We start from the raw sequence: 72089 nt of genomic DNA, 5'->3' as shown, positions 1-72089 counted from the left end.
ACACCACAGTCCTGGGACGAGAGAAGGATCTAAAGGACAAAGAGAGGAAGAAGCCCGCTGTGATCCAGGTTTGCATACATAACGTTTGCTTGGTCTACCACATATGCCATGCCGATGTTGAGTGCCAGGATTTTAAGAACTTCCTCAAGGACAAAAGAGTGAAATTCGTTACTGTAGGCTTTAAGAACGACAGGGATGTCCTGCGTCGGATAGGCTCGCGGAAGGACGTGTTGCCGGCACACGCGCGGATTCAATGAAGGCAGGCGGGGCAGTCTTAAGTTGGTTGCACGCGGCGAGGAGGCGTGCTCAGCCGGGCCTGCAGCGAGTGCGGCCCTCTTGGCCGGCGCGTGGTTGAATGCCTGCGCTATGAGAGGTCGCGTCCGTGTCAGAGCAATCACTCCCTCCAATCCTTTTTTGTTTGGGTATAACAAAATCTCGTTTTCCATTCACATTTTACAAGTAAAATTCATGGACAAACTTTGATCCAAAGTACGATGGGGACTAGTAAACCAGAATGGAGGTAGTAGTTTTTTTTAATCAAAGAAGGGTTTCCCCTTCCGATTTTCATTACTGAAAACCAGCATCTAAATCTAAACCATAGTATTTTCCCTAGAACTACCAGGTTCAATATCTCGCAACATAAACCCATACAACCTCCATCGCAAAAAAAACCATACAACCATACGCCAAGGAGGTACGTAGTACTATGAATTCCATTTTCGCTCCATACCAATCGTTCTAAAAACTACTTACTACTTATAACGCGCCATTGAAAATCGGAACTCTTAACCCTGCTAAAAAACGATATTTTAAACGTGGCTACTCGATCTATGGCAACTGGCGAGCCACCACGCTCCAAGTCGTTCACCTGTGGTCCCGACCATCAACTCCTACGGATCAAATTATCACGCGAGCTGACTATTCCTACAAAGGTGCTCCACCACGTACCCGGTACCCGCGAATGCAGCAATCGTGCACATAGGGTTTTAGGGTTTATTTGTTAACGTCGCCTTTATGTAACACTCATGTGTGCGAGACAGCGAGAGGCCGACTGCGTGCGTGCGCCTCTTCTCTTCGTATATGTACTCCACCGTTTGTCTGGTGTCCAAAAAATTATAATAACTACTAGCAATGTGCCAATGCGTTGCCACACGATCAAAGTAGATTAATACATATTCACCGATTTGATAGAAAAAAAGTCTAGTTTTGAAATACGTATATCACTAAAAATATGTTATGTTTCACTCAAAATATATTCCTTTGGCGGTTTTGATGAGATAAGGGAGGAATGTTGTTGGTTTCAAGATTCGAGAAGTGGTATATGTCTAATTTCTACTCTTACTAGCAAGATGCCCGTGCGTTGCACGGAACATCAAGATCTTGTGGGAGAAAAGGATGAACGAGGGAAGGCCTTATCTGCAAATGTGGTGAAGAGTGCGGGTAAATTGCCATATTTTCCTTCCTATCCGTCAGATATAAATCGGACGACCTACATTGCAGGATGGCAGGCCCACCATCATCACCAACTCTATTTTTTATCCCTACTCTTATAAAAAGCATTGTCGGTGATGATCGTGTGCTTGCCATCCTGCAATATAGGCCGTCCGATCTATATCTGACGGATAGGAAGGAAACTATGGCAATTTTGCAAAAAGATACCCACACCCCTCTCCACATTTGTAAATAAGGCCTTCCCTCGTTCATCCTTTTCCCCCACAAGATAAACTACTCATACAAATGCATCTTGATGTTCCATGCAACGCATGGGCATCTTGCTAGTTGTTGCAAAAAGCCCATGTGTGTGTGTGAGAGAGGGAGAGTGGAGGAGGACGGAGTGCATGTGTGACAAAGACACAAGGAGTGTGTGTGCGATAGGTATCAGCTTAAAATGAGGCGATAGTGTGTGTGTGCACGATTGAGAGGACGTGTCTCAAGAAGGGAAGAAAAATCTACATAGATACAAGGAGCGGGAGAGAGAGATGTATGCGATGGTGGAAGCACGAGTGTGCGGGTGTATAAACCTATCTAGAGGCTAGCTAGTCGATAAATGTTTGTGAGAGAAATATGAGTCGGGGTGCGAAAGTGAGAGTTTTGTGTGTGTGAGAGAGAGACGGTAGTCGGGAAGGGGAGTGGAAGTAGGAGTTGTGTGTCTGTGTCTGTGTGAGAGAGAGAGGAGACGGTAGTCGGGGTTGTCTGATCGGTAAACAAATGAATAATGTCAGTCTGGGATGGAGACGAAAAGGAGACCGCAACAAATGTTGTGTCTACAGGAGAGAGAGAGAGTAATTTTAGTGGTATGAGTCATATGTAGAGACATATAGGGTGTGTGAGAGAATCCCATAGAGAGAAAGACAAAGTGAAAGACGAGTGGAGACTGTGTGTGTGGCGGTGAAAAAGAAAGCTTAGGTACCGAGTGATACCAGAGAACAGTAGAGACGTGAGAGATAATGAAAACCGTGTAATGTATAATGATAGGGAGAGTGTGACACTTCTCAAGGGAGACGTCGAGAGACCATGTTTGCGAGGATAGGAGAAACATGAAGTGAGCGTGCGGGTGAGCTGGAGAAAAGAGAGTGTAGCTACCTGAAAAAGCATGCATGCGAGAGAGATGGGCGTGAAAGGAGTGAACAAAAAAGGGATTCAAATATTTGAATTCGAGATGATGATACATGTAATCCATACTCGAACCAAAATTGATCTATCAAACATGCATACTCATATGAATTCACGCATATCTATGTTATTTAATATGTAGATATTACTGATCCATACATTTTAGTAGAACATAATTTGGTTAAATTTTTTCGAATTCAACCTTAAGATTTCGAGATCGTTGTATTTGTAAATCATATTATACATATAAAGGAGCAGAATTCTTTGTTGTGCTTTTGAAAGTATATATAAAAAATGATGTATATAGAATGTAGTTCCAATTGAAAATGGATCCCGCCCGAAAAAAATAGAATACAAATGGGATTCGAATTGAGTTGGCACGGTAAACGTGCACTCTGCAAAATTTGAACGAAGCGGGGAAAGTCGCAGTAACCGCCCGAAACCAAAATCTGCGAGATGGAAATCACTACTGCCTATCCCTGCCACGCAAAGCCTATCTGCTGGATTTCTATAGGTTTCGATAGGGGTAGGTTTGTAATTTCACCCAAACGTGGCGTAACCGCCTCTCACCCGGATTCATACACGGTGGGCGCCAAAACACAGTGTGTCCTCGGCCGAAATCGACTCCCTCCCCGATTCATATTCATACACGGTGGGCGCCAAAAACAAACTCTCGTCGGCAAATATTCAGTGTATGCGAGATTGCCGTCCTATCCCCAACCGACTAATGTTGCTGTGATGTAGTAGAAATTTGAAACGGGGCTAAGTTTGTAAATTTCCTCGCATTTGAGACAAGCGCGCCCTGAATACATGGTTCCCCCCTTCCTCTCTACCTCCCTTTTCCCCATTCGTACTCCGTGGGCGCCAAAACACCCTCTCCACCCCACCCTCCTCCGTCCGCCACCCCATCCACCGCCGTCCTCCTCCACCATGCCGGAGCTGATACCCCGACGCCGCCGTCCATTACAAGAGATCGACCTCTCTCATCCACGACTTCGGATCGGGATCCTTGCATCCCGTCCTCTCGCTTCATCCCCGCCATCGTCCACCTTGCCGGCGCCGCTCCTACGGCCGTCTCGTCCACCGCGCCCTGCCGCCACCATCTACCCTCCTAGATCTGCTTCCACGCCGCCGACAGCCATCGCTACCGCAGCACCGTCAAATTCTCAGCAGATGCGTACACGGCGCCGCACGAGAGGCGGTACTCTTTCGTATCTGCTCAACTTATTTATCGCAGCAAGAAAATAGATCGCCACTGCTTTACTCTGATTTCTTGTCTTGGTTGCGAAGTTGCCTTTGTCTGGTTTGCACCTTCAGATCCGCCATGGCACGCTCAACACTATACTCCCAATGCTTATGGTTTTCCCCTTTTATATTCCACACTAGTTAAATCACAGTAGACTATATTTCAAAATTGGGTCAGTCGATTTTTCAGAGCTCGCCGGAGTTCGCCGGTGCGATCGAAGGGGCTCGGGTGGTTGTGGGGCCTCGCCAAACAAAGAAAACTCGACGCGGGTGGGGGTTGGGGCGGGGGTGGCGGAGGAACATAGGCGGTGGGGGCCGGTGGTCCAGCCGGCGGCCCGTGCGGTGTTCTGTATGGGAAGAATCAGAGACGAGGAAGAAGAAGGGTTAGGAGACATAGGATCCTCATCCAACCGCCTGAAATGGTCGAGAGACAGCTGGGAGTTGCATTCTTAATGCGCTCTGGTTCATCATGTGTGGGCACTGCGCAACCAACATTTTATTATCCAAAATCTGCTTGCTCTTCTTTACCATCTTCCTCTTCCGTTCTTCTTTAATATGTACTCTCTCTGTTCCTAAATACAAGTCTTTGTATAGATTCCACCATGGACTACATATGGAGCAAAATGAGTGAATCTACACTCTAAAATGTATCTGGATACATCTGTATGTGATCCATAGTGGAAATCTCTACCAAGACTTATATTTTGGAACGGAGGGAGTATGATAGTAGTGCAGTATGTTCCTTGTACTGAAGATGAGCAGGGACATTTGCAGTGTAGAGGTCTCTACGGTCGGTTGTGATGGACACTTTGAGCCTCTTTGATTCGTAGGATCTTGTAAACATAGGAATAGGATTTGTAGTGGCCTGCCCACTTGAATCCTATAAGAATAGCAAGGAAATGCGGGGAGCCGTGTCGCCTTTGAGAGTTACACTGATATTAACAGTACCGCACCTTCACTTGAAGAGAGCTGGTATCCGAAGCCTTTCTAGTCGTACCGGCAATACTAGCACATATATTCCAGCAAGTTCCACTTTGCTGATTTTACTCTGATGCTTAAGGTTTTCCCGTTATATCTACACTATGATCGGTGTAGCTGCTTTGTGTCGCACTAGCAGCAGTCCACTCTTGAAGCTAAACACTACAATGACTTGCAAAATTGGCACCAAGGCATTGAGTGCCATTCTGGATGCAATGAAACTCATACGCTCCCCACCTGTTGATTCTTGTTCAGAATATGATCCTAATGACTATTCTAACCTCGAGGAGTCAAAGGCAGATGGCCTGTCCTATTCACCCATCAAGGTGCCTGTTCTAATTTGGCAATGTTTTATTGATTGCGGGTATCTTGCATATGTTGTCTTGCATTTCTTCTACTTTGTTGCACCGCCATCTGCTTAGTTTACTCATCATACATGTCAAGATGCCATGCCCATCCATTATCAATACATATTCCATCTGTCATCATACCATGTTTTTCCACTCAAATGCTGTTCTTGTGCATCAGACATCAAAAAGGAAGAGGGTGATTGCCGAACCTGAAGGAGCACCAGCAAAGTCCTTGAAAAACGTGGTGGTGCCGGAGAAATCAGACAGCACCCCACTTATATTGGCTGTACAACCAGTGACACAAAACGTAGGACCGACTCCAGCAGACTGTACCCATACTTCACTGGCCACACCACTAGCCCCACCACACAGGACCTGCACTCCAGCAAAAGGTATACCGATTTCATTTGCCATAGCACCAGCTGTACCACAGAAAAATCCCACTCCAGCAAAAAGTACAGCAAGTCCACCGGCCGAAGACCTATCCCAACTGCAGAGACGGCCAATTCCTGCAGATTGGAACCCCATTCCATTTATTCCCAGTTTAAAAGACAATGCTTTCAATGTTGTTAGGGACTATGTGCATATATTTCCATCATGGGAAGATTATTGTCGTGGTATTCTCACGGGGGGGGGGGGGGTGTGAGGCAACAGATGCCACAAGGGCTTTGTGTGAGGGTGAGACTGCTGCTGATAGGCCCGGGAGCGGGTATGCGAGTAGCACGCGCTAGTTTACCCAGGTTCGGGGCTCTCCGGAGAGATAATACCCCTACTCCTGCATGTCTGAGCATATATATCTGGGGTGTACATCGGGCAGTACAAAGCACTCCTAGAGCTGTATCTGGGGGCAGTGCCATGGGCATCTGACTCCATATATGTGTGCACAAGGCACGCTTTAGTGGCCGGCCATGAGCATGGCCGTATGTGTGCCTGGGCATGCTTGCCCGTGGGAATGGATGGATGGATGGCTAGCTAGCTCTCTTGCTAGCTGGCTTGCTTGTGTGGGTACGTGTGAGTCCATCCATGGATGGATGGATGTGTGTCTCCTTTTATAGGAGAGGGTAGCTTTGTATCTAAGCTATGTGGAGGTATGGGAGCAAGGCATGGTGCATGTCATGCTTGTCCCCTAGGTCACTTCATGAATAGTGTCAGGGGACAAGTGACACTATACATGATGGTGTTGCGGTACGGTTGTCTTGTCCGCGGTATGGCCGTCTCGTCGTGGTCTTGTCGATGCCGGGTCGGACTGCAGTCGGCAGCCGGCTAGTCGGTGCAGTCGGTCAGCTGGCAGCCGGCCGGGTGGAGCAGTCGGACGGGGAGCCGGCAGGAGCGGCCGGGCAGTCGGACTGAGGGGCTTTGCTAGCCCCGATGTCTTGAAATATTGTCTCGCCGTCTTCGGGATACCCGTGTCCAATTACTCCGACAATTATTGTGAAGACAAACACCATTTTCACATCTTCCTGTCCAACTTACGTGTAAGTGCTATTATTCATGGTTATTATTTTCCTGTTTTCTGCTGATTGAACACATCAATGATTTACATTATATTGTTGTAACTAGGCGAGGGTCAATCTGGATAGTCATGACGAGCAAAGCTTGCTTGTGCTTTTCAAGGAAGCATTGCAGCAGTATCGGTGTTACCTGCGGAAATCACACTTTGATGGCAAGTCTATAAACGAATTTCCGGTGAAGTCTCCTGTGCTAAATTTAGAAGACATTGAATGGAAAAACCTTGTTATGCACTGGTCTCATTTCCAGGATGAGGTACTATCTATGAAATCACATGACAATTTGAACTTCTACTTTTCCGCATGTGCCTTACGGAACTTTTTTGCAGGAAATCTGCTCGAAGAAGAATTCCGGTTTGACAAGAACGAGGATATCGCAAATATGCTGCCCGCTGCTTTGCTCTTGCTAGTACCTGTTGTCCTATATCACTGTACTTGCATACATACCTGGTTCATTTTGTGACAGCAGTATGCATGATAGCTTGCTTATCAATTGTTCGCTCCAAATTATCTGATCTGTATGAATGGTTACATTAGTGTAGAATATATCCAATGCCAATGTTTTTCTTAGCTCTGCATTGCTCTTGTAAGTACATGCTGTCCTTTATCAGTGTACTTATAATCACAGGTAGTTGTTCATGTACCATCACTCTGCAGCTTATTTTCCTTTGCCCTCCATTTTCTACACATCAGATCTATATTTACTCTTACCATAAGGTTGGTACTGAAGAAGTTTAGCTATGCATTGCTCTTGGCTATACCTTTTGCCTGTATCGCTGCACTTACATTTATAGCTACTTGGTTATGTAGCATCACTCTTCATCTTATCTTAAATATTCTCCATTTTTTCGTATATTATCACATCTATATTTACTCTTAACAAAATGTAGAATAATGGCAATGCTTTTGAAGAAGATTCTGTGGTAAACTTCTTGAATTGCCCCCCCATCAGCATGGACAAGGCCTTTATAGAGCCTGTCTTCACCAATAATGTAAGTTTGTCCATCTCAGGCCTTCAAACTTTGTTGTATATATTTGGTTAGGCATGACTGCAACAACTGTTTATTTTTGGTGTTTGCATCAAATTGCTTGTTTAAAGTTTATTATGTAGTTCATAAACAAAAGTTTGTCCTTTCTCAATTTAAGTTTTCAGTTGTACAACCAAGTTCCTTCTTCATACCATGTAAATTAAACTATACAGAGCAAGTGATCTTCTTTTGCACTGCATGTATGCTTCTGTTCTTCATCCGTAATCCAGTGGTGTGGTGAACCTACCCACTACAACACAATGTCATATTCTGCAATGTCTTAACTATGAACAATGTCATATCATTCTACTATTATTTAAACCGTCTCTTTATTTGCCAATCTGAAATGGTATAAATTGACAGCACACTAACCATTGATACTTATGAGTTCTTGATCTGTAATTCAGTGGTGTCGTGAAGCTGCCAACTCCTTCACAATGTCATTTCCTGCCATGTCTTGACCTGAACAATACCATATTGTGTTAATGCAATTTTAAACTGTGTCACTTTATTCGTCAGTAAGAAATGTGATGAACTGTCAGCATTGATACTTTTATGTGCAAAACCTGTCATCTGTCTGCTTGTTTATCTTTTAGAGTGAGGAAGATATAAGTGTTGAACAAGCGCAGTCTCATCATCTTGCCCAGCTGCTTGCGCTGCAGCTCCCCAGCAGGGCTAACCTTTCTTGAACTCTATTGAAGTGCTATCAGTTTTGTATATTATTTTGTCGGCGTGTTTATCTACACTGGTGGCGATCTTTGATGCCCAGTGTATGTAATCTGCTGTCTGCTTGTGCTTTATTATCATAGTGGCGAACTTTAATGCCAGTGGATGTAATATGCCGTAATTTCTTTATTGTATAGTCTAGGTTTTTCTTATTCATGATGCTGCAGTTATTTTACTGTATATATATCCTGTCTTCGCAGTAACCGGCCAAACCATAAAATTACGGTACATAATCGGGCCGTCATGCAATCACGATGTAGGTTGGGCCTGAAACGTGCCGAACAGCTCACGGGCCGGCAGCAGCCCGAAATGAACCCCGGCCCATGATTGTGCGAATCAAATCACGGGCTTTTAACAGGCCAAAATTGTCTCGGTCCTTGTTTGGCCCAATCAGATATCGGCTGCGAGTAGGCCAGATGCAAACCGGGCCGTAGTTAGGCCCAACTATATGACGGGCTTTTAACAGGCCGGAATTAATATAGGGCCGAAATGTTAAACGGGCCCTTAACAGGCCAAAACTAATATCAGGCCGAATTACTAAGTGGGCCTTTAGGAAGTGGGCCCAAAAGCATAGTGTCCAATTGACGGGCCGAATCTGATATGGGCCATAATTGAGCCCAAAGCCTCTTAAAGGGCCTGACCTGATCTGGGCCGTAATTTGGCCCAGAACGTGGTAGGCTTTTAACGGGCCGGATCTCATATGGGCCACTATTAGGCCCGGAGCGTGGCAGGCCATTAATGGACCGGATCAAATATGGGCCGGCATTTGGCCCAAAACATGGCAGCCAGTCAATGGGCCGGCCTACTAGGGTCCTCAAAATCTTGTGGGCCTACAGCTAGGCCGGCCCATTAATGTTGGCGAAATCTCGTGGGCCTTTAGCTGGGCCGACCCATTATGATCCGCAAGAATCTTGTGGGCCTTTACCTGGGCCGGCCCATTATGGCACACAAAAATCTTATGGGCCTTTACCTGGGCCGGCCCATTATGGCCCGCAAAATCTTGTGGGCCTTTAGCTGGGCCAGCCCATTATGGTCCGCAAAATCTCATGGGCCTTTAGCTGGGCCGGCCCATTATGGTCCGCAAAATCTTGTGGGCCTTCAGTTGGGCCGGCCCATTTAAACTTGATGGGCCGGTCCACGTGTCAACATATCATAGGCGCGTCTCGCCCATTGGATGAGTGACACCTGTGCCAACGCGGACCTGACACGTGTCTCCTCCAGCCAATGATGATTTTACACGTGGAAAATCCCCATTGGTCGGGGCTGTTAACGGGTTATCGGGTCCAAAACCCGACCCGATAGCTTAACGACGTTCCGTTACGGTGGATGCCACGTGTCGGTCACCCTTGACGAAAGCACTTCTGTGACGCGCGATTTATCGTCATGGAAGTGGACACTTCCGTGATGATAATTTTGGTAATGTCATGGAACACTTCTACGACAGCACAGGTATGACTATCTTGATTCTGTCATAAATTTGTCATGGATGTACATGCATGACAAAAAACGTGACCTACTGTGACAAACACGTATCATCACGGAAGTGTATTTTTTTTGTAGTGCTTAGTGCACGTGTGGCTGTTCTGGTCTCTGTTGCGTGGGCGGAAGTACCGCGGGGCTCTGCGGTAGTACCGCGTGCCCCGGCGGTAGTACCGTGCCTCAGGTGCGGTAGTACCGTGTGCCCCTGCGGTAGTACCGCGTCTCAGGTGCGGTAGTACCGCGCTGCGCAGGCTGAGTTGGTGGATAACGGTTGGATTTGTTCTTCCACTATATAAGGGGTGTCTTCCTCCTCTAGTTGACCACCTCTTTCACCTCTAAGCTCCATTGTTGCTCCAAGCTCCATTTTCTCTCGATCTCCTTCCCTAGCCAACCAAACTTGTTGATTCTCTAGGGATTGCTTGAGAAGGCCCCGATCTACACTTCCACCAAGAGAAATTTGAATCCCCCCACTAATCCCTTGTGGATCTTGTTACTCTTGGGTGTTTGAGCACCCTAGATGGTTGAGGTCACCGCGGAGCCATAGTCCATTGTGGTGAAGCTTCGTGGTATCGTTGGGAGCCTCCAATTAAGTTGTGGAGATTGCCCCAACCTTGTTTGTAAAGGTTCGGTCGCCGCCTCCAAGGGCACCAATAGTGGATTCACGGCATCTCGCATTGTGTGAGGGCGTGAGGAGAATACGGTGGCCCTAGTGGCTTCTTGGGGAGCATTGTGCCTCCACACTGCTCCAATGGAGACGTACTTCCTCTCAAAGGGAAGGAACTTCGGTAACACATCCTCGTCTTCACCGGCTCCACTCTTGGTTATCTCGTGCCTTTACTTGTGCAAGTTTATTTGTGCTTTATCTCTTGCTTGCGTGTATGCTTATTGTTGTTGCATCATATAGGTTGCTCACCTAGTTGCATATCTAGACAACCTACTTGATGCAAAGTTTAAATTGGTAAAGAAAAGCTAAAAATTGTTAGTTGCCTATTCACCCCCCCCTCTAGTCAACTATATCAATCCTTTAAATTGGTATCAGAGCCTCGTCTCTTTATTAAGGACTTTACCGTCTGAAGAGTATGGTTGACGTCGTAGACGGTGTGGAGGAGCACTCCGGTGTGAATCCGGTCTCGTCTACGAGAGATGGGGGAACCGCGGTCTCTCGTGAGGAATTCAATGTGGCGTTGGACACATTGAAAACCTCCATGACGACCAAGGTGGAAAGCATGTTTAATAAATTCTTAGAAGGGCTTAAACTTTCCACCGCACCGTTGAAAGTGGGTGATCCCGCTAACAAGGTGACGGATGCTACCTCCGACAAGGGGGAAGCTACTAGCGAGAAAGCTCCTTATTCTAGTGGTAAAAATGGCACCGGCATCTTTGCCCATGTGGAACCTCCACTTGTCTATGGTGGACCGCTTCCTTCCACTCATTTGAATCATGCCGGCCCGGCCCCCCTAAGATTGAGAAGAATGTAGAATTTGATTCTTGGGTCTATCGTTTTAAGCGTCATTTAAATCATGTGAACACTAACCTTTGGAGAATCATTGAAGAAGGTTTCTATCCGCATGACCAAAGCAACTTCACTCCTAGAGAAGTCGTGGACCATCAATTCAATGAGAATGCTCTCTTCATCATCCAAGAAGCAATCCCACCCGAAGATCTTCCTCATCTCCGGCCCTACACCATTGCCAAAGATGCTTGGCAACAAGTGATTTCCCTCTATCGGGGAAGCGCAAGCATTCAACGCTCCAACTATGAAGTGGTGCAAGATGAAGCCGATGAGTTTGTAATGAAAGAAGACGAAGAACCTCGTGAGCTTTATCGGAGAGTAACCAAACTCGCGGTCTCTCTCCGAGATCATGGAAGTAAGGAAACGGATGACAATTGGATCAAGTGCAAATTCCTCAAGGCAATGATGCCCTACCACAAAGCCATGTCCTCCGTCATTCGTCAAAGGCCGGACTTCCACACCTTGTCCTCAAGTGAAGTGTTGGATGAGTTCGTTGCTATGAGCATCTTGGACAAGACCGCCGACAATGCAGTTCTTCACTCTCAAAGAGTAAAGAAGCCCAACCTTGTGCTAAAGGCCAAGGTGAGTATGGAGGAAGAGGATGAAGAGGAGAGCAACCTCGAAGATACGAAGTATGCCTATCATGAACACATGGCTCTTGCTTCAAGGCAATTTTGGAGCAAGAAGAACTCAAGGCCAAACTTCAACAAGAACAATTCAAGTTGCGCAAAGGGCAAGCAACGAGTGAGGACTTGCTTCAATTGTGGCAATGTGAGCAAATTTGTTGTGGAGTGCCCTTACGAGAAGAGGGAAGACAATGGTGGCAAGCTCATCTGAAAGGACAAGGCCAAGTCGTTCCCCAACAAGAGAAACTTCACCAAGAAGACTCCTACCAAGGCATTGGTGGTACAAGAAGAGTACAATGAGGATGATGACGATGATGAAGATGGTGAGTCGGTTTCCATGGCCTCCGTTTCCATTGCGATGACTCCACGGATGTCTCTCTTTGACTCACCCAATGAGAACATCACCGCCAAGTGCCTCATGGCTAAAGCCACCAACAAGGTAACCCCCAACATCAAAACTACCATCATTAATCATCCTTCTTCGACGGATAGCATTGATGAATATGAGGGGACAAATGTGGAGGAGAATGAGTTTGAGACCTTTATGGGTAAACTCAAGGGTAAATCCAAGAAGCACTTCGTTGCTCTCTTGGAACAACTTGGTGAAGCCAATGACATGATCGAGGCTCACGAAGATACCATCTCTAAGATGGAGGGGCATAGTCATGACTATGCCGATGAGATTTCAGATCTTTCCAATGCTCTTGACGAAGAGTGTGGTCTTCGTTTGGCTCTTGAGGAGTCACACAACGATGATCATGCTAAGTTAAAGAAAGATCTTGATCATGCTCTTGTTGTGTCTCGTGTGCTAAACTCCGAGAAGGCAAAGCTTGGGGTTGATCTTGCTAGACTCAAAGAGGAGTTTGATATTCTCGACAAGGCTCACAAAGTCTTGAAGGGTGTTCATGCTAGCCTCAAGGAGTCTCATGATCAACTCCAAGTGAAGCTAACTAAGAAGAAAGCCACCTTTCCCCATATGGTGTTAATTGATAATGCAAATGCTACTAACCCTTTTTGTGAGCATGTGCATCTTGTTGAGGAGAATGCTAAGTTGAAGGAGCAACTTGAGAAAGGCCTTGTGTCATGCATACAAGGCGAGAAGAACCTCAACGACCTTTTGAGCAATCAAAAGGAAGTTGTGGCCAAGGAGGGGATTGGGTTCGCACCCAATCCCAAGAACAAGAAGAAGAATGACAAGACCAAATGACCTCCTCCTCTCAAGCAAACTTTTGTGAAGGAGGGAGAGGGTGCTTCCAAGGAGAATAAGAACAATGCAAAGGGTGGCGGTGTCAAGAAGGGAAATGCCACCCCTTCCAACAAAGCCGGCGACTTTAATCCTTCTTATGTGTTATGTCATGCTAGTGATGGGCATGTTTATGCCAAATTTGTTGGTTCTCCTCATGAGTATATTGAATGGTCTATTTGGGTTCCTAAGACCCTTGTTACTAACATCAAAGGACCCATTACAAAATGGGTACCTAAAACCAAGCATTGATCTCTTGTAGGTGTTTGCTTCCGGTGGGGGATCATGGTTGCTCGATAGTGGAGCTACAAATCATATGACCGGAAGCAAGGACTTGGTGGTGGACGTGCACAAGATTCCATCTATGCCCACCAATGTCGAGTGGGGTGATGCCTCGTCTTCTAAGGTATTGGGACTCGGCAAAGTTGTCATTTCTCATGATCTCACGATCGAGAAGGTCATGCTTGTTGAGTCCCTTGCATACAATCTACTTTCCGTTCATCAACTTGCAATCATGGGCTTTGCCACTTTCTTTGATATTGATACCGTGGCCCTCTTGTGGAGCAAGACTCTTAAAGTAGCCTTTGTTGGGCATGTCGAGAACGGTCTCTATGTGATTAACTTTTCGGAGCGACCCACTAAGACCGCGACATGCCTAATGGCTAAAGTTGACGTGGGATGGCTTTGGCATCGCCGTTTAGCCCATGTCAATATGAGATCTTTGCAAAGTCTTCTCAAGGGGGACCATGTCCATGGACTAACGAATGTTAGTTTTGCTAAAGATCGTGCTTGCAGTGCTTGTATCGAAGGAAAGCTACATGAGAAGGCTCACCCTCCCACGACTATCATTTACTCGAAGAGGCCTTTGGAGCTCCTTCATTTGGATCTCTTTGGGCCTCCATCTTTTGACAGTCTTGGGGGTAGGAAGTATTGCTTGGTGATTATGGATGACTATTCAAGATACACTTGGGTGTATTTCTTCAAGAGGAAGAACGAGACCCAACAAACCGTCATTGACTTTGCAAATGAGGCCCAACGTCAACACAATGCAAAGATCTTGACAATAAGAAGTGACAACGGCACCGAGTTCAAGAACTACACCTTACACCCCTCAACAAAACGGTGTTGCGGAGAGGAAGAACCGGACGTTGATGGATGCGGCAAGGACCATGATGGCGGAGTTCAAGTCTCCATACAACTTTTGGGCCGAAGCCATCAACACCGCGTGTCATGCATCCAATCGGCTCTACCTCCACAAGGGCTTGAACAAGACTCCATATGAGATTCTCACCGGTAACAAGCCCAACCTCAAGTATTTTCAGGTGTTCGGGTGTAAGTGCTTCATTCTCATGAAAGGTGTTCGGTTGTCTAAATTTGAGGCTAGAGCTTATGAGGGCATATTTGTTGGTTATGCTACAAACTCTCATGCTTACCGTGTCCTCAATAAATCCACGGGACTTATTGAGGAGACGTGTAACGTGGAGTTTGATGAGAATAACGGCTCCCAAGTGGAGCAAAGTGGCACTTGTGATGTAGGTGATGAAATTCCTCCTCAAGCCATAAGAAGAATGGGTGTTGGTTTTATCCTACCCATTGAGGAACCCCTTGTGGCCGAAGGAGAAGGACAATGCTCCACTCAAGTGGAGCCATCACCAATCCAAGGCCCACACGCTTCCGAATAACACAGTGAAGGCCCTCAACCTCATGAACAAGACCAAGGGCAAGATCATGCTCAAGACGGTGTTGACACACCAAGTGATGCCCAAGGTCAAGTTCTCTCCCCCGAGCAAGTTCAAGATCAAGAACAAGCTCAAGACGGCGCTCAAGATGATCAAGTGACCACTCCTCAACTCACCACCAAGGAGGAATTGGAGCGTCGTGCCGCCAAGATTGCATCCAAGCTCTCCACCAAGGGTCATCTCATGAAGAATGTGCTTGGAAGCATTCAAAAGGGGGTAAACACTCGTAGACAATTGGCAAACTATTGTGAACATCACGCGTTTGTCTCTTGTGTTGAACCCAAAAAGGTATATGAAGCACTCGAAGATCCGGATTGGCTTAATGCCATGCATGAAGAACTCAACAACTTCGAGTACAACAAGGTGTGGAGATTAGTGCCAAGGCCAATGGGGAACCACAATGTCATTGGAACCAAGTGGATATTCAAGAACAAGCAAGATGCTCATGGGACCATCATCCGCAACAAGGCACGATTGGTGGCACAAGGCTACTCCCAAGTCGAGGGTATCGACTATGGTGAAACCTTTGCTCCCGTTGCTCGCCTTGAATCTATTCGTTTGTTGATTGCTTATGCTTCTCATCACAACTTTAAGTTGCAACAAATGGATGTGAAGAGTGCTTTTCTTAATGGTCCTATTAATGAGTTGGTTTATGTCAAGCAACCCCCCGGGTTCGAGGATCCCTACTTTCCCGATCATGTGTATCAACTCGATAAGGCACTCTATGGCCTTAAACAAGCTCCACGTGCGTGGTATGACCACCTTACCGAGTTGTTACAAGATCGTGGGTTTGAAGTTGGGCTAATCGACCCCACTCTTTTTACTAAGAAGGTCAAAGGGGAGTTTTTTGTATGCCAACTATATGTTGATTACATTATCTTTGGTTCTCCTAACAAAGCTTTCAATGAGGAATTTGCTGCACTCATGACCTCAAAGCTCAAGATGTCTTCCATGGGAGAGTTGAAGTTCTTTCTCGGTTTCGAAGTAAAGCAAAGAAGAGAAGGAACCTTCATCAACCAAGCCAAATACACTCAAGACATGCTCAAGAGATTCAAGCTAAGTGATGTCAAGCCGGCGTCCACTCCAATGCCCACCAAGTGCCAACTTGACATCGATCCCAATGGTAAAGCGGTGGATCAAAAGGTATATCGCTCCATGATTGGTTCCTTGCTTTACCTTTGTGCATCTAGACCGGATATCATGTTGAGTGTGGGAATTTGTGCATGGTTTCAAGCCGCACCTAAGGAAAGCCACTTTGTGGCGGTCAAGCGAATCTTTAGATATTTGGCTCATACCCCAAACTTTGGCTTATGGTACCTAAGAGGAGCAAACTTCAAGCTTGTAGGATATTCGGACTCCGATTGGGCGGGAGACAAAGTGGATAGGAAGTCCACTTCCGGAGGGTGCCAATTCCTTGGTTGCTCTTTGGTAAGTTGGTCTTCGAAAAAGCAAAGTTGTGTGTCTCTCTCGTCCACCGAAGCGGAGTATGTGGCGGCCGGGAGTTGTTGTGCACAACTCTTATGGATGAGGCAAACTTTAAAGGATTACGGTGTCATTTGTGATAAAGTGCCTCTTTGGTGTGATAATGAAAGTGCCATCAAGATTTCTCTCAACCCCGTGCAACACTTCAAGACGAAGCATATTGAGATTCGGTATCACTTCATCCGAGATCACATTAGGCGAGGGGAGATCGAGCTCAACTACGTCAACACCCATGATAACCTTGCAGATATTTTCACGAAGCCTTTGGATGAAGCAAGATTTCGCGAGTTAAGGCATGAGCTAAATATCATTGATTCGAGCAATGTTGCTTGAACCCTTGCACACCCCACCACACTCAACTTGTTGTCTAATCTAGGTGTAGGCATGGACATAGGGGGAGTGTTGTTATCTCAATGAACTCTCCCTCCCCCATTATGCATAAAGTGATCAACTCTTTCACATTAGCCATTTTTTATGGTACTTGTGCTTCAAAGACGAGTTTTGGTCATGGGCCCAAGGATAATTCTTCGCGGTGCCATACCAATTGACTCAAACATAGGTGGCTCCGGCCACCGCCCTCTCCTTGGAGAGTTTGTGTCTCGTTTTTGGTCTGTGTTGTCTCTTGCCTCTCTTCCTTCGTGCCGAGCTTGTGCTTGTGGTGTCCAGTGTGTTAGCTCTTTGGTGTGGTCTCTCGCTTGAAGGTTCCGTGCTTCGGTGTCCTCTCTTTTGGTTGAAACTATCTTTTCTTGAGCTCACGGTACTACCGCGTCCTGCCACGATACTACCGCAAGGGGGGGCGCGCGGTACTACCGCAATGACGTGCGGTACTACCGCGTGAGGAGCACATGGTACTACCGCACCCAACGTGGCAGTAATTTTTTACTGCCGCCTGGGGGAGCGGCACTATAGTCACGGTGCGGTACTTCCGCCCGGGGCGGTAGTACCGCGATGACGTGCGGTACTACCGTGCGGTCGAGGGCGTGTGGGGGTTAAACACGGGCAGGGGGAGTTCTAACTCCCCCATACCCATTCGTCTCTCTCCCCACTCCATCTCTCTCTCTCTCAAGAATGGAGCCGGAGGTCCTCGCCGGATCTCCATCTCCAGCCGCTCTCCTCGGATTCCGACCGGTGGGATCGTTCCCCACCACTCCCTCTTGCCATGGAACAAGGTTTCTCCCCAATCCCTCCCGTTTTCTTGTTCGTCTTGTTGTTTTTAGGTTTTGGGGAGATGAAAGTTGTTCTTGAGATTTTAGGCCAAATCTATGCAAGAGTAGGATGTAGGAGAGCAGTTTTGTGTAGTGATGGTACTTGCTATAGTTGTCCCGTGATGGATTTGATCGACCATAGTACCGCGTGTTGACACGGTTGTGCTCAGATCTCCATGGCTGTTTTAGATCTGCACCGTGCGGTACTACCGCTCTCCAGGTGCGGTACTACCGCACGTCCGGTACTACCGCCCTGCTGGTGCGCTACTACCGCACGTCCGGTACTACCGCTCCTTGGAGCTGTACTACCGCACGTGGCGCAACACACGATATTACCATTGTCTCAAATCCCTCTTGTGGCACTTCTCACGTGCCATGTCTACTTGTTTCACCTGCTTTGCTGTGGTCTTTGCATTGATCCTTCTCGTGTTTCGTGCGTGTTTGTTTTGTGGTGTGTGTTTTAGGTGGTGGCTCAGGTGCTCTAGCTCGTCACTCCAATCCAAGCCGTGACACGGGGTCCAAGCGTATGCGCAACTCAGAGGAAGCAGAGGGCTCCAATGCCCCCCAACGCAGAACCAAGACCACTGCCACCAAAGAGAAGGAACCCGCCAAGGGTATGGATGAGATACCGCTTGTTGAGTTCATCTCTCGGAGGAAGATCAATCCGTATGGAAACCCTCGTGCTAACTTTCGAGGGAATGATCTATTCTGGACCAAGCAGCAGAATCTCATTTATCTGGATGTCATCAAGGCCAAGCAAAATATCCATGTGGAGGTGAAGTGGATCAACATGCATCACATGCGCAAAGAGGCGCACCGGGAATACTTTGGCGAGGCTTTGGACCTAGTGGAGCAATTTGGCATTGAGCATATCATCGCATTCCACAAAGACTATGATCCTGAGATCCTTGCTCAGTTCTTTGCCTCAGTGCATTTTCATCCCAATGAGGAAAGGACCATGACTTGGATGACCAATGGTCGGCAGCTGACTGCTACTTGGAAGGAATTCATGACCTTGCTTGGGGTTCCGGATGAGGGGCTTGCCACACCCCAAGGTGTTCGCCCTCATGCCAATCCCGAGTCTGCCAACAAGAACAAGCTTATGCCCTACTATGTGGAGAAGAGGCTCTCCAATGGCAAGTCATCTTGGGTACTCAACTCCTTTCTTGACATCATGCACCAGATCTTCCGCAACACTCTCTTTCCACGCATTGGGGACAAGGACAAGGTGCATGCCTATCTTGTGGATATGATGCTCCTGTGTGAAGATGCTTGCAACTCTCAGACACCACCACTTGATGTCTCTCATATCATGTGGCATGAGCTTCGCTTTGCGGTCTACAACTGCAAGGTCCCCATCTATGGACCTTATCTGTTTCAGTTGATCTCGGCTACCTGGGAGCGGGTCTACCCTCAGGATGAGTTTGAGGCCCCTGGTTGGATCCGGCATGAGCCCATCAACCTCCGTATCAAGCCTCAGTGGGCCAACACTACCTATCGTGCTGATACTACGACTGCCATGGACGTGGATGCAGATGAGGATGAGGAGGAGGCAGCAGACGAGGACAGCTCTGAGGGTCTGAAGAACAAGATGAAGATGATGTTCTGTATGCAAGCAAAGGGGCAGTACCAGACCCATGTGGCTTCCAAGGAGACTCGCTGCCGCGACAAGCGGATTTTCAGGAACTTTGGCGAGAACATTTCTAGCGGGTCAGAGGTGAACATCACCCCAGAGGCAGAATGGATGCACAAGCAGGGTTATCGGTGGACCGAGTCTGAGGAGGAGTCCGTCCCAGCTGCAGAGTCTGACGAGGAGCGTGCAAGTGACTACTCCGCTTGAGCCACCACTATCTCCGCCTTTTTGGCGTCTCGATGCCAAAGGGCGAGAGAGTGTAGGATTTGCGAGTTGTGTCGTGTTTGGGTCAGTTGAACTTCGTTTATTTCGTTTGCTTTGGTTTGTGCTCGTGAGACCTTCTATCATATGGTGTAAGACATATGCACTCTATCGTACCATAGTGAGCTTATTCTATCTTGTGCTTATTACATTATGCTCCTGTCTATCTTGCTTAGCTTTAGCCTTATTGCAAGATTTGCCATGTCTATAAAATATAGGGGGAGTGTTGATCCTAGTATGTGTGTCGTGCAGTCCAAAGCACTCATCGAGATAGCACACATCTAGGGGGAGCCCATCTATATTTTAGAGACTTGGGGTTTGCCCTTGCTCTTTGCGTTATACCCTCGTGCAAATCCCGCGTTGTCATCAATCCACCAAAAAGGGGGAGATTGTAAGGGCATTTTTATCCCTTAGTTGGTTTTGGTGATTGATGACAATGCTTTTGCGGACTAATCATGTGCATCGAATATTTCAGATATATTGACTAGGCACAATATGATTGGGTTCCCCTCGAAGGCTATAGAAGACGGCGTTTCTCTTCGGTTCTTTTCGGTGGTATTGAGTCATAGGAAAGCCGTACTATTAAGAGGGGGTCCGCGTTGGAAAGGTTGGGTGGATTCATCACGTACACATCTTCCTTTGCACCTCCTTTACTCTAGCCTTTGGAGCATCCTATGTTTTCCTTGTCTATGCAAATATTGCTCTTGTTTTCCGAACTAGGGGGTGCGGTAGTACTGCTCGTTAGAGCGGTAGTACCACAGGACCTTGCGGTAGTACCGCCCGCTGGTGCAGTAGTACCGCAAGGACCCACGGTAGTACCGGTTCTAGTAAGCGGTAGTACCATGGTCCCTGCTTAGTTCCGCAAGTACGCGGCAGTAAGGGGCAGATGTAATTTTTTACATCCGCGCCTCGCGCGGTAGTACCGCGGCTGGCTTACGGTACTACCGCGTCAGGTTTTTGCATCGACTCCAACTCCGCGGAAGTAGCCACGGATGTAATTTTTTATATCCGTGCCTTCCCATCCCTGGACAGCCCCTGCCTTGCGGTAGTACCGCAAGGGGGCGCGGTAGTACCGCGCCAGCAGTACTACCGCCCTCTGCCTTAGTGCATGTGTGGCTGTTCTGGTCTCTGCTGCGTGGGCGGAAGTACCGCGGGGCTCTGCGGTAGTACCGCGTGCCCCTGCGGTAGTACCGCGTCTCAGGTACGGTAGTACCGCGTGCCCCTGCGGTAGTACCGCGTCTCAGGTGCGCTAGTACCGCGCTGCGCAGGCTGAGTTGGTGGATAACGGTTGGATTTGTTCTTCCACTATATAAGGGGTGTCTTCCTCCTCTAGTTGACCACCTCTTTCACCTCTAAGCTCCATTGTTGCTCCAAGCTCCATTTTCGCCCGATCTCCTTCCCTAGCCAACCAAACTTGTTGATTCTCTAGGGATTGGTTGAGAAGGCCCCGATCTACACTTCCACCAAGAGAAATTTGAATCCCCCCCACTAATCCCTTGTGGATCTTGTTACTCTTGGGTGTTTGAGCACCCTAGATGGTTGAGGTCACCGCGGAGCCATAGTCCATTGTGGTGAAGCTTCGTGGTATCGTTGGGAGCCTCCAATTAAGTTGTGGAGATTGCCCCAACCTTGTTTGTAAAGGTTCGGTCGCCGCCTCCAAGGGCACCAATAGTGGATTCACGGCATCTCGCATTGTGTGAGGGCGTGAGGAGAATACGGTGGCCCTAGTGGCTTCTTGGGGAGCATTGTGCCTCCACACCGCTCCAACGGAGACGTACTTCCTCTCAAAGGGAAGGAACTTCGGTAACACATCCTCGCCTTCACCGGCTCCACTCTTGGTTATCTCGTGCCTTTACTTGTGCAAGTTTATTTGTGCTTTATCTCTTGCTTGCGTGTATGCTTATTGTTTTTGCATCATATAGGTTGCTCACCTAGTTGCATATCTAGACAACCTACTTGATGCAAAGTTTAAATTGGTAAAGAAAAGCTAAAAAATGTTAGTTGCCTATTCACCCCCCCCCCCCTCTAGTCAACTATATCGATCCTTTAAGGATCTTATGATGTTTCTCCCCTCTACTCTTTTGTAATGGATTGAGTTTTCCCTTTGAAGTTATCTTATCGGATTGAGTCTTTAAGGATTTGAGAACACTTGATGTATGTCTTGCATGTGCTTATCTGTGGTGACAATGGGATATTCACGTGATACACTTGATGTATGTTTTGGTGATCAACTTGCGGGTTCCATAACATTGTGAACTTATGCATAGGGGTTGGCACATGTTTTCGTCTTGACTCTCCGGTAGAATCTTTGGGGCACTCTTTGAAGTACTTTGTGTTGGTTTGAATAGATGAATCTGAGATTGTGTGATGCATATCGTATAATCATACCCACAGATACTTGAGGTGACATTGGAGTATCTAGGTGACATTAGGGTTTTGGTTGATATGTGTTTTAAGGTGTTATTCTAGTACGAACTCTTGAATAGATCGATCCGAAAGAATAACTTTGAGGTGGTTTCGTACCCTACAATAATCTCTTCGTTTGTTCTCCGCTATTAGTGACTTTGGAGTGACTCTTTGTTGCATGTTGAGGGATAGTTATATGATCCAATTATGTTATTATTGTTGAGAGAACTTGCACTAGTGAAAGTATGAACCCTAGGCCTTGTTTCAACGCATTGCATTACCGTTTGTGCTCACTTTTATCATTAGTTACCTTGCTGTTTTTATATTTTCAGATTACAAAAACCTATATCTACGATCCATATTGCACTTGTATCACCATCTCTTCGCCGAACTAGTGCACCTATACAGTTTACCATTGTATTGGGTGTGTTGGGGACACAAGAGACTCTTTGTTATTTGGTTGCAGGGTTGTTTGAGAGAGACCATCTTCATCCTACGCCTCCCACGGATTGATAAACCTTAGGTCATCCACTTGAGGGAAATTTGCTACTTTCCTACAAACCTCTGCACTTGGAGGCCCAACAACGTCTACAAGAAGAAGGTTGCGTAGTAGACATCAAGCTCTTTTCTGGCGCCGTTGCCAGAGAGGTGAGTGCTTGAAGGTATATCTTTAGATCTTGCAATCGAATCTTTTAGTTTCTTGTTTTATCACTACTTTAGTTTATAAAAGAAAACTACAAAAAAATATGGAATTGAGGGTACCTCGTATGCTTCATCTTTTTAATATCTTTCATGAAAATAAGGATTCCGATAATTGTGCTCAATTGCTAGAGGAAGAATGCATTAGAATGTTTGGCACTAAATCTCTGAATGAGGAGCATGATTGCAATGTTGTTAGTATGAACTCTTTGAATATCCATAGTACTAATGATGGTTGCACTAGTCATGATGAAAATATCTCTTACAAGCATGTCAATTTTTGTGGAGTGCATAGAGTTTGCAAGTACACACCAAATAGGGAAGATAGATTTTGCAAGAGGCATAAGTATTTGGAAACTAAATGGTTGCAAGAAAGGCTAGATGTTTGTGCTGAAAATTTAAACTTTCTTAGCCGTACTTGTGAACTTTGCAATGAACATGGTCATTTAAGTCTCCAATGCAAATTGTTTCATGATCGAATCGTGTCCAAGAATTGTGATGACTTGATTTGCCTTGCATATCATAATGAACTTAGTTTGCTTTTGGGTTATGAAGAAATGAAACGTATGATACGTCTCCAACGTATCTATAATTTTTGATTGTTCCATGCTATATTATATTCTGTTTTGGACATTAATGGGCTTTATTATACACTTTTATATTATTTTTGGGACTAACCTATTAACCGGAGGCCCAACCCAGAATTGCTGTTTTTTGCCTATTTCAGAGTTTCGCAGAAAAAGAATATCAAACGGAGTCCAAACGGAATGAAACCTTCGGGAACGTGATTTTCGAAACGAACGTGATCCAGAGGACTTGGCCCCTACGTCAAGACATCAACCAGGAAGGCACGAGGTAGGGGGCGCGCCTACCCCCTGGTCGCGCCCTCCACCCTCGTTGGCCCCATGTTGCTCCACCGACGTACTTCTTCCTCCTATATATACCTACGTACCCCCAAACTACCAGGGACGGAGCCAAAAACCTAATTCCACCGCCGCAACCTTCTGTACCCGTGAGATCCCATCTTGGGGCCTTTTCCGGAGCTCCGCCGGAGGGGGCATCGATCACGGAGGGCTTCTACATCAACACCATAGCCTCTCCGATGATGTGTGAGTAGTTTACCTCAGACCTTCGGGTCCATAGTTATTAGCTAGATGGCTTCTTCTCTCTTTTTGGATCTCAATACAATGTTCTCCCCCTCTCTCGTGGAGATCTATTCGATGTAATCTTCTTTTGCGGTGTGTTTGTTGAGACCGATGAATTGTGGGTTTATGATCAAGTTTATCTATGAACAATATTTGAATCTTCTCTGAATTCTTTTATGTATGATTGGTTATCTTTGCAAGTCTCTTCGAATTATCAGTTTGGTTTGGCCTACTAGATTGATCTTTCTTGCAATGGGAGAAGTGCTTAGCTTTGGGTTCAATCTTGCGGTGTCCTTTCCCAGTGACAGTAGGGGCAGCAAGGCACGTATTGTATTGTTGCCATCGAGGATAACAAGATGGGGTTTATACCATATTGCATGAGTTTATCCCTCTACATCATGTCATCTTGCTTAAAGCGTTACTCTGTTCTTATGAACTTAATACTCTAGATGCATGCTGGATAGCGGTCGATGTGTGGAGTAATAGTAGTAGATGCAGGCAGGAGTCGGTCTACTTGTCTCGGACGTGATGCCTATATACATGATCATACCTAGATATTCTCATAACTATGCTCAATTCTGTCAATTGCTCAACAGTAATTTGTTCACCCACCGTAATACTTATGCTCATGAGAGAAGCCACTAGTGAGACCTATGGCCCCCGGGTCTATTTTCCATCATATTAATCTTCCAACAACAAGCTATTTCCATTGCCTTTTATTTTGCTTTAATTTTACTTTGCATCTTTATCATAAAAATACCAAAAATATTATCTTATCATATCTATCAGATCTCACTCTCGTAAGTGACCGTGAAGGGATTGACAACCCCATTATTGCGTTGGTTGCGAGGATTTATTTGTTTGTGTAGGTGCGAGGGACTTGTGCGTGGCCTCCTACTGGATTGATACCTTGGTTCTCAAAAACTGAGGGAAATACTTACGCTACTTTGCTGCATCACCCTTTCCTCTTCAAGGGAAAACCAACGCAGTGCTCAAGAGGTAGCAAGAAGGATTTCTGGCGCCGTTGCCGGGGAGTCTACGCAAAAGTCAACATACCAAGTACCCATCACAAACCCTTATCTCCTGCATTACATTATTTGCCATTTGCCTCTCGTTTTCCTCTCCCCCACTTCACCCTTGCCGTTTTATTCGCCTCTCTCTTTCTTTTTGCTCCTCGCACTTTCTGCCGTTATGTCTGTAATTGGGGAAACTATTGTCGATATGGACAATGGTAATAACATGGAAAATTCTGATGCTCCTGCTGAAGAACCCCCTACCTTACAGACAAAAAATTTCCGAATTGGTAGTGGTAATATTATTGGAAAAGGGGTTATTCAAGATTTCTTTACTTGTGCCGGTGCTTTGCCTTCTATGTGTAGTTCTATTCTTCATAAAACTAGTAGTCTTGTGGACGCTATTGCCATGCTTGTAGTTGAACTTGAAAGACAATTTATGCACATGCACCCTTGCATACAAAGGATTTTTCTAGAATTTTCTAATATTGAGCATTCTTCTGTTAAGCGTGCCGCTACTATCTTTTTGGCTCATGAGTTTAGATTTATAATAAAAGAGGCCAAATAAATCTTTGCGCATTATAGGGTGGACGCTGGCCGCCCTCCCATAGAAACTATCTTATTTGATCAAGAGGAAATAATGCGTTTTCAATCTCTAGATTATGTTGCTTTTAATGAAAACCTTAGAAAAAAGGTTCCTACCAATGTTCTAGTTGATAGAATTTCTGAACTTAATAATGATTTTGCTATTCGAAATGATGAGCTAGGATATTCTCTCGAGTATAGGCTCACAAATTTCTGTCAAAAGAATGCTTATAATGATGAATTGGTTGTGCAATACGAAGGGCCGAAGGAGGAACCTATACCTCCTAAAGTTGATCTTGGGGACTTTTGTCCCATTAAATTTAGCCCTTTTGATTACTTTTGCTTGCCTCAAAGAAAACTTGCTGCTGAACGTAGAGAATACGAAATGAGTTTTAATGATCTATCCTATTATTATGGCGATACCTAGATCTATCCTTGCTTTTATGCCTAGCTAGGGGCGTTAAACGATAGCGCTTGTTGGGAGGCAACCCAATTTTATTTTTAGTTTTTTCTGTTTTTGCTTCTGTTTAGGAATAAATATTTGCTCTAGCCTCTGGTTAGATGTGTTTTTGTGTTTTAATTAGTGTTTGTGCCAAGTTAAACCTATAGGATCTTTTTGGATGATAGTTATTTGATCTTGCAGAAAATTCCAGAAACTTTCTGTTCACGAAAATAATTGTTAAAAATCACCAGAACGTGATAAAATATTAATTCCAATTGCTTCTGATCAATAAACAAATTGTCTGGGTCGTCCTCTTTTGGCTGAATTTTTTGAGTTCCAGAAGTTTGCGTTAGTTACAGATTACTACAGACTGTTCTGTTTTTGACAGATTCTATTTTTCGTGTGTTGTTTGCTTATTTTGATGAATCTATGGCTAATAAAATAGTTTATAAACCATAGAGAAGTTGGAATAAAGTAGGTTTAACACAAATATAAATAAATAATGAGTTCATTACAGTACCTTGAAGTGATGTTTTGTTTTCTTTCGCTAACGGAGCTCACGAGATTTTCTGTTAAGTTTTGTGTTGTGAAGTTTTCAAGTTTTGGGTAAAAGATTTGATGGATTATGGAACAAGGAGTGGCAAGAGTCTAAGCTTGGGGATGCCCATGGCACCCCAAGATAATAAAGGACACCAAAAAACCAAAGCTTGGGGATGCCCCAGAAGGCATCCCCTCTTTCGTCTACTTCCATCGGTAACTTTACTTGGAGCTATATTTTTATTCACCACATGATATGTGTTTTGCTTGGAGCGTCTTGTATTTTTTGAGTCTTTGTTTGTTAGTTTACCACAATCATCTTTGCTGTACACACCTTTTGATGAAAGACACACATGATTCGGAATTGATTAGAATACTCTATGTGCTTCACTTATATCTTTTGAGCTATATAGTTTTTGCTCTAGTGCTTCACTTATATCTTTTAGAGTACGGTGGTGGATTTGTTTTATAGAAACTATTGTTCTCTCATGCTTCACTTATATTATTTTGAGAGTCTTAAACAGCATGGTAATTTGCTTAATCCTAATATGCTAGGTATTCAAGACTAGTAAAAACTCTCTTATGAGTGTGTTGAATACTAAGAGAAGTTTGATGCTTGATGATTGTTTTGAGATATGGAGGTAGGGATATTAAAGTTGTGCTAGTTGAGTAGTTGTGAATTTGAGAAATACTTGTGTTGAAGTTTGCAAGTCCGGTAGCATGCACGTATGGTAAACGTTATGTAACAAATTTGAAACATGAGGTGTTCTTTGATTGTCCTCCTTATGAGTGGCGGTCGGGGACGAGCGATGGTCTTTTCCTACCTAGGATCATGCGCGTAGTGCTTGGTTTTTGATGACTTGTAAATTTTTGCAATAAGTATGTGAGTTATTTATGACTAATGTTGAGTCCATGGATTATACGCACTCTTACCCTTCCATCATTGCTAGCCTCTTCGGTACCGTGCATTGCCCTTTCTCACATTGAGAGTTGGTGCAAACTTCGCCGGTGCATCCAAACCCCATGATATGATACGCTCTTTCACACATATACCTCCTTATATCTTCCTCAAAACAGCCACCATACCTACCTATTATGGCATTTCCATAGCCATTCCGAGATATATTGCCATGTAACTTTCCACCGTTCCATTTATCATGACACGTTCATCATTGTCATATTGCTTTGCATGATCATGTAGTTGACATATTATTTGTGGCAAAGCCACCATTCATAATTCTTTCATACATGTCACTCTTGATTCATTGCATATCTCGGTACACCGCCGGAGGCATTCATATAGAGTCATACTTTGTTCTAGTATCAAGTTGTAATCATTGAGTTGTAAATAGATAGAAGTGTGATGATCATCATTTTTAGAACATTGTCCCAAGTGAGGAAAAAAATAAAAAAAATAAAAAGGAGAGAAAGGCCATAAAAAAAAGAGAAGGCCCAAAAAAATGAGAGAAAAAGAGAGAAGGGACAGTGTTACTATCCTTTTACCACACTTGTGCTTCAAAGTAGCACCATAATCTTCATGATAGAGAGTCTCTTGTTTGGTCACTTTCATATACTAGTGGGATTTTTTTTCATTATAGAACTTGGCTTGTATATTCCAATAATGGGCTTCCTCAAATGCCCTAGGTCTTCGTGAGCAAGCAAGTTGGATGCACACCCACTTAGTTTCTTTTGTTGAGCTTTCATACATTTATAGCTCTTGTGCATCCGTTGCATGGCAATCCCTACTCCTTGCATTAACATCAATCGATGGGCATCTCCATAGCTCATTGATTAGCCGCGTTGATGTGAGACTTTCTCCTTTTTTGTCTTCTCCACATAACCCCCATCATTATATTCTATTCCACCCATAGTGCTATATCCATGGCTCACGCTCATGTATTGCATGAAGGTTGAAAAAGTTTGAGATTACTAAAGTATGAAACAATTGCTTGGCTTGTCATCGGGGTTGTGCATGATGAGAGCATTCTTGTGTGACGAAAATGGAGCATGACCAAACTATATGATTTTGTAGGGATGAACTTTCTTTGACCATGTTATTTTGAGAGGACATAATTGCTTAGTTAGTATGCTTGAAGTATTATTACTTTTATGTCAATATGAACTTTTATCTTGAATCTTTCGAATCTGAATATTCATACCACAATTAAGAAGAATTACATTGAAATTATGCCAAGTAGCATTCCACATCAAAAATTCTATTTTTATCATTTACCTACTCGAGGACGAGCAGGAATTAAGCTTGGGGATGTTTGATACGTCTCCAACGTATCTATAATTTTTTATTGTTCCATGCTATATTATATTCTGTTTTGGACATTAATGGGCTTTATTATACACTTTTATATTATTTTTGGGACTAACCTATTAACCGGAGGCCCAGCCCAGAATTGCTGTTTTTTGCCTATTTCAGAGTTTCGCAGAAAAAGAATATCAAACGGAGTCCAAACGGAATGAAACCTTCGGGAACGTGATTTTCGGAACGAACGTGATCCAGAGGACTTGGACCCTACATCAAGACATCAACCAGGAAGGCACGAGGTAGGGGGCGCGCCTACCCCCCTGGGCGCGCCCTCCACCCTCGTGGGCCCCATGTTGCTCCACCGACGTACTTCTTCCTCCTATATATACCTACGTACCCCCAAACTACTAGGGACGGAGCCAAAAACCTAATTCCACCGCCACAACCTTCTGTACCCATGAGATCCCATCTTGGGGCCTTTTCCGGAGCTCCGCCGGAGGGGGCATCGATCATGGAGGGCTTCTACATCAACACCATAGCCTCTCCGATGATGTGTGAGTAGTTTACCTCAGACCTTCGGGTCCATAGTTATTAGCTAGATGGCTTCTCTCGTTTTGGATCTCAATACAATGTTCTCCCCCTCTCTCGTGGAGATCTATTCGATGTAATCTTCTTTTGCGGTGTGTTTGTTGAGACCGATGAATTGTGCGTTTATGATCAAGTTTATCTATGAACAATATTTGAATCTTCTCTGAATTCTTTTATGTATGATTGGTTATCTTTGCAAGTCTCTTCGAATTATCAGTTTGGTTTGGCCTACTAGATTGATCTTTCTTGCAATGGGAGAAGTGCTTAGCTTTGGGTTCAATCTTGCGGTGTCCTTTCCCAGTGACAGTAGGGGCAGCAAGGCACGTATTGTATTGTTGCCATCGAGGATAACAAGATGGGGTTTATATCATATTGCATGAGTTTATCCCTCTACATCATGTCATCTTGCTTAAAGCGTTACTCTGTTCTTATGAACTTAATACTCTAGATGCATGCTGGATAGCGGTCGATGTGTGGAGTAATAGTAGTAGATGCAGGCAGGAGTCGGTCTACTTGTCTCGGACGTGATGCCTATATACATGATCATACCTAGATATTCTCATAACTATGCTCAATTCTGTCAATTGCTCAACAGTAATTTGTTCACCCACCGTAATACTTATGCTCATGAGAGAAGCCACTAGTGAAACCTATGGCCCCGGGTCTATTTTCCATCATATTAATCTTCCAACAACAAGCTATTTCCATTGCCTTTTATTTTGCTTTTATTTTACTCTGCATCTTTATCATAAAAATACCAAAAATAGTATCTTATCATATCTATCAGATCTCACTCTCGTAAGTGACCGTGAAGGGATTGACAACCCCTTTATTGCGTTGGTTGCGAGGATTTATTTGTTTGTGTAGGTGCGAGGGACTTGTGCGTGGCCTCCTACTGGATTGATACCTTGGTTCTCAAAACTGAGGGAAATACTTACGCTACTTTGCTGCATCACCCTTTCCTCTTCAAGGGAAAACCAACGCAGTGCTCAAGAATTTGTCCTTGATAAACTTCTTGATTTTGATCTAGAGGAATTTATATGTATTGTGCGGTGAATTGTATTGAAAATCTTTATATTGCCAATTACATAAAGACAAGAAAACAAATAGAAGATGAAGAGAATACTAATGAAAGGGAAGAGACTTCCCAATATCCTCCTATTATTTCTTATGATGAATCAGGTAACGAGGAGGAGCTTTCTATTCAACCAATCTCATTTATAAGGAGCTCAAACGAGAGGGTTAAACCCACACATGATGTGAAGAAGAAAAAGAAAAGACGGAGAAGCAAAGGTAAAAAGGTATCCCTCCCAAATGATGTTGCTCCTATTACTCATTGTGATGATGATAATTGCTATACTATTGGTGCTATCCATACTATTAATGATGAGAGTGATTATGCTTATAATATGAAAAGGCCCAAGCTTGGGGATGCTATGTTCGATGATAATGACAAGTTTGAGAATATATTTGTTGCAATTAATGTTTGTCCCAAGCTTGGGGATGCTATGTTTAATGAAGATGATATTTTTAGCCTCCCAAGTTTTGATGAGCAAATTTATTATGATGATAGCATGTCTTCTATTTATGATGATTATTGTGATGACACTTATGCTATAAAGAGTAGTGATGATTATATTTATAAAACTTTTCATGAGTATGATTACCCCTTTTCTGAACATTACTCTTTTAATGTGGAAACAATTTATAGTATTCGAGTCTCTTATGATACTCCCACTATTCCGAATGAGAAGAATTTTGCTTATGTGGAGAGTAATAAAATTTCTATGCTTGTAGATCATGAAAAGAATGCTTTATGTGATGGTTATATTGTTGAATTTATTCATGTTGCTACTGAAAATTATTATGAGGGAGGAATATATGCTTGTAGGATTGCAATAATTTCAAGTTTCCTCTCTATGTTCTTAAAATCTTGAAGTCATGCTTGGTTTGCCTTCCTATGCTAGTTGATTATTGTTCCCATAAGTTGTTTGCTCACAAAATCCCTATGCATAGGAAGTGGTTTAGACTTAAATGTGCTAGTCATCTTCTTCATGATGCTCTATTTATGTTTCAATTCTCATCTTTTATGTGAGCATCATTGAAATCATCATGCCTAGCTAGGGGCGTTAAACAATAGCGTATGTTGGGAGGCAACCCAATTTTTATTTTTGTTCCTTGCTTTTTGTTCCTGTTTAGTAATAAATAAATCATCTAGCCTCTGGTTAGATGTGGTTTTATGTTTTAATTAGTGTTTGTGCCAATTAAGACCTATAGGATCTTCTTGGATGATAATTATTTGATCTTGCTGAAAAAGACAGAAACTTTCTGCTCATGAAAACAATTGTTAAAAATCACTAGATAGTGATAAAATACTGGTTCCAATTGCAGTAGATCAATAATAAAATTATCTAGGTCGTCCTATTTTGGCAGATTTTTCTGAATTCCAGAAGTTTGCGTTTGATACAGATTACTACAGACTGTTCTGTTTTTGACAGATTCTGTTTTCTATGTGTTGTTTGCTTATTTTGATGAATCTATGAGTAGTATCGGAGGGTATGAACCATAGAGGAGTTGTAATAGAGTAGATATTACGCCAATATGAATTTAGAATGAGTTCACAACAGTACCTAAGTGGTGATTTATTTTCTTATACTAACGGAGCTTACGAGTTTTCTGTTAAGTTTTGTGTTGTGAAGTTTTCAAGTTTTGGGTAAAGATTCGATGGACTATGGAATAAGGAGTGGCAACAGCCTAAGCTTGGGGCTTCCCAAGGCACCCCAAGATAATATTCAAGGACAACCAAGAGCCTAAGCTTGGGGATGCCCTGGATGGCATCCCCTCTTTCGTCTTCGTTCATCGGTAACTTTACTTGGAGCTATATTTTTATTCACCACATGATATGTGTTTTGCTTGGAGCATCATTTTATTTTGTTAGTATTTGCTTGCTGTTATTTATAATAATGTTTTGCATCTCTATTTTCAATAAAAATGTCAAGGATAGCCTTTACCATGATTATTTTGCAAGTATACATGTTGCTGTTTCAAAACAGAAAGTTTATCGCTGTTGCAAAAATTCCCTAGAAAAGCCAGATTATGATAAAATGTTGATTTTTTTTGCATATTAAGCTCTGATAAATTTTCTACAGTGTGGTCGAATTTCATAATGTTTGGAGTTAGGGAAGTATGATGAATCTTGCATTCTTTACAGACTGTACTGTTTTGGCAGATTGCTGTTATGTTTGCATTGTTTGCATATGTTTGCTTGTTTAATGATTCTATTTGAGGATAGTAGTATTAAATATGCAGAGGCATTTAGTATGCAATGTTGAATAATAATTTTTGTGATTTGCTATAGTAGAGAACGATAAGGTTTTTGCATTGGTTTATACTAACTTATCTCACGAGTTCTTGTTGAGTCTTGTGTGGATGAAGTTTTTGAGATTTAGTGAAACTGTAATATGAGAGGAATTAAGGAGACAGAAAAGCTCAAGCTTGGGGATGCCCAAGGCACCCCAAGATAATATTTCAAGAATTCTCAAGCATCTAATCTTGGGGATGCCCCGGTAGGCATCCCACCTATCTTCTTCAATAATTATCGGTTAGTATCGGTTGAGCCTAAGTTTTTGCTTCTTCACATGATGAGTGCTATCCTTGAAATGTCGTTTTATTTTGTTTTGCTTGCTGTTTGAATAATATACCAAGATCTGAAATTCTTAAATGAGAGAGAGTCTTCACATAGCTACATAATTATTTAACTACTCATTGATCTTCACTTATATCTTTTTGGAGTAGTTTGTCATTTACTCATGTGCTTCACTTATATCCTATGAGTAAATGGTTGAATGATTTGAATGTCATAAATCTGAAATTATATATGTTTCATATGCTTATCCCATGGGGAGTAATGACTTCACATATAAGAAGTAGAGGTGGTAAATTTATTGAAGGTTAGCAAACATTGTATTGGTCACTTGAACAATTCATGAAAGAATATTGAAGGAAGAGAGATTTCACATATAAATATACTATCTTGGACATCTTCTATGATTGTGAGCCCCATTAATTATTTTCAAACCTGAGCAAATTAGTTGAAGTTGGACAAGGAAGACAACATAATGAGTTATGCTTGGGTATATTTGTATAGAAGTTATATTGTTATGGATCCTCTAACATGTGGTGCTTGCTATTTAAAATCCTTTGATAGCCAAAATGTCTATACTAAGCGGGAATACTGCTTGTGCATCCAAATTCCTTGAACCAAGTTTCTTCCATGAGTGTCGACCATATCTACCTATATGCGGTATTTACCTGCCGTTCCAAGTAAATTTGCATGTGCCAAACTCTAAACCTTCAAATAATAATCTGTTTTGTATGCCCGAATCGCTCATGTAGTGACTAGGGGCTGTCAGTATCTTCCATGCTAGGTGGGTTATTCTCACGATGAGTGGACTCCGCTCATCATTCACGAGAAAAATGGCTGGTAACTGGGATGCCTAGTCCTATGATCAAAAGATCAAAAACAAATTCGCAAATAATTTAAACAAACTCCCCCAGGATTGTTGATAGTTGGACGGCACCCGTTGTTTCGGACAAGCCGTGGAGTGTGATAGTTGGTGGAGGGGGAGTAAAATCTTTACCTTTCTGTTTGGGAACTGCCTATAGTGTATCTAGTATGGAAGATATTGGGAACTCTTGGCCGTTATGTTGACAATGAAAGCATACCTCTCAAAATTATTTTCATCTCTGTTTTTGCTTTGAGCTCTCGCACCTCTGCAAATCCCTGCTTCCCTCTGCGAAGGGCCTATCTTTTACTTTTATGCAAGAGTCAGTAGTATTCCTTCTCATTCCAACCTACTTTTTAGTTGGCAAGCATCATGTGGTGGAGAAAGATCTAAGAATATATGGCCATTCAAATATATTTGATCATGAATTATTATTGTTGACGATTATCTATATGATAAATAAGTTGGGAGGCGAAACATTAAGCCCCTGCCTTTCTCTGTGTTTGATGGATGCTATTTGTTCTAAAAATATGCTTTGAGTGGTAGCAATCATGGAAGACTATATGATAGTTGAGTATGTGGGATTTGCTAAATCAAAGCTCTTACATAGACTTGCTGAAAATAAGATGAATTGCAATTGTTTGATGACTGAGAACTTTTGTTAGTTTTCAAGAAAGTTTATGATCTATACTTTAACATGTGAATAGCTTGTTACTTGATCATGAGAAGCTTTATGATATGAGCTACTGTTATGACATATAATGATGCTAGAAAAGGTGATTGAAATTATCACTGATCAAACTTGTGCACCTGCTAGCATTCACACTTCATAAATTATTTCTTTTATCATTTACCTACTCGAGGACGAGCAGGAATTAAGCTTGGGAATGCTGATACGTCTCCAACGTATCTATAATTTATGAAGTATTCATGCTATTATATTATCTATTTTGGATGTTTATAGGCTTTACTAAACACCTTTATATTATTTTTGGGACTAACCTATTAACCGGAGGCCTAGCCCAAATTGCTGTTTTCTTGCCTATTTCAGTGTTCCGAAGAAAAGGAATATCAAACGGAGTCCAAACGGAATGAAACCTTCGGGAGAGTTATTTTTTGAATGGAACCAATCCAGGAGACTTGGAGTAGACGTCAGGGAAGCTTCGAGGAAGCCACGAGGCAGGGAGGCGCGCCCCCACCCTCGTGGGCCCCTCGTGGCTCCCCTGACCGACTTCTTTCGCCTATATATATCCATATACCCTAAAAACATCGAGGAACACAATAGATCGGGAGTTCTGCCGCCGCAAGCCTCTGTAGCCACCAAAAACCAATCGGGACCCTGTTCCGGCACCCTGCCGGAGGGGGATCCCTCACCGGTGGCCATCTTCATCATCCCGGTGCTCTCCATGATGAGGAGGGAGTAGTTCACCCTCGGGGCTGAGGGTATGTACCAGTAGCTATGTGTTTGATCTCTCTCTCTCTCTCTCGTGTTCTTGATTCGGCACGATCTTGATGTATCGCGAGCTTTGCTATTATAGTTGGATCTTATGATGTTTCTCCCCCTCTAATCTCTTGTAATGGATTGAGTTTTCCCTTCGAAGTTATCTTATCGGATTGAGTCTTTAAGGATTTGAGAACACTTGATGTATGTCTTTGATGTCTAGTACACAACCTTCTTCTTGTAGGCGTTGTTGGGCCTCCAAGTGCAGAGGTTTGTAGGACAGTAGCAAATTTCCCTCAAGTGGATGACCTAAGGTTTATCAATCCGTGGGAGGCGTAGGATGAAGATGGTCTATCTCAAACAACCCTGTAACCAAATAACAAAAAGTCTCTTGTGTCCCCAACACACCCAATACAATGGTAAATTGTATAGGTGCACTAGTTTGGCGAAGAGATGGTGATACAAGTGCAATATGGATGGTAGATATAGGTTTTTGTAATCTGAAAATATAAAAACAGCAAGGTAACTAATGATAAAAGTGAGCACAAACGGTATTGCAATGCTAGGAAACAAGGCCTAGGGTTCATACTTTCACTAGTGCAAGTTCTCTCAACAATAATAACATAATTGGATCATATAACTATCCCTCAACATGCAACAAAGAGTCACTCCAAAGTCACTAATAGCGGAGAACAAACGAAGAGATTATGGTAGGGTACGAAACCACCTCAAAGTTATCCTTTCTGATCGATCTATTCAAGAGTCCGTAGTAAAATAACACGTAGCTATTCTTTCCGTTCAATCTATCATAGAGTTCGTACTAGAATAACACCTTAAGACACAAATCAACCAAAACCCTAATGTCACCTAGATACTCCAATGTCACCTCAAGTATCCGTGGGTATGATTATACGATATGCATCACACAATCTCAGATTCATCTATTCAACTAACACAAAGTACTTCAAAGAGTGCCCCCAAAGTTTCTACCGGAGAGTCAAGACGAAAACGTGCGCCAACCCCTATGCATAGGTTCATGGGCGGAACCCGCAAGTTGATCACCAAAACATACATCAAGTGGATCACGTGATATCCCATTGTCACCACAGATAAGCACGGCAAGACATACATCAAGTGTTCTCAAATCCTTAAAGACTCGATCCGATAAGATAACTTCAAAGGGAAAACTGAATCCATTACAAGAGAGTAGAGGGGAAGAAACATCATAAGATCCAACTATAATAGCAAAGCTCGCGATACATCAAGATCGTGCCGAATCAAGAACACGAGAGACAGAGATCAAACACATAGCTACTGGTACATACCCTCAGCCTCGAGGGTGAACTACTCCCTCCTCGTCATGGAGAGCGCCGGGATGATGAAGATGGCCACCGGTGAGGGATCCCCCTCCGGCAGGGTGCCGGAACAGGGTCCCGATTGGTTTTTGGTGGCTGCAGAGGCTTGCGGCGGCGGAACTCCCGATCTCTTGTGTTCCCCAAAGTTTTAATGGTATATGGATATATATAGGCGGAAGAAATACATCAGGGGAGCCACGAGGGGCCCACGAGGGTGGAGGGCGCACCCAGGGGGGTGGGCGCCCCCCCTGCCTCGTGCCTTCCTCGTTGCTTCCCTTACGTATACTCCAAGTCTTCTGGATTGCTTCTGTTCCAAAAATAACTTTTCCGAAGGTTTCATTCCGTTTGGACTCCGTTTGATATTCCTTTTCTGTGAAACACTGAAACAAGGGAAAAAAACAGAAACTGGCACTGGGCTTTGGGTTAGTAGGTTAGTCCCAAAAATAATATAAAAGTGCATAGTAAAGCCCATTAAACATCCAAGATGGATAATATAATAGCATGAATACTTCATAAATTATAGATACGTTGGAGACGTATCAGCATCCCCAAGCTTAATTCCTGCTCGCCCTCGAGTAGGTAAATGATAAAAGAAAGAATTTATGAAGTGTGAATGCTAGCAGGTGCACAAGTTTGATCAATGATAATTTCAATCACCTTTTCTAGCATCATTATATATCATAACAGTAGCTCATCTCATAAAGCTTCTCATGATCAAGTAACAAGCTATTCACATGTTAAAGTATAGATCATAAACTTTCTTGAAAACTAACAAACCGTGTTATCAGTCATCAAACAATTACAATTCATCTTATTTTCAGGAAGAGTCTATGTGAGAGCTTTGATTTAGCAAACTCCACATACTCAACTATCATTTAGTCTTTCACAATTGCTAACACTCACGCGATATTTATGCGTTCAAAGTTTTAATCAGACACAGAGAAAGATAGGGGCTTATAGATTCGCCTCCCAACCTTTTACCTCAAGGGTAATGTCAACAATAATAGTTCATGATGCCTTACATCCAATTGGATATATATATATAGTGATACTATTCATCACCCAGGGTGCAGAATAAGTTATTATTCACCCGAGGTAATCTTACGATCACTTCATATTTAAATTACATTTGGAATTCAAATATTTACATTCATATTGATTCAGTACGTAAAATTTGGCACAAGAAAATAAAAATATAGGTCATAAGACAAGAAAAATTACAGTTTATGTATAGTTTACACTGTATTTTTACGTTTGTAATTTTACATAACATAAAATATTTTTTACGGCGATTATATATTTTCTTACGGTCTATTTTTACGTTGAAAATAAAACAAAATTTATGAAACGTAAAATTACGGTGCATTCATGGTGAAGGATCCTCCCTCCGGCAGGATGCCGGAACAGGGTCCCGATTGGTTTTTGGTGGCTACAGAGGCTTGCGTCGGCGGAACTCCCGATCTCTTGTGTTCCCCGAAGTTTTTAGGGTATATGGATATATATAGGTGGAAGAAATACATCAGGGAGCCACGAGGGGCCCACGAGGGTGGAGGGCGCGCCCAGGGGGGTGGGCGCGCCCCCTGCCTCGTGCCTTCCTCGTTGCTTCCCTTACGTATACTCCAAGTCTTCTGGATTGCTTCCGTTCCAAAAATAACTTTCCCGAAGGTTTCATTCCGTTTGGACTCCGTTTGATATTCCTTTTCTGCAAAACACTGAAACAAGGAAAAAAACAGAAACTGGCACTGGGCTCTGGGTTAATAGGTTAGTCCCAAAAATAATATAAAAGTGCATAGGAAAGCCCATTAAACATCCAAGATGGATAATATAATAACATGAATACTTCATAAATTATAGATACGTTGGAGACGTATCAGTCTTGCATGTGCTTATTTGTGGTGACAATGGGATATTCACGTGATACACTTGATGTATGTTTTGGTGATCAACTTGCGGGTTCCATAACATTGTGAACTTATGCATAGGGGTTGGCACACGTTTTCGTCTTGAATCTCCGATAGAAACTTTGGGGCACTCTTTGAAGTACTTTGTGTTGGTTTGAATAGATGAATCTGAGATTGTGTGATGCATATCGTATAATCATACCCACAGATACTTGAGGTGACATTGGAGTATCTTGGTGACATTAGGGTTTTGGTTGATATGTGTCTTAAGGTGTTATTCTAGTACGAACTCTTGAATAGATGGATCCGAAAGAATAACTTTGAGGTGGTTTCGTACCCTACAATAATCTCTTCGTTTGTTCTCCGCTATTAGTGACTTTGGAGTGACTCTTTGTTGCATGTTGAGGGATAGTTATATGATCCAATTATGTTATTATTGTTGAGAGAACTTGCACTAGTGAAAGTATGAACCTAGGCCTTGTTTCAATGCATTGCATTACCGTTTGTGCTCACTTTTATCATTAGTTACCTTGCTGTTTTTATATTTTTAGATTACAAAAAACCTATATCTACCATCCATATTGCACTTGTATCACCATCTCTTCGCCGAACTAGTGCACCTATACAATTTACCATTGTATTGGGTGTGTTGGGGACACAAGAGACTCCTTGTTATTTGGTTGCAGGGTTGTTTGAGAGACCATCTTTATCCTACGCCTCCCACGGATTGATAAATCTTAGGTCATCCACTTGAGGGAAATTTGCTACTGTCCTACAAACCTCTGCACTTGGAGGCCCAACAACATCTACAAGAAGAAGGTTGCGTAGTAGACATCAAGCGCTTTCATGACATCTTTGCCCTTGTTCTGTAGCCCGAAAATGTCAAACACATCTTCAGTGCGCAATGATATCGCACCATTTTTTGATGGCATAATGAACTTTTTTCTGTCCAAGGCATATGATCTAATTATGAATTTCAGCAGACATTTTCGCATGAGCACACTAGGAATCATCAACATTTTTTCCAGTCTAGTGCTTGCAAAACGCTTCTTCTGCCTAGAGTTAAGTCTGCTGACCAACAAACACCACTTCTCAACACAACAATATATCTCTCCGTACTCCTCCATCACTACGAATATAAGCATCAAAATATTAGCTACTTTATATGGGTACATGGTAAACATGATGGATGGACAGTGCGTGTGGAAAATGTTTTACCACATGCCATGGGATCGGGGCCGGCCGTGAGGGATGACGGCGCGCCAGGGAACGGCGGACGGCGACGTTTGAGACGGCGGACACCGGCGTCACAAATGGTGCACTGGGGAACGGCGGCATGCGGGATGGGGGCAGGGTCCGGGCGTCTGCGTGAGGGGTGGCATTGGGGGCAGATGGCGTCCAGGGGCGTCGGCGTCTGGGGCGAAGGCGTTACGTGGCGACGGGGGCGTCGGCCGCAGATGGCGTCGGTGGCGGCGTCGGCCGCAGATGGCGTCAGGGGCGGCGGTCGCAGATGGCTAGGGTTCGGCGGCGTGGAGTGGCGATCGTGGAGGCGGCAAGGAGTAGGGATTTGACCCCTGATGGACATGCTTGTATACGCCGCGCCCATCTATTAAGTACGCGGGTGGATGAGGGTCGGGCGGGCGGCGCCATGCATTTTAATCCCACCTCGGCCGCGGAAGAACGCCCCGACCGGCTTAAATAGTCGCATCTGTTAACCCATGCATGGTCATATTTAACAATGTGATTTGACTTTACTCAACTGTTCGGGCAGTGCACTGTCCGGGTACTGCCAGTGCCAGGGTAGTTGTGTAAAGTCACATCACATTATTAAATATGTTTTCTTATTTTTTCATATAATTTCGCCAATTCGTGTATATTTTTTTAACCTCAGACGAAAGACGTGACGCGACTACGGTTTTTTACTCCGCCAAATGGCCCGAAACGTTTTCCACACGTTTGGCATTGCCACCGACAGCACTCACGCCAACTTGCATATTTTTTCCGACGCTCGATGCATTTCCTAGAATTTTCCCGGCGAAAAAGCCCTAAAACACTGCCCGGACGTGACGCGACGTTCGTTTTGTGTCCGATTTTGTTCCAACCTTGCGTGGGGGCCGACGTTGGCCGTGCCCACATGTATGCACACTCTGGTGCAATTACATGCATGCGATCACGTAGCCCTGGCCCCAGTGCAACAAGCTCCGTTTTGGTCTGTCAGAAGGGGGTTCCCAACTACATTTTTTTACTCCGACAAATGGCCCGAAACTTTTTCCACACGTTGGCATTGCCATCGACAGCACCCACGCTAGCTTGCATATTTTTCCGACGCTCAATGCATTTTCTAGGATTTTCCCAGCGAAAAAGACCTAAAACACTGCTCGGACATGACGCGACGTTCGTTTTGTGTCCGTTTTCATTCCAACCTTGCGTGGGGGCCTATGTTGGCCGTGCCCACATGTGTGCACACTCTGGTGCAATTGCATGCATGCGATCATGTAGCCCCAGTGCAACAAGCTCCGTTTCGGTCTGTCGGTGGAGGGTTCCCAACTACATTTTTTTTACTCCGCCAAATGGCCCGAAACTTTTTCCACACGTTGGCATCACCGTCGACAGCACCCACGCCAACTTGCATATTTTCCCGACACTCGATGCATTTCCTAGGATTTTCCCGCTGAAAAAGCCATAAAACATTGCCCGGACGTGACATGACGCGACGTTCGTTTTGTGTCCGTTTTCGTTCCAACCTTGCGTGGGGGCCTACGTTGGCTGTGCCCACATGTATGCACACTCTGCTGCAATTGCCTGCATGTGATCACGTAGCCCCAGTGCAACAAGCTCCCAACAACGTTTTTTTACTCCGCCAAACGGCCCGAAACTTTTTTCACACGTTGGCATCACTGTCGATAGTACCCACGTCAACTTGCATATTTTTTCGACGCTCGATGCATTTCCTAGGATTTTCCCAGTGAAAAAGCCCTAAAACACTGCCCGGACGTGACGTGACGTGTGTTCGGTGTCTAATTTCGTGCATATCTTGCGTGGGGCCTACATTGGGCATACACACACCCTCGCAAAAAATGGTTTCATTTCATGCATGCAATCACGCACCCCTAGTGCAACCAGCACCGTTCCAGTGTGCCGGTCGGGCTACTCTCAAAGACGTTTTTTTTTCACCTCGACCGAACGACCCCCAACTTTTTCAATGTACTCCAAGCACCATCGGGAGCACGCACGACAATTTTCGTTATTTTTTGACGTCCGATGCATTTTCTAGGGTTTTTCGGGCGAAAATACCCTAAAACAATGCCCGAACGTGACGCGACGTGCGTTCGGTGTCCAATTTCGTTCATACCTTGCGTGGGGGCCTACATTGGGCATGCACACACCCTCACAAAAAATGGTTTCATTTCATGCATGCGATCACGCACCCCTAGTGCAACCAGCACCGTTCCGGTGTGCCGGTCGGCCTACTCTCAAAGACGTTTTTTTCATCTCGATTGAATGACCCCCAACTTTTTCCACGTACTCCAGGCACCATCGGGAGCACGCACGACAATTTTCATTATTTTTTGACGTCCGATGGATTTGCTAGGGTTTTTCGGGGGAAAATAACCTAAAACACTGCCCGGACGTGACGCGACGTGCGTTTGGTGTCCGATATCGTTCATATCTTGCGTGGGGGCCTACATTGGGCATGCACACACCCTCGCAAAAAATGGTTTCATTTCATGCATGCGATCACGCACCCCTAGTGCAACCAGCACCGTTCCGGTGTGCCGGTCGGGCTATTCTCAAAGACGTTTTTTTTTCATCTCGACCGAACGACCCCCAACTTTGTCCACGTACTCCAGGCACCATCGGGAGCACGCACGACAATTTTCGTTATTTTTTTTTATGTCCGATGCATTTTCTAGGGTTTTTCGGCCGAAAATACCCTAAAACGTTGCCCGGACGTGACGCGACGTGCGTTTGGTGTCCGATTTCGTTCATATCTTGCGTGGAGGCATGCACACACCCTCGCAAAAAATGATTTCATTTCATGCATGCGATCACGCACCCCTAGTGCAATTAGCACCGTTCCGGTGTGCCGGTCGGGCTACTCTTAAAGATGTTTTTTTTCACCTCGACCGAATGACCCCCAACTTTTTCAACGTACTCCAGGCACCATCGGGAGCACGCACGACAATTTTCTTTTATTTTTTTACATCCGACGCATAAAGTTTTCCACACATTTGGATCTGCTGATACGGCTAATCTCGCATAAAGTTTTTCATTTGCTCGATGAAATTTAACGTACGCCATTCCTCTATGACGGAATGGTCCGTTTGGACAGACATTTCTTTTTTTAACATCCGTTCAAGGATTTTTTTCGTTTATCACATATTAAAATTCATAAAAAATAAAAGTACACATGTCTTTTTGATTCAAACATTTCAAATTCCATTCATATTTTTAGGATATTTTACATAAACTTGAACGAAATTTAAAATTAAACATAAAAAACAACCTAAACAAACTACTCCTCCATGGAAAGGTCGATGACCTCCACCATGCCGCCGTCGCCTCCGTCATCATCGTCGCTACCGTCGTCATCGTCGTCGCTCTGCTCCGCCGCGACCGCCGCCTCAACAGCCGCCAAGGCCGCCGCCTGCTCCTTGGCCTCCCGCGCCGCCGCCGCGGCGGCTTCTTTCGCTAACCGCGCCAGGGCCACGAGCAGCCCGGGCGTGTCCTCCGGGTCGCCATCCTGTTGGAGCATCGCCTGCTCCGGCGGGGTCACGGCCTCGGCCGGGGCCGGTGGGGCAGGGGTAGGAGGCGGGGCGCGCCTGCGCGGGCGGGAGGGCCCGGCTTCGCCGGTGATGTCGCCGACGGGGAGCCCACGGGGGGGGCGCGCTTGAAGGCACCGATCACATCGTTGAAGCGCTTGCCCCTCCAAAATCGGTGGCGGTTCCTCTGGTTGAACCTCTAACCGGGGTGCGCGCTCAGCTCGGCGTTCGTCGCCGGCGGGCCCTGCATGGGGTAGCCGTCGGTGGAGATCCTCCACGGCCGCGGCACCTTCGCCGGCGGCGGCATGAGCAGGCCGAACCAGAAGAGATCCTCCGTCTGCCCTAGTGTCAGGCGCGAAGGCCAGACGCCGCCCGGTGCCGCGCCATCGTTGTTCGAGTCGCTCGACGCCATTTTGCAGGCCGGTGGAGAGGACGCCGCGGTGGGGGGCGAGAGAAGGGAGAGGTGGACGGGCGGTGTGGACGACGGGCGGTGTTGGCAGGGCGGGGCGAGCGGGGTAGATCTTATAGCCGGTGGGCGCGGGGCGGGTGCGGGGCGGGGCATTGATCACGACAGGTGAGAGGCGCGGCAGGCGAGGAGCTGGCCGGCGGTGGCGTGCGGCAGGCGGGGAGCCGGCAGGCGGCGGCGTGCGGCAAGCGCAGCCCCGGCAGGCGGTGGCGTGCGACAGGCGCGGTCGGGGGCGACGGGACGGGGCGGCGCGTGGCAGACGATGCGCGGCAGCAGCGTTGACTGCGTGGTTGCCGCGTTGATCGCGGGCGGGCGGCGCGGCCACGTCTGCATGCGCGTGCGGGACGGTTGAACTTTTTTTTGGTGGGCGGGACCTGTATTCGTATACGTATATGCTCAGGCATTTTTTTTTGCTGGCGGACGGGCGGACTCCTTTTCAGAAAATGCCCATCGCGCCCTCTGTTATGAAGAGGTATTGGACAATCTTGACCGTCCTTGTATTAGAGGAGGTCTACCGAAGCGAAAGTGTTAAAGATAAGTTTCTATGTTCATCTCCGTGCCATATTGCTACGTGCACCAATGCATTTGTATGATACCTGTGGGTATGTTTGAGCTTTGGTACCTTTCGGGATCATGTGTTATCTTTCTGAATTTTGACCATTCAAATTTTGAACGCTACCGGTAGTACCAAAGGATTGTTCTCTGACACTTTCAGGCCAGTTGAGTTTTCCAGAGCAAATAAATTTATGTTGTCTCTGTAAATACTCTCTCATCCTGTAGAATTGTCGTGAGCTGATTTGAGACTTCGTGAATGATTTTATAGAGCATAGAGAGCAGAACCTTGTATATTTGAAGGCCAAACCCTCCCATTCTTGAACCTATCTTTGTGCTCAGTTTCTTTCTGCTTCAAGCCTATCTCATGAGAGAGAGATTCTATGAGTTCTTGAGAGAGTTTGATTGAAAATCTTTTAAGAAGTTCATCCATGTGACTTTGCTTTGCTTCTCACTCTTGCAGGGTGTGCGCCTCTAAATGATGAACCTTCAAGTGTAGTGAAAGAATTAAGAGTTTGGACAAAGGCACGGAGATCGTCTTTTTCGTGCAAGACCAACCCGGAATGAGGTCTTGACCTTTGTTGTATCAAGCCATGGTGAAATCGGTGGGCGTGTGCTTTGTGGGTGACATTTGTCTCTAAATCTACTTTCATCGATCTAAGGTTGCACAAACGCAGAGTAATCATGCTTGTCGTTTTCTTAACCAGCCGAGTAGATGAACACAAGGAATACGGGTTGAGGTCAAGGCTATATTAGATAAAGGATCCGCTAGAGCGACATAAACCCTAGAAAATTAGGTCGATCTAACAAAAACATATGCTTCTTTAGGTAAAAAAATAATATATCTACATTTTTCTAAGACAATTTTGTGAAGCTTTTATTCATTCGTCACAATGTTCACGTGGAGAAACATATCTACCTTGAAAGTTAGTTTTTTGTTTGAGGTATACATTTTTTAGACAATTGTTTGAGGTAATTGAAAATTAGGTTGGCTGACTCAACCATCCCTCGAACTCAGTAGGCCGCCCGTCCTTGTCCGGCTGGACTGCAACCTGCGGCCCATAGAGGATAAGACGCTAGCAAACAAGGCCGGCGTCGAGCGTCAGCATTTCCCCACCAGTAGCCACCGCGGAGCAGCCCACCCACCCACCACACAACAGCCAGCCGCTGCCGCTGCCGCCCTCGGTGCCCCCGGCGGCCATGGCGATGGAGTCCCTTGGCGTGCTGCTGCTGCACCCCATGAACGCCTACCTGGAGCAGGAGCTCGACAGCCGCTTCCGCCTCTTCCGCTTCTGGGACTCCCCTCCCGACGGCCGCGCCGAGTTCCTCCGCGCCAACTCCTCCGCCATCCGCGCCGTCGTCGGCAACGCCGGCTACAACGCTGACGCCGCGCTCATCGACGCGCTGCCGTCGCTCGAGATCGTCGCCTCCTTCTCCGTGGGGATCGACCGCGTCGACCTCCCCAAGTGCCGCGAGCGCGGGATCCGCGTCACCAACACCCCCGACGTCCTCACCGACGACGTCGCCGACCTCGCCGTCGGCCTCGCCATCGCCGCGCTGAGGAAGATCCCGCAGGCCGACCGCTACGTGCGCGCCGGCCTTTGGAAGGCCAAGGGGGACTACACACTCACCACGCGGGTTGGTTTCCGATGCTTGCCAGTTGACTTCCGTTCGATTTTTTCAGTCCAATAGTTCAGTGGCAGTGCGTTCTTTGTTTCACGATACTTTTATCTTTAGTTTAATCGCAAACTGTGTACATTTGGTATCGTTTCAGTCAAAATGAATATGGCAATAACTTTGTTGGGAAATGAACTATATAACATACTGTAGGTTACATAGCAGTTCAGGGAACATGAATGCACGGAAGGAAAATAGGCAATAAAGAGGTTAAATTGGAGAACAAAATCTAGGTGGTAGAAAGGAGAAACAGTTGAACTTTATTGGATCCTTGTCAGTTTTTTTTGGTACATCATTGGTTATCTTCGTAAAATCTTGTTGGTAGTTAGTAACTTAGTACATTTGACTCTCTCTTTTATGCCATGTGAGTCATATCATTTGAGGAAGCAGTGGTTCGAAGGCATTTGCAGTAGCTTAGGTTGCAATCTATGACAGTCTCTTAATGAACTGCTCAGCCCTGATGGATTTGTTTTGGCAGTAAAATGCGTCCTGTTTGATCAAAATTTAGATTACCTGACTGTAAAATGTTGACCTTCTTCATTGCTGATTCAAGCTGTATGCTGGTGTCTGAAAACTGAAATATAAGATGTAGAGACATAGTTATAGTGCTGTAGCTGCAGGGATTTTCTAGAAATCTAGTGAGCATTGTGATTTAGGACGGCTCACATATGGTGATGTGGTTCCTATCTTCTCTTCTTTAATATCAACTTCTTACTGGGTTAAGGATTTTTTTGGTTCTTCTTTCGACATATTCACTGGGCTCTGGAGGTTTTATGTTGTTGCATAGCTCCATATTGAATCGTATTAATACCAAGGCTGATGGATGATCAGAAAACGTTGGAAACCATGATTTGTTTCTCCCTGACCATTGCTTCGTAGTAGCACAAATAGGATTCTTATAGCAACCATGGATGATGAGTCTCATGACTAGTCGCGAGACTAGTCTAGTAGTCTCAATTTGATTGTCAACTAGCTTCTTCGTGTAGACTAGCTTGTTGAATTGAGCGGTGGAGTGACTAGTCTTCGACTAGTCTAGGTTTTTGAGTCGATCGACTCAATTTGGGTGGATCAGGTTTTTAGGGGAATTTGGGAGGGATGAGTGAGCAGTTGATTATTTCATCCACTTCCTGATGAAATAGCTATTGCAATTGGCAGAGCCTCAGGTTCTTCATCCACTTCCCATGCATTCAATTTTTATTGTATATACGGTACTAGGTGTTAGTACTTGAGTACTGTAAGTTGAGTACTATGGTACCATGTCGATTAGTCCAGCATTAGCCTAGACTAGTCATGATTAGTCTATGAGTCTCAACCTTGGCTCGACTCGTCGACTTGTAATTCTTGATATCCGTCGACTTGTAATTCTAGATAACAACATGTTTTGTCATGTTCTCCATTGTTTTATGGCTAAGTAAGTATTTATGCATCATACCAACCAAGGGTTCCATGATAATACCCACCAGAACTTTTCATGAACTGTATGGTGCAATATGCTCCTGTCACCGTGCCATTTTCCTGCTCCCTTAAAACATTGAAGGACATCTTCAGTGTGAGTGGAATCCTGTTAAACAATGCAACACATTCAGGTGCACTTTTGGCTGCGCGCATCAATGGATGTGGAGGCTGGGGGTAGCACCTGCATTTGAAAAGCAAAAGAGTTCAGATGCAGCTATCTCAAGGGGAGAATGTCCTTTGCAAGATTGATCTGCTACAGATTATAATGATGAGATATCAGCGTAACGACTGTCCTATGAAAGCATGAAATGGCTGACGATGCTGGCTATTGTTTTGTGGTAGATATAAAGGTTGGGGGTGCATGTGATCCTAATAGTAGATTTGGTTTCCCCAAAGAACAAAAGATAACCGACTCTCGCTACTTTTCTGCAGTTCAGTGGTAAAAGAGTTGCCATTCTTGGGCTTGGCAGGATAGGCTTAGCCATAGCAAAAAGAGCTGAAGCATTTGGTTGCTCAATCAGTTATCATTCAAGATCAGAGAAGCCATTTCCAAACTACAAGTTCTTTACAAATGTTGTTGACCTGGCAGCCAATTGTGACGTGCTTATTGTAGCATGTTCGCTTAATGCCGAGACACATCACATGGTCAATCGTAAGGTCATGGATGCGTTAGGACCGGATGGTGTGCTCATAAACATTGGGCGTGGAGCACTTGTGGATGAACCTGAGCTTGTGTCTGCTCTTCTTGAGAAACGCCTTGGCGCAGCAGGCCTTGATGTGTTTGAGCATGAGCCCTTTGCTCCGGAGCAACTTTTCAGCTTAGATAATGTTGTTTTGGTCCCTCATGTAGGAAGTGATACCGAAGAAACATGCAAGGCAATGGCTGATCTGGTTCTAAAGAATTTAGAGGCACATGCTCTTAATAAGCCCTTACTCACCCCAGTGCCCTGATTGTTGTTGGGGTGCCCAGATGTTAGCAGTTTGTAATCCAAACTCTTGAGTTTTTTTTTATGTCTAGTTTATCAACCCAGCAACATCTGGCTGGTTATTGTTTTTGAAAGACATCAATGTGATGGCTGTTATGCAATCAACAACCTTGATAAATAAGAGCATCAGTTCCAAAGGTTTACAGTTCCATATATTTACAGAGATATTTGCATCTGTCCCTCTTCACTTGCTGGTACCTTTCTGTGTGGTCGGGTTATGCAATCTCGTCATTTCGTTTTGAATCCTTTCTTATATTTCCTTGTTTACGCAGATAGAACATTTGTGGCTCCTTTTACTCATAGGTTTTGTTTTATCCTTTTTGCAGTTCAGTGGCAAAAGAGTAGGCATCATCGGGCTGGGCAGGATAGGGCTTGCCATTGCCACCCGAGTGGAGGCCTTCGATTGCCCAGTCAACTACTACCAGAGAACAAAGAAAGACTGCCCCAGCTACACCTATTACCCTAGCGTGGTAGAACTGGCCGCAAACAGCGACATCCTCGTGGTGGCCTGCCCGCTGAACGAGCAGACCCGGCACATCGTCAACCGCGAGGTGATTGAGGCGCTGGTGCCCAAGGGCCTGCTCATCAACATCGGGCGCGGCCCTCACGTCGACGAGCCCGAGCTGGTCTCCGCGCTCGTCGAGGGGCGCCTCGGCGGGGCGGGCCTCGACGTGTTTGAGGACGAGCCCAACGTGCCCGAGGCGCTGTTCGCGCTCGACAACGTCGTGCTGGTGCCCCACGTGGGGAGCGGGACGCACGAGACGCGCCAGGCCATGGCGGACCTGGTCCTGGGCAACCTGGAGGCGCATGTTCTGAAGAAGCCGCTGCTGACTCCGGTTGTCTGATGATGATCATGATAGGGCGTGGTGTGTTGTATATGAAGAAGCACTACGAAGATGTTTTCTGTTTCAGGATCAGATTCAAACGTGTTTTGTTTTCGATCGGTAAACATTCGACGAGAAAGAAAGGTCAATAAGTTTGATTTCTTACTGGGATGCCGATGCCGATGCCAATGCCTTGCATTCGGGCTTGAGTGGCTATATTGTGTGGATGTCGATGCCATGCTGTGCATAGTATGCCCGGTTCCTTGGTCGAGGAAATGCAGCAGCGTATCATCATGGCCGCTCAATGGATGAGCATTGAACGCGCGCGCACAGGATAGTTCACGATGGCCCGAGTGAGGAGTACCCATTTCACATTTTAGGATCCGGCAGTACTGTGGTATCCTCACTGAGGTGTCCGATCTACACCGTCTGATCCTTCGACAGGTCGCGATCCCCTACCGGCCGACACGCGTGAATGCTTGATGGACTGCACTGCACGAAGGATGGATCCCCATTATTAAGATGTAGCTGCGGCAGATGGACCGACTGGGCGGTTGGGCACGTCGCGAGAGCCAAGAACATACGTACGTACATACATACAATGATCCTTGAGCGGCGGTACATGACATCGTTTTCTTCTCTGCTATACCAGGGTATGTGCTGGTGTACCGTGTATGTTGCCGACGAGACGTGGACGCTGCTGCTCGGGCTCGGCGAACCCGCACGTTTCCTTGACCGTCCGTCTGCAATTTGCTTTGCATCACGGCACGGACCGCTCGGTCGACCGCTTCGGACCCAGCTGATATCACCGTCGCGTCTTCTGCAGAGTGAGAGACAGGAGAAGCAGCTGTCTTCCACGCTCCGGGGCTGACAGGCGGGCCCCGCGCCCTGGGTGGGGCCCATGTGTAAGGGCGCCTGGTCAAGCAAGCAGCGTTCCCTCCCTCCCTCGACAGCTGCATGCGTCAAAGGGGGAGCATGCAGGAGCACGCGGCGCCACTTGACGAGCCGTTTCGAGCCCCAGCCCGAGCTCCCCGCGCGTCACTGCAGCCTCCGCGCGCCGCCCGCTTCCATCGGCTTCTCTGCGTGGGCGAAGAACAGGCGAGTGCTCCCACCAATCTCTTTCTCTCCCCCCTCGTGTTTCTTCAGGCGAGGGCGCGCCTGATCCCGTTCCTTCTTGGAGGAGAGAGGTCGAATGATTCGATCATCATTCCTCATCCAAGCGAAGACCGTACCGGCTGTTTCTTCTTCTTCTTCTTCTTCTCTTCTTCTTCTTCTTCTTCCTCCTCCCTCTTTCTTCTTCTCTCAGCGGCGGGGCGGAACTCAGATCATGCATGAGAAGATCATCGATATCCTGTCCGCGTGTCGTTTCTTCTTTCAGGAAAATATATACTTCTCCGGCGATTCGGCCGTGGCTGGGATCGTGATCGAAATCGAATACCCGATTGATTTGATTCGTGCGCTAGCGCTACAATGAAGTTGGTCCATTCAGCATTCATCCATTTTCTTCTTTGTTCTTTGGTCTTTGGTGGCATGCTGACGCAATTGCGCGGGTTTATGATTTCATCGATGTGCTGGGTTATTAATAATCCCCAAACAATTCTGGTCTACTACTCCTAAGATTATATTTTGGTCCGCTCTCAATCAATGTGCACTCTTAATTTCTCTTCAATTATAGCGTCAAAATTTTGTCTTCAATTATTGCAATTCTTACCAAAAGCGTATACGTTTTCCCTTTTCTTCCCATATAAGCGTACGCCAAACTTGCAATCTTCAGATGATTACTGCCCTCCAAGATCTCATTGCTCCACAGGCGTTTCAGGCCAGTGAGCTTCTCCAAGAAATCAAATCCTCGCCTCACAGCCAGACGGCCGGCGAGCCTGCCTGGTGGCACCGCCGCGCGACAGGACGATGAAGCACACGACGTCGGACTCGGACGTGACGAGCCTGGCGACCACGTCGCCGTCGCGGTCCCCGAAGCGGGCGGCGTACTACGTGGTCAGCCCGTCGCGCGACTCGCGGGACGACGGCGACAAGTCCTCGTCCACGCAGGCCACGCCCGTGTACAACAGCCCCCTCGACTCCCCGTCGCACCAGTCCTCCATCGGCCCGCACTCCAGGGCCTCCTCCGCCAGCCGCTTCTCCGGGAACCTCACCGGCGGCGGCAGGGCCGCCGCCACCCGGAAGCGCCCCCACGGCCACGGCAAGGGGTGGCACGAGGTGGACGTGATCGACGAGGAGGACGCCGAGGACGCCGGTGTGGACCAGGAGCGGGAGCTCTCCAGGAGCTGCGCCGCCGCCTTCTGGTTCTCGGTTCTGGTCCTGGCCTTCACCCTCGTCTGCCTCGTCGTGTGGGGCGCCGCCCGCCGTGACAAACCCAGCGTCCTCGTCAAGGTAGTACATTTGACTGCTCCGTCACCTTAAATTCAGTATCCCACTCTCGTACAGTAACACCTTAGAATTTGGTTGGTTCTGTGCAGAGCTTGAGAGTGGAGAATTTCTACGCCGGCGAAGGGACGGACGGCACCGGAGTGCCGACCAAGTTCGTCACGATGAACTGCTCGCTGGAGATAGACGTCCACAACCCCTCCACCATGTTCGGCATCCATGTTTCTTCCACCTCCATCCAGCTCTACTATTCGCAGATACCCATCGCCAGCGGTCAGGTAGTGTTCTGTTTTGGCACCTCTCTGAAGTTTCTCCGTCAGAATTCCGCTTGCTAATGCCGCCTCCTCCTGCTGCTGCTCTGCAGTTGGACAAGTTCTACCAGCCCAAGAAGAGCCGGCACGTCGCATCGGTGACCCTGCACGGCGAGAAGACGCCGCTCTACGGAGCCGGGGCTACCTTCGTCCTCACCGACACCGACGGCGTGCCGCTGACTGTGGACTTGGCGGTGAGGACGAGAGGGTATGTCATCGGCAGGCTTGTCAGGGTGACACACGCCAAGCGTGTGAGATGCCCGGTTCTTGTGAGCTCTCTTACCGACAGGCCCATCATGATCGCCCAGACTGCTTGCAGCTACTCTTGATGTGGTGATCCATTGCTTGAGATGTTGTTAGTTTTAATAAGTACTATAATGGTTGTGATCGTGTAGATATTGTTGTGATGTTCATGACATAGGAACCATCTGATTAATAATTCTTCAGCATTAGTACTTGATAATTTGAGGGGAGTCTGCTCTGTGGAATGGTGAGACATCTGAATCGAGTTCCTGGCGAAGCACAAGACCAATGTGTGTGCAGAATCATACAAAAATGACCAGCATCTACGGTCAGGAGATTGGGGAAGAATTGGGTTTTACAGGTAGTGTACATGTGCTGAACAGCAGCAAAACATGGCCTCTTAACTGAGGAAGACCATCTTGATTGAGCTGATGGTGTGACTGTGCAGCCCACACTGCTTCTGCCTTTGATTCCTGCAAAAGCCCGACGATCGCAGTCGTAGCTGACACGATCGCCACGGTGATGACGACAACGACGGCGCCGATGATGCAAAGTCTCCAGCCCTGCCTATCCCTACCGCGCTTGTCACCTGCACGAAACTGGCATGTGATGATGGATCACTCGTTGCCTGCTCACTGGCTCTTCCGGATCTCTGCAGCTTGTCGTCGTCGGGACGGCGGTCCGGCTCGTCGTGATCGCTCGCGTTGGGGGTGGGGCGACGACGGTCCTCGGGAGAGCCGAGGGTGCGGTTGGCGTTCTTGACCAGGCCGACGGCCTTCCACGCATCGGCGACGAGGCTGTAGGTGCTCTGCTTCGGCCTGACGCCGGCCTCCTGCATCATCTGGAGGACCTCCTCGGCCTTCCACGGCTGCTTCTGCTCGCTGTACCCCCAGATGAGCGTCTCGAACGTCCGGAGGTTGGGGCGCACGCCGGCGTCCCGCATCTTCCGGTACACCCTGGCGGCGTTGTCCATGTCGGCGACGCTGCACCAGCCGCTGATGACGGTGGTGAAGGTGACGACGTTGGGGCGGACGCCGAGGCGGCGCATCCGCTCCAGGAGCTCCTCCGCCTTGCCGGGTTGCTGCGCGCGGACGTGGCCCTTCGCGAGGATGCTGTACACCTGCGGGTCCGGCTCGATCCCGGCCTCCACCATCCTGTCGAACACCTTGCTGCATTTCGCCATGTGCCCCAGCGAGCTGAAGGCATTCAGCTGGTGGCTGTACGTCACGATGTCCGGCTTGATGCCGAACTGCTCCATCAGCCCGAGAACCTGCACCTCATCAGTTCAAGAATCAATTGATGAGTGATGGAACCATGGAATCGATCGAGTTTCGTGAGCTCTGAGCTCGCTCTGAGGAGGTCACGTACGTCGGCGGCGGCGGCCGTGTCGTTGGCGTCGAGGAAGCCCTTGAGGAGGGTGTTGAAGACGATGACGTTGGGGAGGACGCCGGCGTCCTTCATCTGGCGGACGCACCGGAGCGCCTCCTCCAGCCTGCCCTCCCGGCAGTATCCGCCGACGATGATGCCCCAGGTGCGCTCGCTGGTGCGCAGCCTGGCGCGCACCATCTCCACCACGAGCTCCTCCGCCCGCCACGTCTCGTCGTTCTTGGCGTAGGCGCTGGCGACGGTGTTGTAGGTGACGACGTCGGGCTCCACGCCGCGCGCCCGCATCCTGCCCACCACGCCCCACGCCTCCTCCAGCCTCCGGTGGTCGCACCACGCCTTCACCAGGATGTTGTAGGTGGTCAGGTTGGGCCTCACCGTGGACGCGACCCCGGCGCCGTCGCCGTGGCCGTCGCCGCCGGCCATCATGTCGAAGATGCGCTGCGACTCGTCGGGGCGGCCGGCGATGCCAAAGCCCTTGATGAGCGTGTTGAAGGTGCTGATGGTGGGGCGGCAGCCCGGGTGGTGGCGGCTCATCTTCCAGAAGGTGCTGGTGGCCTCGCCCATCCGCCCGGCCTCCACGAAGGAGTTGATGAGGGCATTGAAGAAGATGGCGTCCGGCCGCAGCCCCGCGGCGTCGATGCCGGCGAGCAGCGAAGGGATCGCCTCGAACGCGCGCTGGTTCGTCACCGCGGTGAGCAGGGTGGTGTACGTCACCAGGGACGGGCGGTGGCCCTCGTCGGCGAGGTGGCCGAACAGGGCCTGCGCCTGGTGAGATTTCTTGGCGTCGATCAGGCTGCGCATCTCCCGCGTCCGGCTGACCACGGCCTGGCACGTGTGCCCCTTGGCGCACGTCGTGCAGGTGCTCGCCGGCGGCTGCGCGTCGCCGGCATTGCCTTGGCGCTTCTCCTCCTCCTCCTGGAGCACCCAAAGAACGAAACCCTTGACTTGTTTGAGATCACCAGGCGCAATATGGCCACAAAAATCACGGAAAACAGAAGTCGATCACACAAAATTCACACAAGGATCTCTATCTTTCCCCCGCCCCATATCTCGAAATGTGCAGGCAAGAACTGAGATCTGGTCACAGCTTGTCATTCTTATCAGTACTATTTTGTAGTACGTGCAATCCGGTGCTTACCGTGGAGGCGGATCCGTTGAGCTCTTTCCCATTGTTTCTTGTCTTGCCCGTGCTGTTGGAAGTGGAGGCCGGCGTCAGTTGTACGCCGTTTTCTAGCATTGTGGTGCCGCTATATGCTCCTCAACCTGGCCAATGGTGTCAGGATTCAGATACCACAATTCTGAATGATACTTTTGGAACCAAGTGAAGCGCACACATGCAGAACACAAACTTGCTCTACATTCAGTGTTGCTATAGTACTCGTATATATTGAAATAATGCGGGTGGGAAGTGGGAACACAGAGGAACGAAAGGAAAACACACATATCTACTCCATCTCACTTGGCAAAACAATCTGCTTAAACAGTTTTACTATCTATCTATCGGCAGGTAGGGCTGCAAACGAGTCGAGCTCGAGCGAGTTGGAGTTGGCTCAGCTCAACTCATATGAAAATTCGAGCGAGCTCAAACTGAGTCAAGCTCATGATCGAGCTGTAGAACATGACTCGTGCTCAGCTTGTAACGATCTCGAACTAGTTTCGAGCTAAATGAGATGGTAAAAAATATGAATCTATGGATGAAAAACTAAAAAATTAAGGTGAATATGCTGGAAACTTTGCCAAAAATATAGGTTATTTAACACATAGTCGACCACGTGCCATAATGAGGCCTAAATCTTCTCTGCACTTAGTTAAGTTTCCATGTTCGTTGGTAAATAAAATGGAGAAAAATTATGGACAACATAGATGGTAATAAATTATCGTATTTCCAATTAATATAAGGCATGATTATTTAACATAATGATATTTTGTCGAGCTATCGAGCTAAAATCGAGCGAGCCAACATTGGCTCAAGATCGGCTCCTTTCTTGGTCGAGCTACATAAAGTGTTCAAACTCAGCTCGTTTCTTTTCGAGTCGATCTCGAGTCGAGTCAAAAAACGAGTCGATCTCGAGCGGCTCACGAGCCTCGAGCTTTTCTTGCAGCCCTATCGGCAGGTGAGGTGAGCACGCATGCATCCCTGAATTTGTTGTTGGTATCCATTCTTAGGCCAGCAGAGTGGAGGAGGAGGGCGAGATGCGCGCGGGCGTTCGGAGCTCGCCGTCCGGTGATCTCCACGGCGTAATTGAGCAAAAACACAAGAGGTGGAAACTCCACACTGCGATTCTAGCTAGCTAGCGCCATCCTCTCGCAGCCTCGGCGGCAGAAACAGAAGGAAAGGAGCCAGCCTGGTTAGGTACATCACCTCATTCGCCGCAGCAGAGTGTCCAAGCGTGCCCCCACGGTCAGCCGCACGGCGTGCCTCCGGCCAGTATGGCCGGAGGAGGAGCAGGTGCGTGGGAGGGGGAGAGACCACAAGGCGTGGCTGTGAGGGGCTGCGCTTCGTTTTTCTTTATCCGCAGGGGACGGACCTCGCTAGGAAACGATAGGCGAGGGCGAGCGGGCTCCGCTCCGGTGACAGCTCGGCGGGGAACCCCGAGCCTGAGGTGGGAGTGGGACCCATGCCGAGGATTTTTTTCACAAGAGAATTCTTTACTTTCTTTTTTTCGGGAAACTTTAGAGCTTTATTCAACTAATGCGTTCCTGTTGCAGTCCGCCAAAAGGATATTGATCAGGAAGCTTGGAGTCTCATCGATCCAACTTTCGGACACACTCAGGCCTTGTTCGTTTAATTCTCCTCCCAAGGGGATTGGAGAGGATTTTGACTTGTAGGGGATCTAATCCCTCTCAAACCCTGCCATTCCCCTTCAAAAACCACCTCAACCGAACAAGGCCTCAGGGTGCTAGGCATTGACCCCGTACTCAATTTCATTGGTTACACAACTCGTTGCCCATGTTGTTGGTGCCTTCTTCCTCCTTGACACCATCCGCTCCATCCAACCCCTCGCAGACGTTGTGCAGGTTTTTGGTTATGTCCTTCTCGGCTCTCGCTTGCGCCCTTGTAGTTCATCAAACTCCGTGTTAGCGACGACCGGAATGAAAACTGTAGTGACCAAACTCACAACACACAAAGAAGTTTAACTAATCAGATAAAATAGCATGATCACCTGGGCATTAGTAACGCCTGTTTTTTACAGCTTATATGACTTGACCTAACAGTCAAAGGGAATATGAACATATGTTCATGTACCAAATAAGAATCACCTTTTTTTAGTCTCTTTTCCTGCAGCAAAATGAATCGTAATATTCACATCAAAAGAAGAGGAGGATATCTTTTTATTTTTGCATTTTTCCTAGTTTTATTTAAATTTTATTTTTCGTCTTTAAAATATTTCAAATAATCAAATGTTGTTCAAATTTACAAAAAAGATTGCAAATTCTATAAATCTCCGTCTCTTAAAAAATGTTTAGGAATTTCAAAAAATGTTCACTTTTGCAAAAACAAAATCACAACTCTTACAAATGTGCGAGTTAAAAAAATTGTGGTTTAGAAATTTGTTCACAGATTAAAGTAATGTTTGTGTTTAAAAAATATGCTCTGAAATTTCAAGAAATATTTGCAATTTCAAAATTTTAATCAGAATTTCATAAGATGGTCCATTTTCAAATTTTTGTTCACAAATTCAGAGAGGGCTCATAGTTTTAAAAATTGTTCTAAATTTCATAAATTATTCACCACTTCAAGTTTTTTTCACAATTTTCAAATTACTTTGCAGTTCTTCGAATTCTTTGTTCGCATGTTCAGAAGATGATCCTATTTTCAAAAAAATCTCAAATTCAAAAATTGTTTGCACCTTTTCAAACTGTACACTGCCAAATAAAATCTACATTTTTTGAATTTTTTTCTCCATTAGTTAAAAAGAAATTCACTATTGTAACTAATTCTGGTTCGCTATAGTAAATGACTTTGTTTCGCTATAGTAGAAAGTCAGGTTGTTTCTTCTAAGCTACGTGCTGCTCTACAAACAACAACACTAGTCAGCTGCATTAGCTAGCCAGTTCGAATCCTTCCAGCATGCCTCATTTTTTGCGACTTCTTTTTCCCGCGATATAGCTCAATGTGACGCCACGAATTGGGTCGAACCAATCGGGTTGCCTCCTCTGCGTGGTACCGCCTATTTGCCGCAAAGAGCGTCAAATACGGGCTTCCATATCTGAATTCCCTATTCGACTCAAAATGCCGCACATTCGCACACACACGGTGGACTGATGGAGCAATCGGGCCGACCCATTATAGTTGTGCGCATAGCTTCTCATGGTGCGGTTTTGGGAACCTTCTAGATGTTTTCAGCCGATTTATACCAATTTTTTGAATCTTCTACAAGGTTCCTAAACCGGGTTTTGTTTCTTTTTTATGTTTCATTTCATTTTATCCATTTATGTTTCTTTTTTCCCTTTTCTATTTTATTGTTTATCTTTTACTTTTCAAATATTTGCAATTTTCAAAAAATGTTCAAACATTCAAAAAATGTTCGCCTTTTTCAGAACAAAGTGTGGAATCATATTTTTATTCGGATTTTCAAAATTGTTTCAGAATTTTAAATTTTGTTCAAAACTTGTTCAAAAATTTAAGAAGCATTTGGATTTTTAAATGGACTGTGCTAACTTCCAATCATTTGGAATTTAGCAGCAGATCCGAACGCAGCTTCACTTCAATACTATGCATGCATGTGATACATCTCCACGTATCTATAATTTTTGATTGTTCTATGCTGTTATATTATCATTCTTGGATGCTTTACAATCATTTTATATCAACTTTATATTATTTTTTGGGATTAATCTATTGACATAGTACCCAGTGCCAGTTGCCCTTTTTTACTTCGCAGAATATCAGTAGCAAACGGAGTCCAATTGCAGCGAAACTTTTTGGAGATTTTTTTGGGACCAGAAGACACCCAGTGGGCCAAAGAAGTACCAGATGGGAGGCCCGTGGGGAGCACAACCCACCAGGGCGTGCCCAGGGGGGTTATGCCCCCTACGGAGCCTCCCTGCACCGCCTCTTCGCCCTATAAATTCCCAAATATTCCAGAAACCCTAGGGGAGTCGACGAAACACAATTCCAGCCGCCGCAACTTTCAGAACCATGAGATCCAATCTAACACCATCACGGAGGGGTTCATCATCTTCATTGGTGCCTCTCAGATGATGCGTGAGTAGTCCACCATAGACCTACGGGTCCATAGGCTGTAGCTAGATGGCTTCCTCTCTTTCTTTTGATTCTCAATACAATGGTCTCTTGGAGATCTATTTGATATAACTCTTTTTTGCGGTGTGTTTGTTGGGATCCGATGAACTTTGAGTTTATGATCAGATTTATATCCATGAATATTATTTGAGTCTTCTTTTGATCTCTTATATGCATGATTATTTACAGCCTCGTATTTCTTCTTTGAATCTTTGGTTTAGTTAGGCCAACTAGATCGATTTTTCTTGCCATGGGAAGAGGTGCTTTGTGATGGGTTCGATCCTGCGGTGTTCTTTCCCAGTGACAGAAGGGGCAGCAAGACACGCATGTATTATTGCTATTAAGGATAACAAGATGCGGCTATTCCTACATGAATAGATCTCATCTACATCATGTCATAGTTCTTATTGCATTACTCAATTTTCCATGAACTTAATACACTAGATGCATGTTGGATAGTGGTCGATGTGTGGAGTAATAGTAGTAGATGCAGACAGGAGTCGGTCTACTAATATTGGACGCGATGCCTATATATTGATCATTGCATTGGATATCATCATAATTATTCGATCTTCTATCATTTGCCCAACAGTAGTTTGTTTACCACCGTGTGCTATTTCTCGAGAGAAGCCACTAGTGAAATATACGCCCCCGGGTCTATTCTTTATCATATTTGCCTTGAGATATATTTTTATTTGCTTTTGTTTTCAGATCTATTATTTCAAAAACCCAAAAATACCTAGCTGCACTTTTTATTACAAAAAATCTCAAATAAAATCTCAAATTCAAAAATTGGTTGCAATTTTTCAAAATGTACACCGTCAAATAAAATTTAAATTTTTTTGATTTTTTTCTCTATTAGCTTAAAAATATATTCACTATTGTAACTAATTCCGGTTTGCTATAGTAAATGATTTTGGTTTGCTATAGTAGAAGTCGGGTTGTTTCTTCTAAGCTAAGTGCTGCTCTACAAACAACAACGCTAGTCAGCTGCATTGGCTAGCCAGTTCCAATCCTCCCAGAATGCCTCATTTTTTGCGACTTTTTTATCCTGCGGTATAGCTCAATGTGACACCACCAATTTGGTCGAACCAATCGGGCTGCCTCCTCTGCGTGGTACCGCCTATTTGACGTGAAGAGCGTCAAATAGGGGCTCCCTTATCCGAATTCCCTATTCGACTCAAAATGCTGCACATTCACACAAGCACGGTGTACTTATGGAGCAATCCGGGCCAATCCATTATAGCTGTGCGCATAGCTTCTCATGGTGCGGTTTTGGGAACCTTCTAGATCTTTTCAGCCGATTTGTACCAATTTGAGAATCTTCTAGAAGATTCCTAAACCGGGTTTTGTTTCTTTTTTATGTTTCATTTTCTTTTATCTATTTATGTTTCTTTTTCCCTTTTCTATTTTATTTTTTATCTTTTACTTTTCAAATATTCGCAATTTTCAAAAAACGTTCCCCTTTTTCAGAACAAAGTGTGAATCATATTTTTTATTCGAATTTTCAATTTTTTTTGGAATTTTAAAATTTGTTCCAGTTTCCCAAAAAAAATCAAACTTGTTCGAAAATTTAAAAAACATTTGGATTTTTTAAATGGAATGTGCTAACTTCCAATCATTTGAAATTTAGCAACAGATCCGAACGCACCTTCACTTCAATACTATGCATGCATGCAACGCCCCACCTGAGCTCTCTTTAATCAATTTGAGTTGATCACGTGTATTTGCACTAGTCAATCCCATGTAACCATGCATATAGAATAAATTGCGGACATCATCAAATATTCTCTTCAATGTTCAAATTCAAAATGTTTTGTAGCTCAAACCGTCGCTCTGATTGAAAATTTGTTTTCACATTAATAAAATCGTTGCTACGAGACCTTCGAAATTAGATCCCATGTTGTATGTTCCGACGATATTTTTTTCTGAGTAAAAAGTTATCACGCATGCACTATTTAAGTTATCATGTCTGCGGTAGGTGAGTTACCATGCTATTTACACGTAAGTTATCGGGGTATGTTTTCAACAAGAAAAAAATTGCCTGGTCGAGGTTACCATAGTATTTATGTTTAAGTTATCAGGTGTGGATGCGTATATTATCATGCTATTTTCATAAAAAATATCACGTGTATGCTTTTAACAATTATTTCACATGGTCAAAGTTACCACGATGTTTGTACCTAAATTATCTGGTCTACAATTATACCTGGCCATCTGTTGGGCCGGGCCTACCAAAGCCCGATGCAAAAAACCCAGGCCCGAGCCCGGCCCGGCCGTTGGGCCTAATCGGGCCTGAGCACGGCCCATCACGCTAAAAGCCCGCCGGGCCTCGGGCCACGGGCCTAGCTCCTTCCTTAAACGGCGAATACAATGGGCCCAGGCCTGGCCTGGCCCGGCCGTTGGGCATAAAAATCAGGCCCGAGCACGACCCATCACGCTAAAAGCCCGCCGGGCCTCGGGCCACGGGGTCAGGCCCTTCCTGAAATGGCGAATAAAACGGGCCCAGGCTTGGCGTGGCCCGACCGTCGGGCTCAAAATCTAGGCCCAGGCCTGGCCCGTGGGCAAGGTCGGGTTGGGCCGTCTAGGCCGGGCTACCCATGGCCAGGACTATCTACAGTGCTTAAATGATCATGCTATTTATTACACAGAAGTTACCGGGGTATGTTTTCAACAACAACAAAAATGACTGGTCAAGGTTACCACGGTGTTTGTATGTAAGTTATCAGGTGTTGATGCGCATATTATCATGCTATTTTCTTAGAAGTTATTGAAGGAAATATGCCCTAGAGGCAATAATAATTTGTTATTTATATTTCCTTATATCATGATAAATGTTTATTATTCATGCTAGAATTGTATTAACCAGAAACTTAGTACATGTGTGAATACATAGACAAACAGAGTGTCCCTAGTATGCCTCTACTTGACTATCTCGTTAATCAAAGATGGTTAACTTTCCTAACCATCGACATGTGTTGTCATTTGATGAACGGGATCACATCATTAGAGAATGATGTGATGGACAAGACCCATCCGTTAGCTTAGCATTAATGATCGTTTAGTTTTATTGCTATGCTTTCTTCATGACTTATACATATTCCTCTGACTATGAGATTATGCAACCCCCGAATACCGGAGGAACACTTAGTGTGCTATCAAACGTCACAACGTAACTGGGTGATTATAAACATGTTCTACAGATGTCTCTGATGGTGTTTGTTGAGTTGGCATAGATCAAGATTATGATTTGTCACTCTGTGTATCGGAGAGGTATCTCTGGGCCCTCTTGGTAATGCTCATCACTATAAGCCTTGCAAGAAATGTGACTAATGAGTTAGTTGCGGGATGATGCATTACAAAACGAGTAAAGAGACTTGCCGGTAACGAGATTGAACTAGGTATGATGATATCGACAATCGAATCTCGAGCAAGTAACATACCGATGACAAAGGGAACAACGTATGTTGTTATGCGGTTTGACCGACAAAAATCTTCCTAGAATATGTAGGAGCCAATATGAGCATCCAGGTTCCGCTATTGGTTGTTAACCGGGGATGTGTCTCGGTCATGTCTACATAGTTCTCGAACCCGTAGGGTCCGCACGCTTAACGTTCGATGACGATTTGTATTATGAGTTATGTGAATTGATGACCGAAGTTTGTTTGGAGTTCCGGATGAGATGACAGACATGAAGAGGAGTCTCAAAATGGTCGAGACATAAAGATTGATATATTGGACGATGTTATTCATGAAGGAAATGTGCCCTAGAGGCAATAATAAAGTTGTTATTTACATTTCCTAATATCATGATAAATGTTTATTATTCATGCTAGAATTGTATTAACCGGAAACTTAGTACATGTGTGAATACATAGACAAACAGAGTGTCCCTAGTATGCCTCTACTTGACTAGCTTGTTTATCAAAGATGGTTATGTTTCCTAGCCATAGACATGTGTTTTCATTTGATGAACGAGATCACATCATTAGAGAATGATGTGATGGACAAGACCCATCCGTTAGCTTAGCACTATGCTCGTTTAGTTTGTTGCTATTGCTTTCATCGTGACTTATACATGTTCCTATGACTATGAGATTATGCAACTCCCGAATATCGGAGGAACACTTAGTGTGCTATCAAACGTCACAACGTAACTGGGTGATTATAAAGATGCTCTACAGATGTCTCCGATGGTGTTTGTTGAGTTGGCATAGATCGAGATTAGGATTTGTCACTCCGATTGTCGGAGAGGTATCTCTGGGCCCTCTCGGTAATGCACATCACTATAAGCCTTGCAAGCAATGTGACTAATGAGTTAGTTGCAGGATGATGTATTACGGAACGAGTAAAGAGACTTTCCGGTAACGATATTGAACTAGGTATGGTGATACCGACGATCGAATCTCGGGCAAGTAACATACCCATGACAAAGGGAACAAGTATGTTGTTGTGCGGTTTGACCGATAAAGATCTTCGTAGAATATGTTGGAGCCAATATGAGCATCCAGGTTCCTCTATTGGTTATTGACCAGAGAGGTGTCTCGGTCATGTCTACATAGTTCTCGAACCCGTAGGGTCCGCACGCTTAACGTTCAATGACGATTGGTATTATGAGTTTATGTGATTTGATGTACCGAAGGTTGTTCGGAGTCCCGGATGTGATCACGGACATGACGAGGAGTCTCGAAATGGCCGAGACATAAAGATTGATATATTGGACCATGTTGTTCAAACACCGGAAGTGTTCCAGAGAGTTTCGGATAAAACCAGAGTGCTGGAGGGTTACCGGAACCCCCCCGGGAAGTTATGGGCCTTAGGGGAGAGAGAGGGTCGTAGCCAAGAGGTGGTGCGCACCCCCCAAGGGGAGTCCGAATAGGGCTAGGGGAGGGGGCGTGGCCCCTCTTTCCGTCTCCCTCTCCCTCTCCTTCCTTCTCCTCCTAGTTGGACTAGGAAAGGGGAAAACCTACTCCTACTAGGAGTAGGATTCCTCCCCCTTGGCACGCCCCTTGTGGCCGGCCGGCCTCCTCCTCCCCTCCTTTATATACGGCGGTGGGGGGCACCCTATAGACACACAAGTTGATCTTTAGACGTGTGCGGTGCCCCCTCCACAGTTTTACACCTCGGTCATATTATCGTAGTGCTTAGGCAAAGCCCCGCGCCGGTAACTTCATCATTACTGTCACCACGCTGTCGTGCTGACAGAACTCTCCCTCGGCCTCAGCTGGATCTAGAGTTCGAGGGACGTCACCGAGCTGAACGTGTGCAGATCGCGGTGGTGCCGTGGGTTTGGTACTAGATCGGTTGGATTGCGAAGACGTTCGACTACATCAACCGCGTTACTTAACGCTTCCGCTTTCGGTCTACAACGGTATGTGGACACACTCTCCCCGCTCGTTGCTATGCTTCTCCTAGATAGATCTTGCGTGATCGTAGGATTTTTTTTGAAATAGTACGTTCCCCAACAGTGGCATCCGAGCCAGGTCTATGCGTAGATGTGATATGCGCGAGTAGAACACAATGAGTTGTGGGCGATAATAGTCATACTGCTTACCAGCATGTCATACTTTGATTCGGCGGTATTGTTGGATGAAGCGGCCCAGACCGACATTACATGACCATGTGTGGGTGTCTGTTTCTCCAACTTCAGTTGAATTGAGTGTGACTACGCCCGGTCCTTGTTGAAGGTTAAAACATCACACTTGACGAAAAATCGTTGTGGTTATGTTGCATAGGTAAGAACGGTTCTTGCTAAGCCCGCAGCAGCCACGTAAAACTTGCAACAACAAAGTAGAGGACGTCTAACTTGTTTTTGTAGGGCTTGCTGTGATGTGATATGGTCAAGACGTGATGATATATAAATTGTTTTATGAGATGATCATGTTTTGTAATAGTTATCGGCAACTGGCAGGAGCCTTATGGTTGTCGCTTTATTGTACGAAATACAATCCCCATGTAATTGCTTTACTTTATCACTAAGCAGTAGCGATAGTCATAGAAGCAATAGTTGGCAAGACGACAACAATGCTACGATGGAGATCAAGGTGTCAAGCCGGTGACGATGGTGATCATGATGGAGCTTTGGAGATGGAGATCAAAGGCACAAGATGATGATGGCCATATCATATCACTTATTTTGATTGCATGTGATGTTTATCCTTTATGCATCTTATTTTGCTTAGTACAGTGGTAGCATTATAAGATGATCCCCCACTAAATTTCAAGGTATAAGTGTTCTCCCTGAGTATGCACCATTGCTACAGTTCGTCGTGCCAAGACACCACGTGATGATCGGGTGTGATAACCTCTACGTTCACATACAACGGGTGCAAGCCAGTTTTGCACACGCAGAATACTCGAGGTTAAACTTGACAAGCCTAGCATATGCAGATATGGCCTCGGAACACTGAGACCGAAAGGTCGAACGTGAATCATATAGTAGATATGATCAACATAGTGATGTTCACCATTGAAAACTACTCCATCTCACGTGATGACCGGACATGGTTTAGTTGATTTGGATCACGTGATCATTTTGATGACTAGAGGGATGTCTATCTAAGTGGGAGTTCTTGAGTAATATGAATTGAACTTTAATTTATCATGAACTTAGTCCTGATAGTATTTGCATATATATGTTGTAGATCAATAGCTCGCGTATAGCTTCCCCATTTTATTTATAATATGTTCCTAGAGAAAACTAAGTTGAAAGATGAAAGTAGCAATGATGCGGCCTAGATCCGTGATCTGAGGATTGTCCTCATTGCTGAACAGAAGAATTATGTCCTTGATGCACCGCTAGGTGACAGAACTATTGCAGGAGCAGATGCAGACGTTATGAACATTTGACAAGCTCGGTATGATGACTACTTGATAGTTTAGTGCACCATGCTTTACGGCTTAGAAACGGGACTTCAAAATGTTTTGAACGACATGGAGCATATGAGATGTTCCAGGAGTTGAAATTGGTATTTCAGACTCATGCCCGTGTTAAGAGGTACGAGACCTCTCATGAAGTACTTTGCCTACAAGATGGAGGAGAATAACTTAGCTAGTGAGCATGTCCTCAGAATGTCTGAGTATTACAATTACTTGAATCAAGTGGGAGTTAATATTCCTGATAAGATAGTGATTGACAAAGTTCTCTAGTCACTATCACCAAACTAGTAGAACTTCGTGATGACTATAATATGCAAGGGATGACGAAACGATTCCCGAACTCTTTGCGATGTTGAAATCGGCGAAGGTAGAAATCAAGAAAGAGCATCAAGTGTTGATGGTTAACAAGATCACTAGTTTCAAGTAAAAGGGCAAAGGGAAAGAAAGGGAACTTCAAGAAGAATGGCAAGCAAGTTGCCACTCTCATGAAGAAACCCAAAGCTAGACCCAAGCCTGAAACTGAGTGCTTCTACTGCAAAGGAAATGGTCACTGGAAGCGGAACTGCCCCAAATACTTGGCGGATAAGAAGGGTGGCAAAGTGAACAAAAGTATATATGATATACATGTTATTGATGTGTACTTTACTAGTGTTCATAGCAGCCCCTGGGTATTTGATACCGGTTCAGTTGCTATGATTAGTAATACGAAACAGTAGTAACAAAATGAACAGAGACTAGTTGAGGGCAAGGTAACAATGTGTGTTGGAAATGATCCCAAGGTTGATAAGATCACCATCGCACACTCACTCTACCTTCGGGATTAGTATTGGAACTAAATAAATATTATTTGGTGTTCGTGTTGAGCATGAATATGATTGGATCATGTTTATTGCGATACGGCTATTCATTTAAGTCAGAGAATAATTGTTGTTATGTTTACATGAATAAAACCTTCTATGGTCTTACATCCAATGTAAATAGTTTACTGAATCTTGATCGCAGTGATACACATAATATCGATGCCAAAAGATGCAAAGTTGATAATGATAGTGCAACATAATTGTGGCACTGCCGTTTAGGTCATATTGGTGTAAAGCGCATGAAGAAACTCTATGCAGATAGATTTTTGGAATCACTTGATTATGAATCATTTGATATTTACGAACCATGCCTCATGAGCAAGATGACTAAAACTCCGTTCTCCGGAACAAATGGAGCGAGCCAATAACTTATTGGAAATAATACATACCGATGTTTGCAATCCGATAAGTGTTGAGGCTCACGGCAGGTATCATTATTTTCTAAACCTTCACATATGATTTGAGCAGATATGGTTATATCTATTTAATGAAACACAAGTCTGAAACATTTGGAAAAGTTCAAACAATTTCAGAGTGAAGTGGAGAATCATCATAACAAGAAAATAAAGTTTCTATGATCTGATCGCGGAGGCGAATATTTGAGTTACGAATTTGCCCTTCATTTAAAACAATGTCGAATAGCTTCACAACTCACGCCACCTGGAACACCACAGATAATTTTTCATATATAATTCATTTCATTCTGAGCTATAGATTATTTTCTATGATTTTTAGAAGTTTTAAAGATTTTCTGAAATAAATAAATCATTAACTGATTTATTTAAAATCCCAGAAAAGCATTGCTGCGTCAGCATGACGTCGGTGTGAGGTCAGCAAGTCAACAGGCGCGGTCCAGGTCAAACCTGACCAGTGGGACCCGCACGTCAGTGTCTAGATTAGTTAACAGAGTTAGTTAACACTAAACTCAATCCTAAACTAGATTAGTTAAGGGATGGGGCCCCCACGTCAGTGAGACAGAGTTCAGTTAGCGAGGTGATTAACCCCTAATAGTGGTACTTAATACTAATTAAAACCTAAACTAATTTCAGTCAGGGGCCGGCCCCATATGTCATGGACTCAGGTGGGGTCCAGCCTGGGTCAAAGTGGGTCAAACCCACCAGCAGTTCGCCGCCAGCAAGGTCAAACGTGGAGGGGAGCTGCGGTTTTCGTGCTCCGGCGACCAAAAGGGCGGCCGAGGCCATCTACGTGCTGCTGATGACCTTGCGCATCAAACGGTGCAGGCGGGGTGTGCTGGGGTGGCCGGAAATGACGCTGGCGTCGAGCCAGGCGGCCGCCAGAGTTCGGGCGAGCTCGGGCGGGTGGCTGTAGGGCACGTGGGGAGGAGCTGGTGGTGGCTACGGGCTCCTGGGGAGGCGAGGAGAACGATGACGCGTGCGGGAGCGGCTGGTTCGGGCTCTGGCCACGGCGGCGCCATGGCCAACGGCACGAAGCTCTCGGCTCCGGTGGCTAGGCTGGCTAGAGGAAGAGGTTGACCACGGGGAGAGGGGAAAAATGCTCGGGGGCTCACAACGGTGCCGTAGGGATGGCTAGCGTGCTCGAGAAAGCTCGGACGACGGCAAGTCGACGGTGGAGATCCGTGGCGGGCGACGGTGAAGAAGAGGTCGGGAACGGCGCTCCGATGGTCTTCGAGTCGCATAGAGGTTGATGGTGAAGCTCGTGGTCCGGTCGGAGAAGCGAGGGGGAGGCGGTGGCTACGGTAACGACGAGCGGCAGCGGCGGCTTACGGGCGCGTCGGCCATAGCGGGAGAGGACGAGGGAGAGAGCAGAGAAGGGGAGAGTGGTGTCTAGGGGCTCAAGGCGGCGCCGAGGAGAGGACGCGAGACGTCGCGGTGGCCAGGCGACGCAGGCAGGCAGCCTGGTGGCGTGGCGCCCGCGCGCGCGCCGTGCGCTGTCCCTCCTCTGCCTACTGGCAGAGGTAGGGGGTGACTGGCACCAGGCCAGGTGGGCCGGCCCAGTGCAGGTGAGTGGCCTCTGGCCTTTCTCTCTCTCTCTCTCTCTCTCTCTCTCTTTGTTTTCTGTTTTTCTATTTTTCTGTTGTTTGTTTTGATTTAGTAGAAATACTAAACCAATTTATTAAATGCTGAAAATATTCATGGGCACTTCTGAAATTAATTCCAACAGCCCAAAAATACTTTCAAGATTATTTGGACATTTAAAAATATTTATAGGATTTTAAATGTCCAAATTCAAATACTTATGAATTAATTCAAGAATCCAGAGTGTCCTAGAAAAGTGTGCACCATTTTTGGCAGAGGTTCCGGACCAATTCAAAAATGATGAACATTTATGAAGGGCATTTCAGGTTCATTGATAATTATTTTAGTAAACCCTAGTTGAGTTAGGGGGTACAAGGGGTTTATGCCATCCCCATTTCAAGTTTAAAAGAAATTTAGACATGATGCAACAACCAAGCTAGTCCAAGTGCATAGCAAGGTTAGGGATGTTACAACTCAACCCCACTAAACAAGAATCTCGTCCCGAGATTCAAGACGTGAGGTAAGACGAAAGGGGGTCACAAAAATATCACAATATTCATGATCCACTTGCCCTTCTCGAAGATGTTGATTCATTGCTTCAAATTGATCTTGACGTCTTTGCTTTTGAGATCTTTATCCAACACGATGATGACATAAGAAAACTCTACAGAAAACGATCTCCTCGAAGATCGAACACTCAAGATCAACTCACGGAGTGAGACGTAGGAACATCTCTTGAGCTGAGACACAACACATATCGAGAGGGATGGAAATAAACAGATGACGAAGGTTCAATTTGGTAGGCAACAACTCCACGCTTGGGTAAGATGGTGTACGGTCTCAACGTAGCAAGGGGTTAACTGCCACGATTCCAAAACGGGCCACCTTAAGGGAGGTGAATCGTGGGATTTTCCCTTAGGTGGCAAAAAGAATTACTTTTGATACAAAGATCATTGAAATTCTCTATACCAGCCTGAGGCAATCACAATCGATCATTTGAAGGAGTTCCAAAGAATGACATAGTCGGACTAGAATGGATGATGTGGACTACCTTGTTGAAGACAGCGCAATGGATGATTTTTTTCCTATCATCAGAAATGGATGGGATCCATGGTAGGACCACTTTTGGAGATGATCCTGAATAGTAATAACTGAGAAGGGCAGCCCATGGAAATTGGCACAATGGCGGTGCAAGCTAGGAACAAAACGCAAATACCGGGGATGTTCCAACCGTCATATCTGCCTGAGATTCAGATCCGATTGGTGATAGATACTTCAGACTCATCATGTCTGAAAAGAAATTTTGCAACACAAATCGACGAGATGACATTGCGAGATTCTCGGGAAATGAACTATGATAGTAAGCTCCAAAACATGAGCTGGTTCTGCTACATACTTGTGAACACGCTGTCCAAGACAAGCATGACCACATAGTAGTCTTACAACAAAACGCTACCGAGTTCAGGCGGGGAACCATCATTAATGACATCGAAGTTTCCACGCGTGGAAGTCCAAAGAATTCACCTTAGAACAGACTCCTTTATCTTGAACAAATCAATCAGTGGCTTGGTGTGCTAGGGATGCATATGGGATGAAGATCATCAGTCTATCAGACCATAGAATACTTTGCACGTGCATGGTTGACTTGGGATGATTCCAGAGGAAGAAAAACAAGCTTTCTCGAACTCACGGTGGCAATTTACATCAAACACACGTGAATTAGAGGAATTCACCTCTTTCATCCAAACATATGCTTCATGAGCTAGCATGAAGAAACGCTTTCAAAGTTTCCAACACTAGCTTAATGTTCAACATGAATCATGGACAAGATGAAAATATTGCCGATGGGCTCAACAACAGGTCATCCAGATTTCCATGAAAATGGAATTCCACAACTTGTGAACAAAGCGATAGCATTGGTCAGACCCAAAGAATATAATGGTGTATGCTCGAGGAAACAACCATGAGTAAGACAACATTACGAATATCGTTGGTTCTGATTTGATTTAAGGATATCCCACACTCAAATCAAAGTTTGGACAAGATAATAGATCCAACAACTGGTCACGAGGATCAATCAATGAAGATATCATCCTTCTTCAACACACACACACACACACAAATATCCCTTTGGAATGAACTAAGTCGGGCAAGCTTTTATCTTCCAAATCTCCAAGTTATTGTTTAGCTTAACCAACTAGTTCAGGGGTATCCAATGCAGATTCTTGGAGAAGAGTGGTTTATAGGAAAACCATTTGATCACGAGCTCAACATAACAGTCAGGGGACAACCTGGTGGTACTTCCAAGAAGATATTCGGAAAATCACGAACTACCAATATGTTACCAAGCTCCAGAACAATCTTGCTTTTCAAGGCAAGACGATGTGATCAAGAGAGTGATGGATTGACACAATCCTATCTCATTGATCGAGGAGTGCACCATGGAAAATGAACTAGGTCACATGATAAATCTTAGGATGATGATTCAATAACCAACACGCTAAGAATGAGATTGTTGTACATTAACTACAAAGCAACGGGGTTGCTAGGAGTATTGATTTCACACGTCATAGTTCACTTGTCGTCATTCCGGTTGCAACAACACGGGGACCAAGGAATGAATAATGATGGCGAGAAGTATCACTGTATCAAGAGTTCATAGGATGGTGTGCAATTCCCATGATATTCTTGATATAAAGATGGTAATACTCCAAGGTAGAACAAAACAAAACTGGATTGGCGTTTTGATATGTGGAATACAACTACTTTGGCCCAATCCTAGAAATGGATGAGGTACTGGAGTTTGTTTCTCCTAGTCATTCCGGAATAGAATGGCTTGACGGACCATAAGAATAATAGGCATCGATAACACAAATGCACACATACCCTTGACTATCAATTGATAGACGATGGTCAGAATATAGGTGAAGAGGGACACAACTCAAAGGAACATATAACTTTCTGAGTTGTGGATGCATAGGTTAGTAGGTCGAGCAAGCTCAACTTATTTCTTCTGGATAACCTATGCCGAAAGGTAGAACTGGCAGAGTCACAATATATAAGGGAGAACTCATCAACAACACTCTCATTGTGATCCTTTGGTTCAGGAGAACGTTTGCCATGATGGTTCATGGTATTGGAAGAATGATATACCACGGACCTTGAGGACTATCACAAAGGTTACTAATATCCTAAAGGAACTAGAAAACACTATCAACATGAATGGGTAGAGTGAATCTCGGGTTCAAAACCTAGGAATGGAATATCTGCTAGCTAAGTAACATCACGAGATGCTTTCGAGAATGATGGCCAGAATCATCACATTGGGAACACTAATCAGGGCTAGATTACTAGGTGGTTCTCTAAGATACCCTAGTGTCAAGGTAATAGCTCCAACATATATGTCGAGGCAATAGAGTACCTCAACGCACTAGTTATGTGGTTAATCTGGCCCAAAGGAACATCGGGAACATGGAGGAATGATTTGCAAGTGCATCAGACTATTTAGAAACTTGGGATGACTCGGATAGCATAACGGCTGTAAATGCTCAAAA

The 72089-nt window shown here is 45.4% G+C and overlaps 3 protein-coding genes and 1 pseudogene across 3 annotated transcripts; 2 read left to right on the top strand and 2 right to left on the bottom strand.

The window, feature by feature from the left end:
- The first annotated feature begins 45386 nt into the window (after window positions 1-45386).
- On the top strand, window positions 45387-48550 carry LOC109738946 (glyoxylate/hydroxypyruvate/pyruvate reductase 2KGR). The gene is made up of 2 exons (XM_020298036.4): window positions 45387-45925; window positions 47852-48550. Exons 1-2 carry the CDS (start codon window positions 45488-45490, stop codon window positions 48368-48370), a joined length of 957 nt encoding a protein of 318 aa, XP_020153625.1. The 5' UTR covers window positions 45387-45487; the 3' UTR covers window positions 48371-48550.
- Window positions 48551-48716: 166 nt separating this feature from the next.
- On the bottom strand, window positions 48717-49428 carry LOC141042775 (uncharacterized). Its single transcript, XM_073511665.1, is given in 3 exon segments — window positions 48717-48982; window positions 48985-49246; window positions 49396-49428. Coding segments are annotated over 3 exon segments (561 nt in total).
- Window positions 49429-50338: 910 nt separating this feature from the next.
- On the top strand, window positions 50339-52388 carry LOC109738948 (uncharacterized; annotated as a pseudogene).
- A 20-nt stretch (window positions 52389-52408) lies between these two features.
- LOC109738945 (uncharacterized) lies at window positions 52409-56125 on the bottom strand. The gene is made up of 4 exons (XM_020298034.3): window positions 55917-56125; window positions 54693-54817; window positions 53537-54469; window positions 52409-53438 (listed from the first exon to the last, which is right to left on the bottom strand). The coding sequence occupies exons 2-4, from the start codon at window positions 54789-54791 to the stop codon at window positions 52569-52571; spliced, it is 1902 nt and encodes a 633-aa protein (XP_020153623.1). The 5' UTR covers window positions 54792-54817; window positions 55917-56125; the 3' UTR covers window positions 52409-52568.
- Between the last annotated feature and the right edge of the window lie 15964 nt (window positions 56126-72089).

Source organism: Aegilops tauschii, chromosome 3 (genome assembly GCF_002575655.3).
Source record: "Aegilops tauschii subsp. strangulata cultivar AL8/78 chromosome 3, Aet v6.0, whole genome shotgun sequence".
In the NCBI taxonomy this organism is placed as follows: Eukaryota; Viridiplantae; Streptophyta; class Magnoliopsida; order Poales; family Poaceae; genus Aegilops; species Aegilops tauschii.
The sequence above is the reverse complement of the archived record's forward strand: the minus strand, read 5'-3'. Positions and strand labels throughout refer to the sequence as shown.

Bases quoted from the DNA above. Each gene is read 5' to 3' on its own strand.
- LOC109738946 (XM_020298036.4), top strand. From the start codon at position 45,488: ATGGCGATGGAGTCCCTTGGCGTGCTGCTGCTGCACCCCATGAACGCC. The intron at 45,926-47,851 runs GTTGGTTTCCGA...ACTTTTCTGCAG, and splicing joins ACTACACACTCACCACGCGG to TTCAGTGGTAAAAGAGTTGC.
- LOC109738945 (XM_020298034.3), bottom strand. From the start codon at position 54,791: ATGCTAGAAAACGGCGTACAACTGACGCCGGCCTCCACTTCCAACAGC. The intron at 54,470-54,692 runs GTAAGCACCGGA...TGGGTGCTCCAG, and splicing joins TCAACGGATCCGCCTCCACG to GAGGAGGAGGAGAAGCGCCA. The intron at 53,439-53,536 runs GTACGTGACCTC...GATGAGGTGCAG, and splicing joins ACACGGCCGCCGCCGCCGAC to GTTCTCGGGCTGATGGAGCA.